The sequence below is a fragment of the Acomys russatus genome, chromosome 32 (assembly GCF_903995435.1).
Source record: "Acomys russatus chromosome 32, mAcoRus1.1, whole genome shotgun sequence".
NCBI classification, from domain to species: Eukaryota; Metazoa; Chordata; class Mammalia; order Rodentia; family Muridae; genus Acomys; species Acomys russatus.
Genome location: NC_067168.1, coordinates 47247736 through 47318087, shown reverse-complemented (window position 1 = coordinate 47318087; position 70352 = coordinate 47247736). Strand labels below are relative to the sequence as shown.

The following is a 70352-nucleotide window of genomic DNA, read 5'->3' as shown; positions in this document are numbered from 1 at the left end:
TTCTTCGCCCTCAGTGAGATGAAGATCTTTTTGCTCCTTATGGTTACGTATTTTGACTTTGAGCTCGTGGACCCTGGCACACCCGTGCCCCCTGTTGACCCAAGGCGCTGGGGCTTCGGCACCTCACAGCCCAGCCACGAGGTGCGCTTCCGTTACCGCCTGAAGCCCATGCACTGCACTCAGGCCTGACCACACCCTGCAGTCCAGAGCAGCACTAAACACCTGTCCTCCCGGCTTTGCGGCACCCCTGCCTCTCACCGGCATCCCCGACCTCTTGCCTTCTAGATATCTCACAGGCTTGTCATGCTCCCTGTAAGACCCCATCGCCAAGCTCCGTTTGCAGCAGGCACTCAGCCAGGCTCCTCACACCCTGGAGGGCAGAACTGACTCCCAAGCTCAAACAGCATCTTGCAAAGACTGCCTCACACCCTCCGCCTGCTTTTGCTCGACGCCCTTACTCCACATCCTGTGGGTTCAGACTCAGGAGATGTTGCTCAGTGCAGTCGCTAACTCACTAGTGCACGCCCGTGCTAAAGGCAAAGGGCTGAAGTTGAGGCTCATTTTTCGGCGTGCTTCCTGTAGCTCAGTTTCCAGACAACTCGCCCTTCATCAATTCTCAAGATTCTCTGCAGGGGCTTTGGGTCACTGTGGTCCTGTCGTCAAATGCCTCACCTCGGTGCTTTTGAAAGTGGCCAAGCCAGTGTACAGGCCGCCGGAGCCACCTCGAAGGCTGCTCCATGCCCCTGCCCCTTTCCTGCATCTTTTCCCTCGTGGCTCCCGAGACTACCGCCGAGCTGGTTCTCTCCACCAGCATGCCTTCCAGCTCCCTGTGGGGTCTCCCACCCAGCCCCTCGGATGTGCTTGGTCCTCGCAAAACTCAGCATCTGCCCCACATTCTGGGGGAGCGCTTTCTCTTCTACTCCCTGCAGAGAATGCCTAGGACCCCTCTTCACTCGTGACCCAGAGCAGACACCAAAAACCTCACCTCCTCCCTCACAGACAATCAGGCCCAGGCTTGTCCACTCAAGCCCTGCAAATGCCTCTGAAAATGTCACTTCCTGCCTTCCTCTGCTGCCATTTCCACACACACACAGGCCTGACACCTTCACCCTTTGTTCACACAATAAGTATCCCAAGGCCCCTTTCAAAAAGTGCCTCTGGGTGCCACTGTTTCCTCTTCCTGGATCATGGTCACCTTCATGCACCTGTCATTTGATGTTTGTTGTTGTTGTTGTTTTGTTTTTCGAGACAGGGTTTCTCTGTGTATCCTTGGCTGTCCTGGACTCACTTTGTAGACCAGGTTGGCCTCGAACTCACAGCGATCCGCCTGCCTTAAAGGCGTGCGCCACCACGCCCGGCGCACTTGTCATTTGAGTTGCTTCATCTCTACGCATTTTCTTCCAGGGAGCTATCTCAAAGGCAGAAGCATAGCTTTTACCACAAGCGCAGGGCCAGGTACTCCTGGAAGCCTTCTTCCGATTTCCATGTTCCCGTCCTAGACACGCCCTTGGGCCCCTGGCTCCCTGAACATTGTTTATGCATCCCAGAGCATTTGGGCTATATCATTGCTGCCACTGTCTCGGTTTCCTCTTCTTGCTCCTGGCCCGGAGCCACGCCCATCAGGGCTCTTTCTTAGGAGGTTCTGAGGGGCAAAGAGGTGAGAGGTGCAGGGATGAAGAAAGAGGGTACAGCACTTGTGGACCAGTGTGACCAGGCACACCCCGACTCTCCTGTGCCAGGACTATGGGGTCCCAGAGTCAGCAGGACCAAGGAGTGAGCCCATCAGAGTGCGCTAACCTGTCCATCTGCTTCTGCCCACCAACTCTTTATGTGTGCATTACATGGTAGAACCCTGATTTCCGGCCTTCGCGGTTGACTTTGTACTCAAATTATTTCTGCCCTTCTATGACCTCAGCATCTTGGTGCATAAAACCCCGGTAGCCTCACGGCTAGATATACTTCCCAGACTGGGAGGACAGGCAACTGCTGCCACAAGCTCTGTGGCTGGCTGGCTGGTGGGAGGGCCTGGCTGGGACTAGGACAGCCTGGGGAGCAAGGGCAGCTGGATAGGGGATCCAGGAGAAGATGTGTTAGGGATAGACACGTGTGCTGTGTGTTCAGATGCTGAGCTCTGTGCCCCAAGATCAGGTTGCAGTCTGGACATAGGACTTGTATTGACTACTATGCTGTAAACAATGCTCCCCAATAATCTCTGATTGCTTAATAAAAGGCTGGAGCCTATGACTGGGCAGGAAGGCGGGACTTGGGATTGAGTGACGGCTCTCAGGAGGGAGTATGGAAGGCAAGGAGGGTGAAGAAGATGGGGGCGGGGACCACAAGCATGTGGCAGAGAGAAGTGCTCCCCGAGGCACACTTGGAACAGAGCGAGCCATGCCAAGTCTAAGGCGGCAAGTAACTGAACATTTATTTATCTGGGTACTAACAGCATAGTTGGGTTAGGGTACCTCAGAACCTGCCCAGCATAGTGCCAAGAGTGTGTTAATAAAATAGAAAGCTTATATACACAAATAAATAAATCTTTTAGGAAATAAAATAAAATATAGTGCCTCTGTGTCATTCACTTGAGAGATAAAAGGGTTAGATTGGGGTAGCAAGCCCCATAGATATTAGGGAGCAAAAGGATGATACAACCCTGGGTCCCTACAGCTGAGCAGTGCTGCGTGTCTGCAGCCAGGGCTCCTCCAGAGCTCTGCTGACTACGAGCCTGTCTTTCCCAGGAGGTGCACACCCACATGTCACAGACACGTGACAACAGCTACAAAGCCAGTGGGCATAGAGCAGATGTTTATCCTTAGCAGATCGGTGCCCACAGCTGTATGTGTTCTCACAGCCCACACAACAGACTGCCAGGGACAGACATGGCCAAGGCTGCTTACAAGGCCCCTGGACTCCCTCACCTGGCACACCATGTCCCATCCCACCTGCGCATCATGGGCACAGAGTGAGGGACTCACTCGGGAGACCCTGGAGCTCATCAGCCTACCTGGTGTTCCAGCGTCCATCCACCATGTGCTTAGGCAAATCACCAGCTGCAGATAAGGAGTTGGTGAGCCCGGGGTCCCTCCCGACACAGAGGACCTGGGGCCCTGGACAGAGACCCAAAGGCAGCAGAGCTGGGAGAGGTGGGGGGTAGGGAACTACTGGGCATGCATGTGCACGTTTGTATGCGTGTGCATGTGTGTGCAGAAGTGCATGTGTGCATGTGGAGGCACATGGCTACTAAACTCAGACAAAAGAACTGGATGGGACATTGTCTTCCTTTTCAAGTCTCTGTTCACTAGTCACTCATTCAAAAAAGAAGTCAGCAAGAAATCAAAAAGGGGAAAGGGAGAAAAAGGGGGAAGGAAGGAGGGGAGGAGGGAAGGGGGAAGGAGGGAGGGAGGAGGGAGGGAGGAAAGGAGGGAGGGGAGAGGGGGAGGGAGGAACAGAAGGAGGGGAGGAGGGAAGGGGGAAGGAGGGAGGGAGGAGGGGCAGAAGGAGGGAGGAGGGAAGGAAGGAACAGAAGGAGGGAGGGGAGGGGAGGGAGGAACAGAAGGAGGGAGGAGGGAGGGAAGAACAGAAGGAGGGAGGGACAGAAGGAGGGAGGGGAGGGAGGAACAGAAGGAGGGAGGAGGGTGAGGAGGGAGGAACAGAAGGAGGGAGGGGAGGGAGGAACAGAAGGAGGGAGGGGGATGAGGAGGTGAAGAGAACAAACAGGAAAGCTTCTGTTCTGGTCACTAGGGTGTGGTGTAGATAGCTTGTAGGCATGTGTGAAGGAGTTTGCAGAGTAGAGTAACCGAGGCAGACAGACCTGCTCTAGCTGCAGGTGTGCTGCGCTATGGACAGGGTACGAATAGATAAAGGAGCAAGCGAGCTGAGCATCAGCCCTCACCTCTCTCTGCTCCCTGACTACAGTTTTGTGCCTGTGTTCCAGCATGTTCCGGATGCCTTTGTTCCACTGACTTCCCGGGTCACATACAAAATGAATCATTGTGGTCATGAAAATATAAAGTTGTACAACAAAGTACCTGAGATCACAAATGATTAAAGAGAAAAGGTTTATTGAGCCTCAGGGTTAGGTAGGCTGCAGCCCAAGACACGCTGCTTTGAGTTGCTGGCGGCTGCACTAGCTGGCAATGGCAGAGAGCGAGCCAGCAACGCTCAACTCATAAGCCACTAAGGAAAAAACGACATGGAAAGAGGCTGAAGCCCCGTCATCCCCGCCAAGGGCACACGCCTAGTGACCTAAGGGCCTGCTCCAAGGCCTCACCTGCCACAGGTGCCACCACCGCTCAGCAGCAGCACCCTGTGTAACTCAGAGGACGCGGTGGACCCAATCATTAAAGCTGACCACTGTGTTCTGCTCGGCCTCCACAGGGCACAGGGCGGGGCGACTTTCCGCAGAGCGAGTGGACTAACTCGTGAGGTGAGTGTGAGGTGAGTGAACTCACTCGAGCAGAATGAAGCCGCATTACAAGAGGGGGAAGCAGAGCAGAGAGCTGGGGTATGCAGAGAGCAGCAGGGAGTGGGGGGCGTTAGTAATGGAGGAGTTGGCAGGTGTCTGGGTGCTGCTTGAGAAAGTGTTGTGGGGTGCGGGGGGGGGGGCAGGATGACTAGCTCAGTCAGTAAAGCACCTGCCATACACAACCGAGGACCTGAGCCCCCCCCCCCCCCGCCAGACTGCAGGGACAACCCAGGCATGGCGTACAGGCAGGTGCAGTCTCAGTGTGGAGGGGGCACAGGATGCTCAGCCTTGTCTGCTTGGTGAATTCAAAGCCAGGGAAAGATCTGTCTCAGAAAACAAAGGTGAGCCAGGCACGGTGATGGGCGCCTGTCATCCCAGCACTCGGGAGGCAGAGGCAGGCGGATCGCTGTGAGTTCAAGGCCAGCTTGGTCTACAAAGCGAGTTCACAGCAGCCAAGGCTACATGAGAAAACTTGTCTTGAAAAACAAAACAAAACAAACAAGCAAAAAAAGCGAATGACACCTGAGAAGAGGCACATGCAGTTGTCCAGTGATTTCCACACATTGGCACATACATACTCATGAACACCTGCATGCACACGCATGCACATGTACATGCGTACGCTCATGCATACACAAAGTCCCAGCCTCATGGCACGCAAAGCTTATTTCTGTTGTGGTTATGAACTCATCCTGTGCAGACTCACAAGGTTCGTGTGACCTTTCCACGCGTGTGCGGCATGCTCTGTCCAGTTCCACCCTTGGGCCTGCCTTTCTCTTCCCTCTCCTGCTTTCAAGTGTCCTCTCTTTTGTCTTAGTTTCCACACACCAGCGAAGTAAGTGATATTCATCTTTCTAGGCCTGGCCTTTGTCACTTCATTCAACCAGAACTCTGTCCGTTTTCCAGATTCTTCTCTTTCCCTTTCTTTCTCTTCCTCCTCTTCCTCAAGGCTGGGTAATACCTCACAACATCTGTGTGGTCACATTTTTAAGGAACAAACAAATCCCTGCCTAGTGTCTGTACCAGTCTACAAAGGTCCACTTTCCTCCGTGTCCCACCAGAGTTGGTTGTTCTGCCGTTCTCGCTGCCGGTCTGACAGGGTGAGGTGGGTTGCGTTTCTGTGACAGACCAGAACGCAGAGAGCCTTTCGTGCACTTTTGAGAAATGTCTGTTCTCATCACTCACCCATTTTTTAAATTGGGTTGTTCGAGCTTACCAACTTTTTGTTCCCTGTACAGTCTAGATATCAGCCCTGTTAGGTGAAAGCTGCCTGGATTGTCGGAAGGCTGTCTCTTTTTCCTGACAACTGCTCCTGTGTGGTGGAGACTGTAATTCCATGCAGTCCGAGTGCTCAATGAGCTGTTGGCGGGCTGCTCAGAAAGTCCCTGCCTCTGACGCTGTCCTCGCTCCCTCGTGGTTTCAAAGCTTTGGCTCATGCACCAGAGTCTTTGATCCATTTTTAGCTCATCTCGGTACCGGAAGAGAAATGTGGATCTAGTTTAACCTCTGCGTGTGGATACACAGTTTTCCCAGCTGGATTGCCGAGGGGCTGCTTTCTCAGCAGCATGTGTTTTGCAAAGTCCAGATAAAGCTTTGAACTTGATGACGGACCCCAGGAAAGTCTGAAGGCCCCGAGATTAGAGTGAGAGCCGGGATGGTCCCCACCTTCTTCCTGCCAAATGTGCCCCTCTGAGTTGCTCTCCAGCTAGAGCACCCCAGTGTCTTCAGACCACACACTCTGGGTTGCTGTCAAGGGCAAGTAGCATCTTCCTACCTGAGCTACAGGAAAAGGGGCTGCGGTGGACGGAAAGCCTGCAGCTTATCCCAAGAACACTGCTAGGGAAGAGCTGCTCGCACACCACAGATGCCTTCGCAGAGCCTCACACACACTAGCTTCTGGGGTGTGGCGGTGAGTGCTGCAGCCAGCCGTGCAATGGGAGCCTTGCTCTGCAGCTCAGCTGCGTGGACTGGCTTAAGGCAGCAGCCAATGAGGACAACAAACCGGAGAACCTTGTGCCCTGAGTGAAGGTGGTGAGTGTGAAAACACAGAAGCACCAGGTGTGTAGACTGGGCAGTATGCAGGGCAGGCCCGGGGCCCTCCCTCATCAACAGGGTGAGACCTCAACCAGGACCCCAGGAAGAGAAGGAATGAGCCAGACTCCTCACAAGGGAGATGACATCGCTGGACTCCTCCTACTGGAATGAGCCTGGCAAGTGGAAGCCAGGGTGTCCTGAACCCAGAGACCAGAAGGGAGTGCACTGGAGATGAGGGCACAGACAGATCACATAGCCGCGAAGGTCTGGAGGCCAAGAGGGGCCCAGGAAGCCACAGAAGCACCGGTGATGGGAGCAGAGATCAGTGGGGACCGTTGCGGTGATCAAGCAGGGGGCATGGGGTACAGGAAGCAGACAGAGGAAGAGAATAGTGAGCGAGGATTGTGGGTAATTGAGAACACTGGAGCTACCAGCATGGTCATGCTGCCCCTCAGAGAGAGCAGTGCAATTCCCAGACTGTGGCACGGTCACGCAGGCCTAATTATTCCCCCACAGCCCCCCTGTTAGGGGAGCCATGCGCTTGCCTTTCCCCAAGATCACTCATGCTGACCATGTCACCTAGGGCACTAACCCTGCTGCTCTCAGAACAGCTAGATGGAGGGGCCTGGGCAGTGCCACATTCCTGGCGCCTTCTCAGCACCACGGCCAGGAAAGCTTTCAGGTACAGGCGGAAGCGGCGACTGGAGAAGGAGTAGAGGACGGGGGTGAAACAGCAATGGAAGAAGGCCAGGCTCTCCGTCACCTGCATTGTGTAGTCCAGACGGTGGCTGACCTCACAGCTCCCAAACACTTGCAGGTCCAGCAGCGAGTGCAGAAACATAGTGAGGTTGTACGGGAACCACAGCAGGAAGAAAGCTATCACCAGGCCCGCGGCCACCCTCAAAGCCCGGCCCTGGCCTGGCGGCCTCAGCCTGACCAGAACACACCCAATGCGGGAGTAAAAGAAGACCATGGCTAAGAATGGAAGGAGAAAGCCCAGAAGGTTCTGCTGGAAGCGCAGGTAGAGCTTCCAAATGGTTGCGTGCCCACCAAAATCTGCATAGCAGTGCAACACATTGTCTAAGGTCTGGTGGACCCGTACGAAGACCATTTCTGGGACAGATATGGCCAAGGCCATGGTCCACACGATGGCAATGAGAAGTAGGTTCCTGAGCCGGGTCTTCTGTCTGTGGAGGGATCGAGCGTGGACAATCTCCAGGTATCTGTCCAGGCTCATGCAAGTGATGAAGAAGATGCCACAGTAAAAGTTAATGCTATAGAGGGTGCTCACCACCTTGCACAAAAAGCTGCCAAAAACCCAGTGCCAGGCCACAGAGATGGCCCAGAAGGGCATCGTCACCACAAACAAGAGGTTGGAGATGGCCAGGTTGAGCAGGTAAAGCTCCGTCATCCGTCTCCGAGGCGCGTAACGGAGCAGTACCACCAGGAGGAGGAGGTTCCCAGCCACGCCCAGCACGAAGACCAGGCTGTAGACGAGAGGCAGGAAAACTCTCCCGAAGGACACGACCTCATCCTTTCTGCAGACCAGGACGGCCACATCATCCAGGTAGTCATAGTCGTAGGCAGAGCTGTTGCTCTCAGAAGCGGTGGTGGCCAGCAGCAGTGGGGAAGCGATGGTGGGCATGGCTGAAGCTCTGCCGGAAACAAAAGCCACAGGGAGGGCCTGAGGAGAGGACAGGGTGGGTAAAGTGCCTGCTCAGGCAAACGTCCCCCAGCACCCCCAGCAGCAGGCACATCTGTAACCGTGGGACTCCTACAGTCAGAGACAGAGGCCAAAACAGCAGCGGCTCATAAGTCAGCCAGCCTGCGCCACCAAAGAAGAGACCGGAACATGGGTTTGGCCTCTGACATCCACATGTATGTTCTCATGCTCACATACATGTACATGTGATCACACGCAAACACAAAGATTAAAGAAAGGAGCCTAAACCATGAGAGGCTGTATCCTCTCAAACAACCCATCCTTCCATAAGCTGAGGCCTTTCTCGATGCTGTGGCTAAACACTGGGACAGCAGCCTGGGAGATGCCCCTCAGCATGCACAGCACAAGCTGAGGGAAAGTGCAGGTAGACTCCATATTCTCCCTGGGCAGATTAAGGGGAGCACTGTCAACTCTTGAAGGATTTTTAATATGTGGACACGGGGCAGCCGGAATATGGCCTCTGTCACCTTGTGGGTTTCAGTGGTGTATGGGGTGGCACAGTTGGCATATACCTGGTCTGGAAGTTTCTAGTACAAGTCTCCAGGAGTGTAGCTAATGGCCAAGCCAAATGTTCCCAGAACGCCTCTGATATGAAAGCAGGGCAGATACCGCATAGAACATGAAATTTAAGGTTGGCAGTTTCCTCTAACCCAGCTATCCCCCAAGCAAATGAGTCTTCAGTTTTATTCAACAAGTTTCTATGCACAATAATGGAGCAATCTTGGTCTCCATTGGTCCTCTGAGCTAACCTAGCTACCTCCCAGCCAAAATCCTCAAGACACGTGAACTTTATGGCTTTCTCTGCTCCAGCTGTTTTTCCATCCTCTCTCCTTGACCTCTCCTCGTGCTGAACACCTCTTTACCCGTCTCCTCGTTAGGAACAGAAGTCCAGCCCTATTCTGTCTTCTGCACAGTAACTGGCTAATTAGTTTTACTGACAAATCAGGAAACAAATTGGGAGCAATGTTTGCACAAACCTGAGACAGGAGATTCTTAGAATAAGCATTACAATGCCATATCTGGGTTGCAACCCCAGTATGAGGACAGAGAAATCAGCATTTGAATAATACAGGATAATATTTACACATAGCAGAGGACGGGGTGAAACAGCAATGGAAGAAGGCCAGGCTCTCTGTCACCTGCAATGTGAGGTCCAGACGGTGGCTGACCTCACAGCTCCCAAACACTTGCAGGTCCAGCACCGAGTGCAGAAATATAGTGGGGTTGCACAGGAACCACAGCAGGAAGACAGCTATCACCAGGCCCGCGGCCACCCTCAAAGCCCGGCCCTGGCCTGGTGGCCTCATCAATTACATTCACAGTGAGACAAGGAGTTCAGACTAGAACAGAATCAGCAACTCAGCCCAGTGCCTTCAAGTTTGGCCCAAGAAACCACCAGTCAGCTCTTGATCAAAGAGACAGAAAGCACAGAGACAGAAGCAGGTAGAAACAGCAGGTTCAAAGCAGTCAGTCCAGGATGCCCAGGGCTACATAGGGTTTGGTTTAAAAACAAAACCAGATTTTTTTTAGAATGTGGGCAGTCTCTGCCAGCTGACTGCTGTGCTCCCTGCATCCCCTTTCCATTGTGACAGGGCAAGACAGTGCAACAGAGTCCTCCATCTTGTTTTCCTGCTGAGGCCATTTTAGGCCTGAGTAGAATCTAATCTCCTTGATGGAGAATCTTGTGGAAAATTACCCAACTCTATTCTAGAAGCCTGAGGTCAAGTTTTCCCAGCTAGAAGCCCCCTCCCTCCAGACAACTGCTTAATCTTAGCTTCTGTTAAACTGCTGGCTTGCATAAAGCTCCTCTCCCCCCCCCTCCTGCCCCCCCACGACTCCTGCAGCTGCCAAGTGAGATGCCAGGGTGTGGGTTTTGCCTTCAGAAACCCCTTGTTCTGAACACTCAGTGCTACACTTAGGTCCCAAAAGCCTGAATGTGGTCGTAGCCAGCTGAAACAGACTCTCAGTCGGCTATAAACTGAGTCTGGGTGGCCTTCTCCAGAGAGTTCCTCTTAACACCATCACAGACCAATCCCCCAGTAACCGCTCAGCAGTTCTGTATATCTGTGTCACTCTTCCCCACACCAAGGTGTCTGATGTACCCTCTCCCAACCAATCAGTGTGGCTGGATGTCCATGGGACCCTCACTTGCAGCTGTCCCAGGGTTATTAATGTCGAGGGTTCTTCAGAGCTGTGGCAGGGATTCCTTCTTTGCCTTGTCATACAGGTGTCACCTTTGATCAAATCTCCTGAACTATATTTAAAGCTTGGAGGTTTGTGAGGTAGCTGTCAGGCGCCGGGCTTCCCTTATGCTCACAGCATCTGCTCTCTGTGCCCAGCTAGAGAGCTGAGGTTTCCCACTCTCTCTGCTCACTTTCCAGTTCTCCTCCTTGTTATACTGAGTCCTCTCCTGTGGGATTGTGGGAAGGGTGCTTCTCCCTGGCTCTGGTGCGAATCTGCCTTCAGGCTTTTAAAAATATACACAGCGTGCGTAATCATCTATGGTCACTGCGCAGAGCAGCAGTTCCCCAGCACCTCCTCTGCTGACAACATCCTCGCCCATCCACCAGCCTCTCCCACGCCTGCTCACCTCTCAGCTTGTGTGAGGAGACCCGCGTGTGCACACGTGCATGCATCTGGTGGTTCTAGTCTCCTGCTACTTTCAGACTCTGTGTGCTGCTGGCCATGGCGGTGGGGCACTCCTCCTGGGCCTTGGCTAAGCTCAGGGCACGTGGTGGCTACCGTTGCTACATCCCTGAGGCACGAGCCTCTCCTTTCTGTGCATCCAGACAACAGGGTTTTTGCTGTTCTTGGTTTGGTTTGGTTCTTAAACCAATCCTCAGCTCTGCAGCCCTGGCTGGCCTGGAGCTAGCTCTGTAGACTAGGCTTGCTTTGAACTGGCTCTCGCTTTTTGTCTTTTTGATATTAGTCCTTCCTGGAGTCATGTGAAGGAGAAACATGTTTTTTGTTTAGATCACAAGTGGCGGATGAGAAAAAGACATGTGAGAGAGCAGGTGATGCTTATCCCCTTAGAAGTCGAACCACCGTGGGGGGAAGATTGGTTATTAACCAGCTGAAAAACATCCTTGAACAAATTCTGAGAGGAGGTATAAAAATGAGCCAAAACCAAGAGGCGGGGCCTTGGGAGACTTGGGATAGTTTTGGCTGTTCATCGCTCCACTTTGAGACGCTCCTAGAGAGAACGGCTCGAGGGAAGGCTTTGGGGCTCCTGGCTCCTGCTGAGGTTCCGGGTTCTGGTTGCTCCAGGTTCCAGCAGAAGAAATCCTGCTGATTACACCAGGAGAATTGTTCCTCGGAACTGATATCCTTATGGTTTCATTATTGTATTCTTTAATCTTCTTTTCCTATTGTTCAGGTTACTCGGGTTATATGTGAGGCACTCACAAGTTAATAAGTTCGTTGTAAAATATATCTGCTAACAAAATTGAGCCTACAGTGGTGTGATTCCACAGTAGCCACCAGTGTGGTGGTTCCTAATGTTAACTCCCGGGGACACAGTTGAGTGCACTACTGTCCACTGGGCCAACGTCTTCGCCCTCTTCTCTTTTGCTTGTTTCGCTCTGTGAGCTTTGATTACTTTTGACTTTGACCTTGTTGTGTAGCAGGGTGTCACCTGATCTGCCTACATCCCCAAGCACGGAGATTGCAGGCATGGAGTGTTAGGCCCAGCTAATCATTTGCTCATTTTATTTTGTTTGTTTGTTTCAAGACAGGGTTTCTCTGTGTGGCCTTGGCTGTCCAAGACTCGCTCTGTAGACCAGGCTGGCCTTGAACTCACAGCGATCCGCCTGCCCCTGCCTCCCGAGTGCTGGGATTAAAGGCGTGCGCCACCGCACTCGGCCCCATTTGCTCATTTTAAAATCAGACAATGCAGTAAGGTAACAGTGTTCGTCCTTATGTGCTCCTGGTATTAATCCCTCGTCGGATGACTAACGTGTGGGATCCCTGCAGGTCCTGATGAGCCTCTCCTTGGCAGCGTCTGCTTGCTCAATCCCACCCCCCAGCTCTGGTTTTGGCCTGTGCTGTTGATGTCGTGTCTAGAAGCCTCCACCCATACCGAGGTACTGAAGCATGGGATGGCATGAACTGTGGATGAAGTGAACTTAACGTTGTGCTCAATGCTGTGCACAGTTACAGAGATAGAAAGGGGTGTGTGAAGGTGACCTGATGACATCTGATGGTCATCCCACTGACCACCAGGGCTGACGTGGCCTATCTGGCTGGCTGAGCGGGTGCACCCTTCCTTATCCCCTGCCCTGTGTTGTCTCTCTCAAAGCTACATGCTTAGCCAAAGAGGGTGACCTCCCTTTATAGAGAAAGATGGCTCCCTGATCAGGGATGCAGGACTAGCTTCTGATCAGGGATGCAGGACTAGCTTCACTCCTCTGATCAGGGATGCAGGACTAGCGTCTGATCAGGGATGCAGGACTAGCTTCACTCCCTGATCAGGGATGTAGGACTAGCTTCACTCCCTGATCAGGGATGCAGGACTAGATTCACTCCTCCTCTGATCAGGGATGCAGGACTAGCTTCACTCCTCCTCTGATCAGGGATGTAGGACTAGCTTCACTCCCTGATCAGGGATGCAGGACTAGATTCACTCCTCTGATCAGGGATGCAGGACTAGATTCACTCCTCTGATCAGGGATGCAGGACTAGATTCACTCCTCCTCTGATCAGGGATGCAGGACTAGCTTCACTCCCTGATCAGGGATGCAGGACTAGCTTCACTCCTCCTCTGATCAGGGATGCAGGACTAGCTTCACTCCTCCTCTGATCAGAGATGTAGGACTAGCTTCACTCCTCCTCTGATCAGGGATGCAGGACTAACTTCACTCCTCCTCTGATCAGGGATGTAGGACTAGCTTCACTCCTCCTCTGATCAGGGATGCAGGACTAGCTTCACTCCTCCTCTGATCAGGGATGCAGGACTAGCTTCACTCCCTCTTCAGGGATGCAGGACTAGCTTCACTCCTCTGATCAGGGATGGAGGACTAGCTTCACTCCTCCTCTGCTAGAACCCGGAGGTAGGAGCCTTTATGCACAACACATTGCATTGCTCACCTGTGAGGAGGGGCTGTGGGGGGGAAGACAGAGGAACAGGGCAAAGATGTGGCCCAGTGGAGTCATGCTGAGCCACTTCAGAGGGGCCGGTGGGCTGGTGGTGCTAATGGACGCAGAACACACAGCAATCCTCCTGAGACTCTGTATTTTGTTTCCTGTTCTCAGATTCAACTGGTCTAGTTTGCATTCATATTTATTTATGTTCTGGTGGGTGGGAATCTCACTTCATAAGAGGTTGGAGTTGCAGTGATCCTCCTGCCTCACCTCTCAAGTGCTGGGATGCCGGCATGTACTGCTGTTACTCAGCTTTATAAGGGGATTACATGGGTGGCTTTACCTCTTCACGGATGTTGCGGTGTTCTCCCTAGTTCTTTCTGGTAGCAGTACTGTTTTTACTTTATAAGAAGAATTTTGAAAGAGTTGTTGGCTCAGGGGGCCCACAATGGGACTCTGAGCATCTATGAGGATGGATAACTAAAGTGGGCTGGGAGCATCGCCCCTGCATGGACCCTGGAGAACGCCCTCTCAGTCAGCCTCTGCCCCATCCTTGGGCTCCTATCTAATAGCATGGGGCCAGATGTTGGTAAGTCTGGGAAGTTTTCTCTAGGACCCAGCCTCTCTCCTGGCCAGCCTCAAAGGTGGCTCTGTGCCTATCTCGGTGAGTTCCTATTCCTCTCCTGTGCATATGGCCTCTCCTGGCCTCGAGTGCCTCCCAATCCTGGGCTGGTGTATGGAGTTGAGCTGAGGAGGGGTGCAGGTGAGGAGAACCCTTCTGAGGCTCAGGACTTGTCAGCCAGGATGCCAGTAACCGCACTCTGGCTGCTCTCTGCACCCCCAGCCCTGGCCTTGATCTTGACCTGATTTCTCAAAGTCCCTGACTTTTGCTTTAGCAAATATGCAACCTAACAGATGCTTAGATCAAAGTCAGGGTCGGCAGCTTTAGTCTGGTCCAAGCCACTTCTGAAGGTCTCCCTCCCCCTACTGCACTCTGGGATGTTCTCCAGGTCCTCTGAAGCAACAAGCCTCTCCCAACACTTGGGTCAACTTGGCAACTGTGTCCCTATGCGCACCACGGGCGGATGGCACATGCCTTCCTGGCCGCTGTGCAGTCCTGTGGCTCATGAGAAGGGCTGTAAGCACTGCTCACTTTTACTTCCCTTGCATGCATTTGGTTTCTCCATCAGAACCTTGAGAAGAATGTGTTGTTCACACCTTAGTGTCAGTTTGCAGGTAGTAGAGTGACTCTGCAGAGAAAACTTGGGGACCCAGAGAGTCACCTATGGGCTTCCAGTCAGGGCGCTGGCAAGGTCAACTTCAGCTAAGCATCCCTCTCAAAAAGCTGGGGGCACAGATGCAAGAGTCTGCAGGGCAGTGACGTTGCTACATGTAGGGGCTGGAAGGGTGCTTGCCTAGCATGCGGGTTTGACCCTCAGCACTGGGTGGGTGTGGCGGTGCACACCTTCAGACGCTGAACTCAGTATGTTTAGGTGGGAGGTTCAGAAGACCAGGACCATCTTCAGCTACACAGGAAGTTCAAGGTGAGACTGGGGTACACTAGACCCTATCTCACATAAAGTAAAATAAGATAAAACCTCCAAAACCAAAATCAAACAAACAAAACACAGTGCTATCCACGTGGTGTGTGGCCTTGTAGGCAGTGCCATGTGAGCTTAATTTCAGGGAAAAGTGACTTTGTGGGCCATGCCACGTGACCTGAGCCCTCTTGGAACTTCCTCACAGGACACTCAGGCAATTACAGTGACTCCTATGTTCCAGAGGGTGGGACAGGCATGCTGAGGTAACACCCGAGGGTGGGACAGGCATGCTGAGGTAACACCCAGTCCTGAAGCCTTGAAGGAGCTGGATGGATTAAAAACTCCAAGGGGAAACACCCTCTCTTAGCCTGAGGTCCCCTTCCAACACACTAAGCTTGAATTTGAAAGACATGGCTCCCACAGCAGGAATTTTATTCCTGTGCAACTCAGGCCAGAGAAAGCTCAGGCGTCTAAGACAGCCCTGCAGGGTGCAGCTGACATACGGATTTGGCAGACAGTCTGTGAGTTCTTGTGCACTGACCAATGCTGCAGTCAGTGACAGGAGACACAAAGTGTGTGGCAAATGTCACGGTGGGGTTTTCCCCATGCTTGGATACCCCCACATTCAACTCAAATTGCCTGTTGAACCTTTATCCGAGTCACAGATTCAAACCCCAGGACGGGAGGCATCCCTCCTCCCACAGTCCCCAGCCCCCAGCCAAGAGCTCTTAAGGACCAGGCCAGGTAGGGAGGTCCGCCAAGCACTGACCTCTATCCATCCCAGCAGAGTGTCCTGTGGATTACATAAGCCATGAATGTGCAAACTGTTCAAACAAACAAGACAAGGCTGACCTCACAGCTTCTGGATTGTAAAAGCCGCTGATCTGGTCAGTGCTAGTGGACAGTGCCTCGGCAGGCTGGCGCGGGACCAGGAACCGAAGCCACGACTTATGCACCCCACAAAGCCACCCTCTCCATGCAGCAGCCCTGCCCAGCCACCAGCACTCACACAAGGTACTCCTAAATGGCCTTCCTTCCTCCTCTGGACACAGAGCTGTTTCCTCCTAAGCCTGGGGGCTCCAAGGATGACAGCTGTGTCTCCACGACTCCTCCGTGCACAACGGCATCAGGGTGACATTACCAGAATGGTGGGAGTCTGGGCGCTGTGGCCACCTCCTCTCCTCCCTCTCTCCACTCATCTTTTCCTTTCTGGGCTTATTATTTCCTCCCAGGCACAGCTGGGGCCAACTCTGCCCCCGCAGCCTCAGGAGCCCGTGACCCGGAGCATGACCAGCACAGAACCACAACCTACCCCTCCCTTCCCTAGGAGGCTCCCTGATGGCTTTTGGGATCCCCAAGCCCAAAAGGGCCACTCTTGCTCGGCCTCAGGTGGCCTCTCTGCCCTCAGCCTGGTGTCGTTGCATTCTTGATCTCACTCCTGGCCCAGCCATAGCTGGAGACACTGGGACAGCCCCAGAGACTAGCTGCAGAGCATCCTTTGATCTCAAAATAGCTACTCACTGGTGCCTGGCACCAGAAGCCCGGATCCAGGGATCTGGGGGGGGGGGGGGGGGCAGATCTGGCTCTCTCCTTCCTCCCTCTATCAAGGGCTTGGGAGAACATCAGTTATGAAGTTCTACCTGCACGTGTGACAACAGCCAGCAGTGACACAGCACTTGCTACCGGCCAGGTCTGCTCTCAGGGCGCCTCAACTTCTCCTTCCTGCCATCTCTGGAGCAGCCCTAGAGCAAGTGCACTTTTCTCTGTGTGAGGGGACCAGACGCAGAGAGGCCAAGAAACTAGCCAGGCACGCAGCTGGCGTCAGCTGAGCTGGACTCACTCCTGGAGGCCAGGCTAGCCCCTGAGCGGACAGAGCTGGGGACGGAGCTGGAGGTAGAGAAGGGATTGGCTGTTACACTGCTCCTCGTTAAGCAGCCTCCCTGGGAGGAGCTTCAGGGCTGGCGGCTCCAGGATGGGAAGACAAGTCCAACACCCACGGGGCACAGGAAAGGCAAGCACCGCCTCTGACATGACAAGTCAGTGAGGGGGCCTGGAGTGACCCCCCCCAGGGGCAGGACCATTGGAGGTCCTTTAGAAAGGTCCAGCCAGCCTGCAGACAAAACCCAGGCTCCATCCAGGCCCCTGACCCACACCAGTCAGTTTCACTGTCCAACCAGTTGGCCATACACAGCTGAGGACTGGTTCCACCTGCCATGTCCCTTGCAGCCACTCCTGAGCCCTACCAGAGAGCGGCCAAGAGAGTCACTGTCACAAACGTGCCTTCTTCATCTTTGCCGAGGTCTGACTTACAGAAGGGTCAACCTCTGACTCGAACCCAAGGCACGAGGATCTGTGGAGGTTACAGAACTGCCCCGAGGGACTGAACTGAGATGGAAAGTGACACTCCCGAGGACACTGTGTAAGAACCCAGCTGCTGCCCAGGCCACAGCCCCCGCTACAGCCCGTCCTCCTACAGAAGACACAGGCTCCTGCCGAGACACTGTCTGTGAGTCCCTAGCCAAAGGACTTCCGGGTGCCAGGACCTCTCACTGGGCAGTGAGTTCACATCAGGGGGTGCTGGTGGCCACTCGCCTGGCCGAGGGTTTGTGCTGTCAAACCTCCCCAGCCTCAGAAAGGTGTAAGAGGGCATCTCACTTCTGCAGCAGGGTCCCGACTTCCTCTCCTCACGGCCATACTGGTCTCTAAGTGTCTGTCTGTCTGTCTGTCCATTGAGTTATAGCTCTTCTAATAACCTCCTAAACCCCTACAATCTGCCTCAATATTCCCTTATGCCCACTTTTAAGACCTTTCACTGGCTTTGCACAGTCTATACATACAGACTCAGACAGAGTCTACCTGGCAACAGTGACCTTTGTGGTGTCTCCACGGGGCTAGGTGCTCCCCAAGGCCCTTCCACCCTGTCCTGGCTGCCCTTCCTAGGTCCCTTCAGTGCAGCAGGTGTTGTTCAGGTTCCACAGGACATGCAGAGCCACGGTGCACGCCACACAGAGCTGCCCGGAGCTCTGGCCTCCATGGCCAGCTCACTACCCTTAAGCTCTGTCCCTGACGGTCTCACCCTGTGAGCTGGCCTCAGACTCGCTACCCTCCTATTTCTGCACCCTGAGCACTGGCATTACAGATATGTGGACGCCACACTCTCCTTTTTTAACATGTTATTTTTTTTTTCTCCCTCTTCCTTTTTAAATTTTATGTTACCTAGGTGGATATTTTGCCTGGATGGATGGGTGTGTGTACCACACGTGTACTGGGTGGCCATGGAGGCCAGAAGAGGGTGTCAGAACCCCTGGAACTGGAGTCACAGGCAGGGGTGAACTACCACTTGGGTTCTAGGAACTGAAGCTAAGGCATCTGGAAATGCCTTTAGCCACTGAGCCATCTCTCCAGCCCCAAAATGTTATCTTTCTTGATGACTAAAACAGCATACGGAGAGGGGGCAATTCAGCCTGTAAAGTGCTTACTTCCCAAGTTTGAGGACCTGAGTTGGGGCTCTAGAACCCACATAAAAGGCTGGGCTCGGTAGCATGCCATCTTAATTCTAGTTCTGGGGAGGCAGAGACAGGACGACCCTGGGGACTCATTGGCCAGCCAGTCTATGCTAATCAGCAGGTTCTAGAGCAGTTTAAGACTCTGTCTCAAAAAAACAGAAACAAAACAGCCAATAAAGCAGGCAGATGGCCACTAAAGAACGACACCAAGGTTGAGCTCTGACCTCCACAGGCACATGCACACACAAACAAGTAAAAGTAGGGTGACTGCTGTAAAATGTACTGTATATATACAAGAGGAAAGTTAGAAATGCTGCCAAATCTCTCCACGCCCCTCCCTGGCAGGTAAGGACAATTCAGCATGCCTGCCTGCCTGCCTGCCTGCCTGTTTCCTGCCACTCTGTCTGCCGCCACAGCTGGTCTAGGAAGAGCTGCTTAACTTGTCCCCAGCACCACAGGGCCTCTCCACTCACCCGAGCCCCGAGGCCCCATCCCATGTTCCCTGAGCCTGCCTTTCTCAGGGTTTCCGGGTTTTATAGAACCGGCTGCAGCGCTGACACCGCCAGGGAGCAGCCGTGCGCGCACAGAGCAGCCCTCAGTTGGGAAAGCAGGCACTTCCAGGCAGCTCTAGCCTCTTCCCTGACTGTTTCTTTTTAACCTGTTTGGTTTGTTGTTTGTTTTTCATCTCCCCCACTGTCATCTTTTTGAGTTTAAAATGAATCACCTCTCCCATCCCGAAGGGCCGAAAAACAGATCAATGCACTTTCCAAAGACTGGGGGATCCCAAGACAGCTATGAGCCACACATAGGTTTCTCATCTGGAAAACACCTTGCCTGGGACTGCTGAGCTGTTTAAACCTAAAGCTTCATGTGGGAACCCCAAAGATGAGCTGAGGGAAGTCACTGGACCCCTTTATTTTCCTTCTCTCAGTGTGGTCACATTGAATGAATCTTTCTCTGCTTTTTACTACTGTCTCTCTAACCAGCTGGGAAGTGGTGGCCGAGCCTGGCTTAGCCAGGGCCCAGGCTCTGATTCTAAGTCCAGCAAGAAGATAGTGGATCTCAGAGGAGTGGGTCCCCGTCCTGGCGGGGGGCGGGGGGGGGAGGCCCCGAGGCCTGGACCCGCAGAATCCACAACAGCAGGGTCCCAAAGAAGAGGGAGAGAGCTCTCTCCCTGGAGGAAGACTGCTCCAAGCCTCCCTCTCTCCCAGCACTGGGGCCGCGGAAGCCACAGAGCTCACCCTCCCCAAGCACTGCCAGACTCACTTGCCTGCGGACATCCACCGGGGACATCCACCGGAGTCTGGAGAGGGCCCAGCGGTTGCTGCCTCTTCCTCAGGGACGTGGGGCGCGAGTGTGACTCTCAGGCCACACATCCTGGTTTCCTGGGGTTGGGGAAACATGCTCTTCTCTGGTAAGTCCTCCCTTCCGCTGCAGCCAGCCAAGCTGTAATGGCTCCCACCTCGGGACGGAGTGCTCCAAGCACAGCCCAACGACTCTGGGTGGCACAGTCCTCCATTTCCCAGTGGCTGAGCTGCGCACACGAACTCAGCCTTGCAGCTCATGTTCAACACCCTGGCCACCTCGCTGGTCTTCCCAGCCCCACCCAGCGTTCAGCTTTGTCCATCGGGGCCTCCTTAGTGGGATTCCCCCACTGTGCTGTGTCTATGCATATGGGTCAGCAAGTGGCAGCCTCATCTCCCAGGCTCCCCACGCCATCTCGCCCGCCTCTCACTTCTCCCACTGCCTCATGGTGGTTTGCTAAGCTGTTCTGTGGTCGGCTCCCTTGGCCGGCTGGGGACTCTCCTGCAATGAAGGAATGCCTGGATGACTGAGTGAATGGGTGTGGGCGTGCAGTGCACTGCTAGCTTACACTCAGCAGTGGGTGGCTGGCTCCTCTCTCCTGTGGTCCAGGACTGAGGTCTCAGCACCTCCTCCAGGCCACCAAGCTCCACGCAGTTGGTGCACTGTTTCGTAAGTGCTTTCCTGCCAAAGGAGCTATACCACACAGCGCCTGTGTGACTGGCCTGCTGCTTACTCAGAGCTGGCCTTGCACCAGGCCCACACTCACCAGCTATCACCTAGTGGTGACGTCTTAGTTGGCTGAATGCTGAGACAGGTCTCACATAGGCAAACCTGGCCTCCTGCTTCCAACTCACTAGCCCTGGGCTTCTGTGTGCACCGGCACAGCACAGCCATGTTGCTCTGGAGAAGGAGTCTCACTTTGTAGTCCAGGTGACCTTGGACTTGCTACGTGGCTCACGCCCCCTTTGAATCTACCATCTGCCTGTCTCTGGGGTTACAGCCTATGTTAGCGCTGGGCTTGGGGTGGGGTTGGTCCTTCAGACAAGACAAGTGAGCATGGCTTTAGGTGCTGCCTTTCTCTGAGTCCACAGGGCACCAGACTGGAGGGCGGCATCTGCTAGGCTTTCCCTCAGACAGAGCACCAAGTCTTCCATGAGGCTAAACAGTCATCAGTGCTCCTGAGAATAAGGCCCAGGAAGTATTCAACAGGAGCCCAGAGCCTGCTTCCCTCCCAGAGAACAGCTGAATTTCTAGGGCCTGGGCTCCTTCACCACTACCACCCTCTCTTTTCTTATCTTAGAACTATTTTTAGGAACAGTGCTCTTGAATAGACGGCAGTCCCCAATGTGAGGGTCAGGTCGTCACAGCACAGAAATCTAATGACTATGAGCCATGAGCCACACTGTCAACTCACAGATGCCACCGTTTGGGTACAGCTTGAACATGTCCCACATGAACATGTTCTGGAAGTTTAGTCTCCAGAGTGGCTGTGCGAAGGAGGAGGTGGGCCTCAAGGGAGGCAGTTGGGTCATAAAGGCAGAGACCTTAGAGGAGGGTGGGGAAGGGTCTCAAGCGTGGGTTGTTACTAATTGTGTTCAGTTGTCTGGGTTGTTGCTCTTGCCTCCTGCCTAGCCAAGTGATGGGCTCCCAGTACTGTAGCGCCATCTTCCTTGACACTTGTCACCAGAGTGGGTCAGACACTGGCCCCCTACACTTGAACCTCCAGAACATAAGCTAAGTCAACTTCTTTAAAAATAATATACATATGCATATATACACACACATATATATATATATTGTATGTGTGTGTATGTACACGTGTGCATGTGTGCATGCCACAGCACACATGTGGAAGTCAGAACACAACTTATGAGACTCAGTTTTCTCTTTCCACCATGTGGGTTCAGAGGTCACTCAGGCCATCAGGCTTGGGGCTTGGTGCAAGCATCTGAGCCATCTCACTGGTCCTGTTAGAGGAGCATGCCGTGGCCGTCTTTCCAACTGTCCTGCTGATGGCTGAGGACCCCACACGGCACTTGCTGAGTTTCCCTAGTCCCTCCACCCTGGAACAGCACCATGGTCTGGCTTTGTCTTGACTAGCCTTGGAGATTCGAAGGAACCGGGTCATCTGTAGAACTTCGTGTTCCCACAGTGACTTTACCTTTCTTCCCCCTTTATAATCAGCAAGCGCCTGTGGACTGCTACTCACAGCTCAGGCAGATGACTTGTTTCTCGTCACAATGGCTTTAGGTCCGCTGTTCATACACATTTCCGATAACCACACTGGCTGTGGTGTTAGCCAAGTAATGACATTCTTTGGCCAGTGGTCTCTCTGGGTGTGTTCCTGGAAGTTTACTGCAGAACCATAGAAACCCTCCTCTTTTTCTGCAGATCATTAGAGACTGGGTCATTTCTTTGCTTCTGTGACTGTCATAATTTAGCTTGTTGGCTCCCCTGCTTAAATCAATACACCTGCATCCTGACTAGCTAAGATGTGGTCAGAGGCTGCCATCTGGCCGGTGTGTCACTTCTCAGCTGGGACACCTCAAATGGAGCGCAGAAAAACAGCTGGGGAAGCTCACAGCCTGCATGGGCAGCCAGGTTCCCAGGGAACCACCAGAGCCCCTTCCCAGCAAGTCTGGCCTTTCCCTGAAACTGTAGGGTGCAGGGGAGTGTCGTGGCCCCAGAGACAGGAAGGAAAGAGCTACCTGGCCCTCAAGTGAAGCAGTGACGAGCTCATAGGAACTAGAGAGTGAACTCTGTAGCCTGGGTGGTACCTAGCAATCCAGCTGGGTGGGGTCGATGGCCTGGCTAGAGGGCTCAGGAAGGACGAGCTACCTCTTGGAGGGCAGATGTACCCTAAGCAGCAGAGACACTAGACCTCGTCTTCCCAGAATCCCCCTCCCTAACACAGTCCCTGCTCGCTGAAGCTCCGTGAGGGTTCATTTGGATCTGTCCACCTTTATGAGGTGCCTATCTCCTGATGTCTTTGTTCCGTCTCCTTTTTTCTGACACCGGCCAGAACCTTTGTAGGCTTTTTGTAGAGGACCAGGGCTTCCGTACTCTCTCTAAAGCTCCCTCCTGGCCACACGTCTGACCCCTATGCGGGCTTGACGCAGATGGGAGACTTAACACAGAAAGTGAGACTCTTTCCCTCTCTCCTTTCAGGCAGCTGCTGACATGTAGGGCTCCCCTGCCCTGGGGAGCTGGAAACTGTCATTGAGCTTCCCTTTGAGCTGCTCTGAGATTCCTTTTATTAATGAACTAAGGAACCTAAGAAAAAGCCCCAGGCTTTCCCACACCAGGCACATGGCCCCGGGCCTTCCTCTGCCCTCTGATCACACATCCACCTTCCATGCCCTGAGACCTTCCGTTTCCATCAGCCTCGTGCCAGCCTCCGAGTGACGACTAAGAAGGCCACATGGACAGCTGCAGTGTTTGCCCCAAATCCTTGCCGCACTGAGAGGAAGGCACTCCACCCCGAAGATGGTCACCAGCTGTTTCGCACCAGCCATAAGGCCAGCCAGTGAGTCCAAACTGGAGCTCAGACCAAAGGGGTGGGGGTGGGGCTGGGGGTGGGGGTGGAGGCAGGGGATTTTCTCTTCTGCAGAGCCTAGCCTGTAAACCCAGGAGCCTCTGTCTGTAGTCAAGCGTCATGTCGCCCAGCACCTAGCTCCAGCTCCCTCTTCTCCCCTCCTAAACTCTGCAGGCCTCCCTGAAGCCCCTGTTCTGATTCCTCTCCAGGTCTGGGACGGATGAGCTATTATTCAGGTGTATGTCTGACTCCCTACAAGGCCACAAGTCACCTACGGTCAGGAGCCTTCTTCCTCTGCACAGCATGCCTGGCACTGTCCCCATGCGGGGCTGTCTGTGATTTGCCACCATTTGCCTGCGCTTGGCCGAGGAGCTGGCGCTGAGCCCTGGTGGGACCTGCCTCACTCTCCTTTTCCCTGTCCTTCTGGGATGAGCTCAGTGCATCCTCACTAGGCACATGAGGGATCATCTGGTCCTCCTCCAGGGTCCTAAATGCCCTGCAGAAAACCCTGAGTGAGGGCCCACCCTTACTCACCGTGATGAGATGCTGTCTGCTGGCTACGGAGTGGCCCTCTCTGGCCTTCTGACTTGAGTGTCTCTTCGGCACATCCGGCCACAGGTGGAGCTCTGGATTGCAGAAAGAAAGGAGTTGCTTCCACTGATGGGATGAAGTGTAACCCTTCTCACAGTCCTTAGTCTCTCGTCTTGGTTCAGTTTTTTTTTTTTTTTCTTTCTTTTTTTTCCTTTGTTCATCAAAACACCTCCCAGAACAAGGGAGATGGTTCAGTGGGGAAAACTCTTGCTGTTGGAAGACCCCGCTGTTTGAGGCTGCAGTCCTCCAAGCCTGGATAGCCACTCTGAGCTCAGGCTAGGTGGAGGACTCCCTCTCCCCAGCAGGACGTCCTGCTCTCTGCCTGACCTCACCTGGAGAGTGTTTTTAGACATAGATGCCCCTAACCATGCCTGATATATGGCCTTTGACACAGTTCCCTGCTAGCTCTCCCTGCACCTATAGGAATATTCGGTACTGTGTTCCCGCTCATATGATAGGAGCGTGCTGCCAAGTGTAAACCAAGCATCCTTGGAATTTCTAGTTCCAACCACTTACGTACACCTATCCTGGGAGTCCCCTCCCACTCCCCAAGGGCTAAATAGTCTTTGTCTTCCCCAAGTAAAGTTGAACTATGTGGTTCCCAGAGGCTCTTCCGTTGTGCCCGAGGCCTTCCGAGTCCTGTGCCTCACCTTCTGTCTTTGTGGGCTGGTGACTAACAGCCCCCCAGGGAAGAGGAGAACCATGCTGGCCTTCTAAGCAGAAGGACCTGAGTTAGATACCTAAAACACAGGTTAAAAAAACAAAAAGGCAAGCAAGGTCCAGCGTGCTTGCAATCCCAACAGTGGGGAGGCAGAGAACAAGTGGCAGCTGCTGACTCGCCGCCCGCCAGCCTAGCCTCTAATGGAGAAGCCCCAGGCCACCGGGAGATCCTGCCTCAAAATTGGGTGGATAATGTTCCTATGTACCCACATGTGCACACACTACAAATGCCACTTAAAGCTCTTAGATGGACATTCTACGCTAGAGATCTCGGGATAGGCCGTGCTTCTCTCAGAATGCATCACCAGGAAGCAGAGAGGGTAAGTCACCCCACTATACCCCTCTTCTCACTATCTCTGTGGCTGTCCTGTTTAATTCTTTGCTCTTCCTCTTCCCAGACCTTCCAGATCAGGTCTCGTTCACTCCTCCAAGACAGAACTTCCCACTTGCTCCCTTGAAGACCACCCCAACACTGCACCAACCAGCTAGAATGCACACCTCTAAACCCAGAAAGGAGGATTAGGGGTTTGGAGTCATCCTCAGCTACATAGCAAGTTTGAGGATAGCCATGGACCCTGTCTCATGGGGACTGGAAAGATGACTCAGCAATTAAGAGTGCTTGTTGCTTGCTGTTCCAGAGGACCTGAGTTCAGTTTCCAGCACCCACATCTGCTGGCTCACAAAGTCAAGCTGCAGAGGATCCAATGCCCCCTTCTGGGACTCATGGGTATGGGCACTCACATATATAGACACACACACACACACACACACACACACACACATTCCAAAGTGTGCTAGGGCAGATTTTTGGATCACATTACCGGCTGCTATCTGGGGCTCCTCTGGACACCTCTTTGTCAGTGCACCAGTGAAACAGAGATGGCCATGGTAGCATCTGTACCTGTCAGCAATCACATCCTAGTTTTGGCTCTGAGAACCTGGCCTTAGGCAGCTGTGTGCTCCCCTGCAGAACAAAACACCTAGGCAGCCTGAAGCAGGGTCGCACCAGTGGCTGCCAGCTCTCAGCTGTCAGCTCCTTTTCTCTGACTTGTTTTTAATGCTCTCAAGGCCTCTGGGAAATGAAGACACTTGTAATGAGAATTGTGTCATTTTGGTTTCTTTTTAAAAGTACAGAAATATTATAAAAATATGTTTTCATTCTAATCTCAAATGTGGGGCTATGAGGCTGCTTCACAGCAGCTGCCTAAATTTGCCTCGTGCTCTAACAGAGGAATGGTTTTGCCAGCTGCAGATAGTTTCTGTGATTGTGTGACGTTTTGGATTCTGGGCGATTTTCAGGCAGTATATAAATGCTAGAGGCTTGACGGGTGCGTGGCTGGCTGGTGGCTGGATGCTGTTGTTGGCCTTGGTTGTTGTTGGTAGTAGTTGGATGCCACTGAATGATGTTGGGGATGCTGTTGGGGATGCCATTGGATGCTGTTGCTTAGTGTTGGGGATGCTGTTGGTTACTGTTAGGTACTGTTAATGCTATTGGTTGCTGTTGGATGATGTTGGATGCTGTTGGGTGATGTTGGTTGCCGTTGGTTGCCATTGGGTGTCGCTGGGTGCTGTTGGTGGCAGTTTGTCAAGTAGTCATGTACAAAGAAATGAGAAAAGGAAATTTGATATCCTGACAGTGAAGAGCAAACTTGCCCAGGGTTTCAGCACCCCTGATTGACAGGAAGTAGTCTAGTGACAGTGTTGCCCTCTCTCCCCTCTCTCCATTTTTCTATCCTATCTAGTACTAGGGGATTAGAAGGGGGAAGAAAAGGGAGCCCATAAAGTAGCCAATGCTGGCTGCGGACACTGTGGCTACTGAACTGTGAAGAACAGGAAAAGGACTTCACCATCTCACCACCTGACCACACAAAACACAGCTCCCTCCTCACGGAATCAAGTAAGAGCAACTGTGGCCCAGGAACATGGATTCAGGATGTCACAAATACAGTTTAATGAACTGTTACAAACAGTTACAGAACAAAGAAAGTCATAAACAAGGGACTTTTCAAACAACTGGGTATTGCATAGCAGAGAAATCTCTACTGTGGGTCTCAGACACTAGCCGGTAACATTCTTTGTTCTTAGCTATTGTGCTAGTTAAAGCCAGAGGGCATGTTCAGTTAATACATTTCAAAAGGATTAATCTGACGGTCACACAGATGTTAGTTCGAATGCAGAGGTGGATGGTGAAGGGCTCTTGCAAGAGCTAAGAATAGTCTAAGATAATTTAGCTCTGGATCTGCAACATTCCAACTCTCCATTAAGTTTTTATCCTCGAGAGCCTGTCCTGAGCAAGAGCCCAGATGAAAAGATAGAACAGTAGGCTTTACATTTGCTCAGTATGTGGGCTGGAGGCATGCTGCTTTAAGGATGCAGGCATACGCCTTGTCTACTGCCTCAGCTCTGTTTTAGGAGGAGGACTACACCCAGAGAAATGAGATCATTCAATGACAGGTCTTGGGTCAGGACTTGACTGCTCCCAGCCACCCCCTCAGCTTCCCTCCAGCTGGCTGTCTGCACCCCGTGTCCTAAATCCTGTGCCTCTGCATGCTGCGAGTGCATGTTTGCACATTTTGTTCATGCATGGAAGCTCCAGGCCTATTCTCATCACTCTCACCCCTATTGACCGAGGCAGGCCTCCCACTTGAACCCAAGCCCACCAACGCAGGAAGTTCCAACTTGCTCCTGGGAGCTTGGCTCTACTTTCTGAGTGGTGACACTTCCTCCTGTGACCAAATACATGTGAAGAAGCAACTTAAAGGAGTCTGGGCTCAGGGTTTACGAAGGGATGCAGTTTATCATGGTGTTAGGGTGGCTGGAGCCGGAGGACACAGTGTGGCAGACAGTGGACAAGAAGTAGGGCTTAGCTATCAAATCTCAAGCCCTGGCCCCAGTGAGATTCCACCTCCATATCCAAAACGAGGCCTCCAGCACCCCTACATGACTCAGTTGAGAAAACATCCCTTTCTGTCCCCTTCCACACCATGTTGGGGCCACTCTAGCTGCTCTACCCAGATCACAGTGCACAGGAGATGGAGAGCAGAGAGACTGACAGGGCATGATGTGCCTGGGGCAATCAACTGGCTGCTGGGAGCAGGGGTCTGGCAAAGGGACATGACAAGACAGCTGTAGACCACTCAGGCAGTGTGTCCTGACTCATTTCCCTAGAAAATACGCATGAGGGAGTTGAAGGGCTCTTGACATATCAAAGGGCTCTGGAACACTTGTTCAGCCAGCTCTTCCAGCACAAACCTTACTGAACCACCCAGCTGACTTCATCTGCTTCAGAGGTCAGAGGTCCTGGCAGGAAGGCTGCAGGCAGCATCGTAGTACAGGCACAGGACAGGAGAAGCAGAATAAGCGAGGGGAGCTGGCCTGCTGCACACACAGCGGGAAGGGTTTTCGATGCCGCCCCCCCCCCCCATTTGTGGCGCACCTGGAAGAACAAATGTTTCCCAAAGCATAGTCCCCTGAGCTCCAGAGCACATGCCGCTGTTTTCTTGCCTCATGTTTATAGAGTTGGCTGTGACTCTTCCCCTACTTTCATAAGCCTCTGCTGGGTGGTGGCCTAGGTTTTGCAATGCTGCCAGGAGCGTATCCAGAATGAGGGTTGAGGTGATATCTGGCCCTTTTCAGGATTCTACGCGCCTGCTGTCAGCCTCTGTGTCCCGTAAGGCTTACAGAAAATGCTGAGAACTCCCTAAGGTAAAGGTGGCTCACCACTCCTAACACAGTCATGGTACCAGCCACCCCACCATGGGCATGCTGTTTGACACGTTGTTGTGCCGCCCGTGGTACGTGACACGGTGTGAACTTTCAATTCTAGCCAATGTGTTCCATCTTGAAACCTAAACACTCAGCCTTACTAACCCCAGCTTATGGAAGAATCGTGGAAAACCACAGCTTTGATGTTATCCCCCAATGAGATATGAAAATAAAAACATGCTTGTCCATGCCTCACCTTAAGTCGCCGAGTCATCAGCCAATTCCCTTCACAAAAAGGGGCTCAGCCAGGGCCCAGTCTTGCTATCCGTGGAGCAGTGGCGATGCCTCAGACAGTGAAGTACTTGCCACACAAACGTGGACACCTGAGTTAGGGTTCCCAGCACTCAGGTAAAAAGCCAAGTGTGGTGATGCATGCTTGTAATCTTAGCTTTTGGAGCAGGCTCCCCCTGTGCAGCCCAGGCTGCCTGGGAAGGGAGGGTGGTATCACCCTCTTCATGACTATACGCTGGGGACATGTCAGTCGTGCCTCCTTAAGAATGAAGAACTGGGGCACAGAGACAAAGGAGATTTGCATTAGGGTATGATGGTACCAAGTTTTCAACAACAACAACAACAAAAAGCGTGACCAAGCTTGTGTGCCTAACTAGTAAGTAGGCTTTACTGTGCCCCTGAAGCTGAGATTTCTGGTGCATGAGTTATGGGAACTTCTTGGTCTCTTCAAAGGAAAGAACTCAATAGAATGACATGTAGTTTTGAGCAAAATTTTACTTAGCAAAGCAAACACTGCAAAGAGAGATTGGAGTGATCTTCTCCAAGGCATGGAGCTACCCAGTGGGTTCTGTACTATGAATTTTAAAGTCTTTTTTTTTTTTTTTTTTTTTTTTTTTGTGGGGCAGGTAGCATACTCAAGGAAACTAGCCTGAGCACTTGTTCTGCCTTCACCTCACAAGTGCCAGGGTACAGGCCTGCAGCAGCACCACTCTCAATACTCCCCTGACTTCTAACATCAAAGGTCAGCCCCTCAAATGTATCCATAGATGGTCCTGGTGGGGTATTTCTTCCCATAATCCTCTGGAGAAGCCTCCAAGAGGATGTCAAAACCACAACATAAACAACACAATGAAGTTGAACTCTTGTGAGGACACAGGCCCTTTGCTAGTGCACACGGGTGGGAGGAGCCTGAGTTCCAGCAGCAGCCGGAGCACCCTGACTGCAGCCTCTGGGTGTCTACGCACAGGGGCGAAGGCAACATCAGGAGACCCAGCCCCCACGGCAGAGCTGTGGCCCCTTGCTTCCTCACAGCTAACTGCTTTGAGCCTGCTCGGGGCCTGTGGGTTAGGACCGTGAGGCTGTGCCATGAAGGCTGGGGTCAGAGTTTACAATAGACTGACAGGCTGCACAAACAGGAAATGGGACTTGGGCTGTCAGGAGGACTTCCTTTTCCCATTTCCACCCTCATGCCTTCTACCTAACACAAGGGCTCACGTGTCTGTCGGTCTTGCTTTATAGGTCATTAAGACTTTTATCATAGCCAAGAGACACTGCCCTTCCCAGACTGGGGCTTCTGTAAGGGAGCTGTGTCTTGCTTCCCTGCGTTACTCTGGGTCCAATAGCTCAGTGGATATACTGAGGCCTCAGGAAGGGTCTGGCATCTTGTTGATTAACAAGCACCCAGCACTCAACATTAGCGGACCGGCAGGTTTCCAGTGACTCGGCAAGGGAGTAGCTAAAGGCAAGGGAGAAACATTGGAAGTGACTCAGGAAACCTGAACCGAGGGCTCACAGACCCTCCAGAGGACCCACCCCGGCATGCAGGAGGTCTGGAGACTTGGTGGAAGGAAGCAGAACTATCCCTCCTCATCACCGCGTCAGTGGGAACACGACCCTGACTTCACTAACACTAAAGCTGCATTTCACACCCCGTGGTAACAGGCATCACTCATGACTTCCTGGAAAATGTTTGCTTCCCAGAACTACTGATAAAACGTGAATTTAAAATACTAATCCACATATACAGGAGCTGGGAACAGCTGGGTGGTGGGGGGTGGGCAAAGTGCATTCCGAGAAAGCATGAGGACCTGTGCTCCTACTGCCAACGCCCACATAAAAAGCTGGGTGTAGGGGGCTGAGAGATGACTCGGCAGTTATGAGCACTGGCTGACCTTCCAGAGGACCAAGATTTGAGATGCCCAGCATGCACATCGTGGCTCACAACTGTCTGTAACTGTAGTTCCAGGGGATACAGTGCAGATACACATGCAAGCAAGACATTCAAACACATAAAAATTTAAAATTGAAAAAGAAAAAAAGCTAGGTGGAGTGGCACACATCTGTAATGCTGCTGCTGGAGAGACAGGCAGATCCCTGGAGCTTGCTGCCACCCAGCGGCCGGTGACCACCGTGTTCACTGTGGTCACGCAGACACAACACACAGTGCACCAGCTTTTGTTTTTAAGTTGTAGCAGTGGAGCCAGGTGTTGTGAAGCTCACCTATAATTTCAGCATTCGGGATGTTGAGGCAGGAGAATTGAGAGTTCAAGGCCAACCTAGGCTGTACAGTGAGCACCTGCCTCAAAGAGCTGACAAATGTATATGTCAATATGACCGGCACTCCTGGCTGTTTTAATAGACTCGGTGACCACATGTATTTTATTCCATGCGTTTTAAAACCCAATTATGAGAGAGCCTTATAAACATCACAGCTTTCCAGAGGAGCCATGCATCAGTCTGTGGGGAACATTAGTCTAGAGCTGGTTTTCAGAGTCAGAAAGACCTGATTTCAAACCTTAGCTCTGTCATTTACCTACTAAATGATATGAGCCTGGCAGCCCCTGAGTAAAGATTTTCAAACACAGGCTGGGCTGCCTGTGAGGGTTCAGGGCCTGGGGACAGTAGCGGGGTAGCACACCCGCTCCTAACCATTCGCTGCCTTCCCCTTCAGAGATGCCATGTGGCATCCTTGGTATGACCGAGCCCAGCTCTGCTTACTGAGGCAGAGAATCTGGTGACCTAGACCTTCTAGGAGGTGTCTGACAAGATCTGTCACTCAGCCTTCCCTTCCTGGGAAGAAAAGGTCCACACTCAAACTGAGTGTCTGGTATAAGCCTACAAGGAGGCAAAGTGGCTCTGACTGAGAGAGAGGGTGTGCGGTTGAGGGCTCCCCTACCACAGGCTGCTCCACAGAAGTGAGTCCCTGGAAATCTATGAGCTTGTGCACCTGCAGGGCATGAGAGAACCAGGGGAAATGCTTGAAAGCTGTTGGGGAAAAACCCCAAACAGGCCCATCCTGCACTGTTCTTACACAGGCCTGCTGACTGGGCGCATCCCTGGGCTGCAATGACTCAACCAAAATACTGTATACCCTGAGTTGTCTGTGAAGTCTTCATGTGCAGGGCTCTGGCTTCCAGGCTCTGTGTGTGAGCAGGGCAGCTGAGAGTGCTGACATGCAAAGCCTTGCACCCTGTCAGCTTCCTGTGCTTGGATAAATACCCAGAAAGTGAACGCGCCCATTGTGCCCTGAGTTGTTTTGATCACGTTCACGTCCACTCCTACCCCCCAATCTCTCCCAGGTGCACCCCTACTTTCCATCCACTCCCAAAACACCCACCAACTTGTTTGTGCTGCCCATAGACTCATAAACATGGGGCTATCCACAGGGGCTCCAACCTACAAGGGCCACGCCCTTGAAGAAAACTGCCTCCGCCTCTACCAGAAGCAGCCAGCTGTCCACAGCAACGCAGTTATGGGGTGCGTACTACACAGCGCCTCCAACTCCAAGACAGAATGCTGACTGGCTTAATCTTTCATGGGTTTTGGGCGGGCAACAACAGCACGGTGAGCTCATGACTGTGGTCCCAGCATGTGTACAAGACACTGTTTCAAGCCAGTCTTTCCCGACCTTTGCTCCCAACCTTCCTCCTCAAGGATCCTTGAGCTCTGGAGACAGAGTGTGCTATAGATAGCCCACGTGTGTCTAAGCATCCCACAGACACTGGCTTTCCACACTTTGGTCAGCGTCCACTGCGGGAAGAAGCTTCTGTGCTGGGGAGTGGGCTTTCGCGTCTAACCCTGATGTTCACAAATCCATAATGGTGAACTTCAGAGGCCGTTTGAAAGGCAATGCTGCTCACATGACTGTGGAAGAGATTGCTAAGGGCGGTCGCGGTTCCTGCACACACTCATTGTTGAAACTTTCTGTTAATGCAGAGTAACTTTAAGGGGAAAGACTCGCGGTTCTGTTCTGTGCGGGAAGGCGGGAGCTTTCCCTTTGGCATCCTTCTCCTTACAGTCGAACCATCCACTGTACAGTCAGTAGATGACTGTGAACACACGTGATGCAAACAGTCCTCTGTTTCCCTGGCCCTCAGAAGCTCTCGTTGTTGCTGCTGCATGTCTGTGTGTGTGTGGTGTATGTCCACATGCGTGTGTGGACGTTTGGAGGCCTGAGGTTGCTATCAAGTGTCTTCTTAGATAATTCTCCACCTTGCTCCCTGAGAGACAGTTTCTCACTTAAACTCAGTTCTTGCTAGCTCTCAGGTGACAGGAAGCCGCCACACACACCCTCCCAGCATTTTCTTGGAGGCTAGGTGAAAGGTCTTTGATGGGGGCTCAGGGAGCCACAGAATTGATTTCTGGAGAGAAAAAGTCACCAGTGCCATAAACAAAAAGGCAGACAACAGTGCAGTGTGCTCTGAGGACAGTTCAGGCCCCAGTACCGGACACACATCATGGCAGTGGCTCTGAGGAGAGGAACTAGGACCCCGTGACAGGAGTGAGGTTCTCTCTTCCCTTCTGAGGATGGAGGAGGTTTGACAGCACAAGCCTGCTGCCAGGCTCTCGGATTTCCAGGCAGAAGGCAGGGAAGGGGTTGGAGGCAGGATGCGCGGCCACCTTGTGTAAACTCGGCTCAAACTCGGTTCTCCTGTTGACTAGAGTATGTGGAGCCTGTGTTGTCTGTGAAAGCAGGGGCCGCTGCAGGCCTGTGGCCCGGGAAGCAGCTAGGTTCTGACATGATGTTTTTAAACTCAGGACCTCTGACCTCTGACCTCCAACTCCTGCTCTGCAGCAGGTGCTTTGCCCACTGAGCTACCTCCTAGCCTTCAGAGGCTGATTCTGGCATGAGTGGGGCAAGAGGTCAGTGAACACCCACTCTGATTTCCAAGTTCTTACATTCTAGAAATGGAACTGAGCAGCACATGGATTATAGAAGCAGAAACAGTGTGTAAAAGAAAAAAAAAAAAAGAAGAAAAAAAGAACCACTTCCAAGGGAGGCACTGGGACCTGGGTACAGTAAGAGGCTCACTGGCAAGACTGTACAAAGGATGGGGCAAGGCTAGGGAGACACTCAGCAGCTAAGGACACTTGTTCTTGCCAAGGATCCGGGTTTGGATCCATCACTGGATGCTTGCAACTATCCATAACACCACTGTAGAGAATCTGACCTCCACACATGCATGGTGTACACACAGTACACACACATATGTAGGCAGAATACCTATATACATAAAAATAAATGCTTCTGAGCTGGGTGGTGGTGGTGCCTGCCTTTTATCCCAGCACTCCCAGCAGAGGTAGGCTAATCTCTGTGAGTTCGAGGCCAGCCTGGTCTACAAGGGGTGTCCAGGACAGTCAAGGCTACATGGAGAAACCTAGTCTTGAAAAACAAAAAACAAAACAAAACAAAACAAAACAAAAAATAAATGCTTCTAATTTTTTAATTTAAAAAAGGATGGGGGCCTGTTTCCATGCCTCTCTGGCAACTGGTCACATGGTGAGGGTGGGGTGAGAGGGCCTCTCTAGCTTAAGGCCTGTGTCTATGGTCTGGTCCATAGAGTTCTGCTGCCCAGCCGATCCCCGGTATATGGCTCCCAGGCCCAGAGAAAGGGCCACTCCCATAGCTCTTGGCTGGGCATAAGGAAATCCCCTACTCTGAGAATGGCTACCTCTCTGTATGAACCAGTGGCTGAAATTGGTGTTGGTGCCTGAGATCCCCATAGTGGCCTCTTTGTGGTCCTCAGAGTGTGAGAGTCCCTAATGGAAGAAGAGCTGGAGGGGGCCTTCCGGTCAGCACAGTTCATGAGGTGACCTTACTGAGGAGACTGGAAGCCCTTGAGCACCCCAATGTTGTACAGCTGAGGGATGTCAACTGATCTTGACGTCAAGGTCACCCTAGTGTTTGAGCATATAGGTCAGGACCTAAGGAAATACCTGGAAAAAGTGCCCCCACCGGGCTTGCCCGCCGAGACCATTGAGGATCTGATGCATCAGTCTCTAAGCCGCCTAGATTTTCTTCATGCAAATTGCATTGTTCACCAGGACCTGAAGCCAGAGAACATTCTGGTGATACGTAACGGGACAACCAAGCTAGCTGACTTTAGTCTTACCTGGGCCACCTACACTGACTGCCAGGAGCATCCTGGTCTTACCTGGGCCACCTACACTCAGTGCCAGGAGCATCTTGCTCTTTAGGCCACCTACACTGGCTTCCAGGAACATCCTGGTCTTACCTGGGCCACCTACACTCAGTGCCAGGAGCATCCTGGTCTTACCTGGGCCACCTACACTGACTGCCAGGAACATCCTGGTCTTACCTGGGCCACCTACACTCAGTGCCAGGAACATCCTGGTCTTACCTGGGCCACCTACACTGACTGCCAGGAGCATCCTGGTCTTACCTGGGCCACCTACACTGACTGCCAGGAGCATCTTGCTCTTACCTAGGCCACCTACACTGACTGCCAGGAGCATCCTGGTCTTACCTGGGCCACCTACACTGACTGCCAGGAGCATTCTGGTCTTACCTGGACCACCTACACTGACTGCCAGGAGCATTCTGGTCTTACCTGGGCCACCTACACTGACTGCCAGGAACATCCTGCTCTTACCTGGGCCACCTACACTCAGTGCCAGGAGCATCTTGCTCTTACCTGGGCCACCTACACTGACTGCCAGGAGCATCCTGGTCTTACCTGGGCCACCTACACTGACTGCCAGGAACATCCTGCTCTTACCTGGGCCACCTACACTCAGTGCCAGGAGCATCCTGGTCTTACCTGGGCCACCTACACTGACTGCCAGGAGCATCCTGGTCTTACCTGGGCCACCTACACTCAGTGCCAGGAGCATCCTGGTCTTACCTGGGCCACCTACACTGACTGCCAGGAGGATCCTGGTCCTACCTGGGTCACCCCAGCTGCTTCACAGTGCCTTGCCTCTGTCCAGGCTGCAGTTGCTCCAGGGCTTTCTGGTCTCTGAAGTGCATACAGGCTTTGTCCTAACATTCTGAGGTATTTGCATTTTGTTGTTTTTCTATCCTCAGAATTCCTCTAGAGCCTTGTGAGTAATCCAGATGTTCCCAGAATTTCAGGATCAAAGTCTGGGCTCTGGCAGTCTCAGTAAGGTAGGCTCAGCCACCCATCACCAATATGCCGATTGAAGAGTCACATAATAGTGAAAAGCAGAGGAAGGAGATTGATTCAGTGTGCGGCTGCATGGGAAGAGGAACAAATAGAGACCCGCAGTGGCCCTGTGTCTGTACCCAGGGTGCTGACAGGAGGCTGAGAATGTGTGCCTGTGTGCACACGTGGACGGCAGAGGCAGGTATCAGCTGTGTGCCTGTGTGCACACGTGGACAGCAGAGGCAGGCATCAGCTGTGTGCCTGTGTGCACACGTGGACAGCAGAGGTAGGTATCAGCTGTGTGCCTGTGTGCACACGTGGACAGCAGAGGTAGGTATCAGCTGTGTGCCTGTGTGCACACGTAGACACCAGAGGCAGGCATCAGCTGTGTGCCTGTGTGCACACGTGGACAGCAGAAGTAGGCATCAGCTATGTGCCTGTGTGCACACGTGGACGGCAGAGGTAGGTATCAGCTGTGTGCCTGTGTGCACACGTGGACAGCAGAGGTAGGTATCAGCTGTGTGCCTGTGTGCACACGTGGACAGCAGAGGTAGGTATCAGCTGTGTGCCTGTGTGCACACGTGGACAGCAGAGGTAGGTATCAGCTGTGTGCCTGTGTGTACACGTGGACAGCAGAGGTAGGTATCAGCTGTGTGCCTGTGTGCACACGTGGACAGCAGAGGTAGGTATCAGCTGTGTGCCTGTGTGCACATGTGGACGGCAGAGGCAGGCATCAGCTGTCTTTCTCAGTTGCTCTTTCTCTACCTTATTTTCTCTCACTGACCCTGGAATCGACCCAGCGTGGCTGGCTGGCCAGCAAGCCCCAGGGCTCCTCCTGTCTCCACTTGCCAGCGCCAGCATTCTGCCACCACAGAGCCTCCGTATCAATTATGTCTACTGCAGTCAGAGTGTTCTTGTGATCTCAGGGCCATGTTAAGTCTAGCAGACAGAAGGAGCTCCCTGTGGAGTTAGGGCAAATGACACAGAAGCTGGTGTCTTGCCCTCCTGTGTCCTAGTCCCAGGTGTCTGGTACCCTGAGACCTCTAAGACCGTGATTAGGGCACTTGCCTCCAGGCTCAGCTTTGTACATCACGCTGGGGACCCAGACTCAGCTTCTTTCTCCCAGAGGCTCAGGTTTAGACAGAAGGCAAGCGCGGTCCTGGCTGGTAAAGCCTGTCACGCCTGGGCTTGCTTCTTCTGTGGGGTGAGCTGACTAGTTGTCAGAGGCATTGTGAAATCTCTGTGGAGACATGTGCGCACACAAGCTCCTCCTCGAGCTAGCACCAGCACTTGAAGCACTCCCTGCCCCAGCATAGGATTTCTAGGGGAATTTTCATTCTTCTGGTCATTGTTCACAATCTCACAGCCAAAGGAAAAGACAAGATGAACCTGTGCCCCTGCCAGGGTAGTTACAGGGAGGGCTGTGGTCAAGGGAAGGACAGAAACACTTTGCACTGGCTCTTTCTTGGACTTCATTGTCACAGAGCCTGTATCTGCTAGAGCTACCTAGGAACTCCGAATTTAAGTGACTAATTGATAATAAGAAATCAGGTCACTAAGGAACATCATGGGAGCTGCAGAGTGGCTCAGCAGTAAAGAGAGCTCACTGCTCCTGCAAAGGACATGGGTCCGACTCCCGGCAGCTACATAGTGGAGCTCACAGCCCACTGTAACCCCAGCCCCATGGGTGGCCTCTTCTGGTTTCCTTGGGTACCTGCATGCATGCAGTGCACAAACAGATAAGCAGGCATGTGCACACACACAGAGCGCGCGCGTGCGCGCGCGCGCACACACACACACACAGAGCACACACACACAGAGAACACAAACAGCTCCTCAGGTAGGATGAAGCTGCTGCAATGAGGGTTGGCAGCTGCTGCGGCCTGAGCCCCAGGCTGCTCCTGTGCTCCCACGGCTCTGCCAAGCTGCTGCGGCCTGAGCCCCAGGCTGCTCCTGTGCTCCCACGCCTCTGCCAAGCTGCTGCAGCCTGAGCCCCAGGCTGCTCCTGTGCTCCCACGGCTCTGCCAAGCTGCTGCGGCCTGAGCCCCAGGCTGCTCCTGTGCTCCCACGGCTCTGCCAAGCTGCTGCGGCCTGAGCCCCAGGCTGCTCCTGTGCTCCCACAGCTCTAGAGATGATCTCAGATCCTGGAAAGGCTTCAGGCCTCTTACGCTGGTTACAATATTTTACTTAGCTGTACTGAGTGCTACAGAGTCGATGTGTCTCGTGGGAACTTTGGCGCTAGTAAGTGGTGTGTAGTTTGTGATTTATACACAAGTTGGGAAAATGGTCCCATAAAAGAGTTTTTTCCAGAGAGAAAGACCCCTGGGCATTCTCCTAACTATATGGCTGTCTTGGGCTCCCCGAAGGTAAGCAAGCCAAGTTTGCAGAGGACCTCCACCTCCTAACAAGCCAACCATCCCTTGGAGGATGTGCCCCCTGCTTTTCCAACACCGGAGAAGAGGTGAATTGCAAAGCCATATGCACAGCAAGAATTGGTTTTCTCACATCCCTTCACCCAGTCCTCCTTAAGGGAACGCTGGGCTTGGATGGGCAGGAGAGGAAGAGAAGACCTGGAGGACCAGGGCCCTTTCATAGAGGCAGCCAGTGCAGAGAAGGAAGGTGTGGTGTCCAGGCAGCCCCCTCACACCAAGGCCTCCTTAGCTGTCCTCAGGTCACGGTGCTGCTGGGTGCGTTACAGGGCGGCTGCTTTTGGTCAAGCAGTTCTCTTCATCTCCTTTAATGCTTTCACTGAAAAGGCAAGCTTCTTTCACAAATCCTGTAGGCTGAACTGCATAACCAAGTCTCCAGAAGCTTCTGTGCTAGGAATCATTGTCTAGGTCTCAGCCACCAACACCTGAGGCCCTCTCTCCTTGGACACCTGCTGACCACACTGGCCAGGGAGTCAGGCAGGTAGTCTTCACTCTCCAACTGACAAGCCCTGGAGAGCCTGGGATGAGAGGGGCATGCCTCAATGTAATAGAGGTGATAGGTAGCAAGGCCACAGCCAGCATCCACCTACATGGAGAGAAGCTCAAAGCATTCCCACTAAAACAGGAACAAAACAAGCCTGTCCGCTCTCTCCATACCTATCAACATGGTTCTTGACGTCTCCGCTAGAGCAATAAGGCAACTGAAGGAGGTACAAATTAGAAAGGAAGAAGTCAAAATATATATATATTTAAAGACGACTGTCTACATAGTGACCCTAAAATTTCCACCAGGAAATTCCTACAGCTGATAAAATCTTTTTTCAAAGTAGAAAGACTCAAAATTAATACACAAAAATCAGTAGACTCTGCTAGGCAGTAGTGGTGCATGCCTTTAGTTATAGCACCTAGAAGACAGAGGCAGGTTGATCTCTGTGAGTTCGAGGCCAGCCTGGCCTACAGAGGAAGTTCTAGGACAGTCAGGACTACACAGAGAAGCCCTGTCTCAAAAAACTAAAGAGGGAAAAAAATCAGTAGACTTCTATATACAAATAACAAATGGGCTGAGAAAGAAATCAAAGAAATAATACTTTTCACAATAGCCACAAGAAAGAAAAAATACCTTGGGGCTAACACCAATCAAGCAAATGAAAGATTTGTATGATTAAAAACTTCAAGAAACTGAGGAAAGAAATTGAAGAAGGTATCACAAGATGGGAAGATGCCCCATGCTCATTGGATCGATAGGTTTAATAAAGTAAAAGCATCCATTCTACCAAAACCAACATATAGACTCAATACAATCCCCATCAAAATTCTAACACTTCCTCATGGAACTTGAAAGGACAAATTTCAGACTCATATGAAAACACGAAAGAAGCAAGTAGCTGAAACAATCCTGAATAATGAAAAGAACTGCTGGAGACATTACTGTCCCCAATCTCAAACTGTACTCCAGGGCTATAGTGATAAAATCAGCACTGCACTGGCATAAAAACAAATGTTGGTGGACAAAATTGAATTAAAGACCCAGACATAGGTTTACATACCTATGGACATCTAATTTTGTTTATAAAGAAGCCAGACACACATACTGGAAAAAAGACAGCATCTTCTCAACAAACGTTGCCAGTCAAACTGGATGGCTGTTTATAGAATTGAAATAGACCCACACTTACCACCTGCACAAAACACACTCCAAATGGGTAAAACAGCTCAATGTGGGCTGGAGAGACGGCTCAGCGGTTAAGAGCACTGGCTGCTCTTTCAGAAGTCCTGAGTTCAATTCCCAGCACCCACATGGCAGCTCACAACTGTCTGTAACTCCAGTTCCACAGGACCAGACACCCTCTCACAGACATGCATGCAGGCAGAACACCAATGTAAATAAGACACATAAATTATTTTTTTTTAATCTCAATGTAAGTCCAGATGCCCTGAACCTGATCAAATAGGCTTGAGCTCAGAAAAAATTCTCTGAACGGAACACTGACAGCACAGGCACTAAGAACAACAGTGAATTAGTTAATGGGGCCACATGAAATGGAAAGGCTTCTGTACAGGGAAGGATGCCATCGTTCCGGCAAAGTGACAGGCGACAGGATGGGGAGAGTTACCAACCATGCATCCTCAGGGAGCTGACAGCTAAGACACATGGAGAACTATGGGGGAACTAGACAGCAAGAAAACACGTAAATCCATTAAAAGTCAGGGTCCATGTCCCAAAAGAAGAAACACAAATGACTGAGAAACACTTAAAGAAATGTTCAACATCCGCAGTCATCAGGAAATGCAAATCAAAACTACTTTGAGATTTCATCTTACACCAGTCAGAATAGTCGAGATCAATAAAACAAGCGACAGCTCATTCTGTTGAGAACATGAAGGAAGGGGAACACTCATGTGTTCCTGCTGGGAGTGCAAACTTGTACAGCCACTTTGGAAACAAGTATGGCAGTTCCTAAGAAAGGGGGAAGTAGCTCTGCCTCAAAACCAGTTTCACCACTCTAGGGCGCATACCCAGGACCTTACATCACATGGAGAGACTTAAACACAGGACCTTACGTCACATGGAGAGACTTATACACAGAACCTTACGTCACATGGAGAGACTTATACACAGGACCTTACATCACATGGAGAGACTTAAACACAGGACCTTACATCACATGTAGAGACTTATACACAGGACCTTACATCACATGTAGAGACTTAAACACAGGACCTTACGTCACATGGAGAGACTTGCTCAACTGTGCTCATTGCTGCTCTAGTCATAGTGGCCAAAAACTGAAAACAGACTACATGTCTGTCAGTGGATTAAAAACAAGGCACATTTATTCAATGGAGTAGTGTTCAGATGTTTAAGACATGAAATCATGAAATTTTCAGGTAAATGGGTAGAACTAGAAAAAAATCATCTTGAGTGAAGCAATCCAGACTCAAAACCACAAATATGGTGTGTATTCATCGCTTTTGTGTGACTGTCAGCTGTTCAGGCTTTCGATAAGCATGCTACACTCCATATAACTGAAGTTATGTATGAAGTTAGAGGTGGCAGTGAGGGCTCAGTCTTCAGCGGATGAACAGAGTCTGGGGCATTGGCATGGGAGGCTCACACAGGGAGGGGCAGCTACAACTAAGGGCCTCTTGAAGATCACGTGGAAACTGGATACAGTAGAAGCTCCCTAACTCTGAGCACACATGAAGGTGACACAAACAGGATCATCAGGTAACAGGGGAGACAAAGCCTCACAGGACAGTGCTCACCCAGACAACGCTTCCAGTTCTGAGAATGGGTTACAGCTAACTGAGTTGTTGGCCAAAGGGCCCCATGAGAAGGCCCAAGGAACCCAGGGTTTGCCAAGGCTTGTCATAGCTCTCCACGAGCCGAGGCAGGGCCCTATTGCTGAAGACACCTAAACAACTCACTGAACATGGAGAAATCAAGATGGTATCTACACAGGGTTTTCACTCCTGCTCATGTGTTCATGATTCTAGAAGGTTCTCTGTAGGCTACCAAAGGAGAACAGTAAACACCAACCCAGCAATAAACCTTTTGATCTACAATGGTGACCTGCCTGAAAGGTACACTAATGCAACAGTGACACAAGGCTTGTGGGGGTAACCAGCCAATACCTGATTGAATGAAGGCCCACTCCATGGAAAAGAGGCCATCCCTGAGACTGCTTAGGTGGCCAAGAACCTGAGACTAGTAGGCAGTGATGCAGCAGAAAACCAAATACTATTGTTCTGCTAAAGGAACATAACATTAAAATGATATTCTGCTGTACTCGTGGATCAGTGACTTGCTCAGCCATCATCAGAGACTTCCTCCTGCCACAGATGGGGGCAATACAGAGAACCAGGGCCTGACAACATGCAGAGTGAGAGTGGGATGCCTATCAAACCCCTGAGGGCTCGGGGCACCAATGGATAACCATTCACAAATGGAAAATCAGTTTTTTCCACAGACCCAAAGAAGCAAAGTAACAAGCAGGGAGAAGGGTCAGTGCTTGACTCCCACTCAGAAGAGGAAACAGAAAACACAGCACAAGTGGATGAAGAGAGTGAAGAGAGGGCACTGGGTAGAAGACGGTGTGCGGAGGGAAATGAGGGTGGGATCAGATGTGGGGAGAGTGGGGGGGGTGTGGAGAGGGCTGGAGAGAGAAGGGAAATCAAGGGAGGGGCCATCTCTGAAACAATGGAGACCTTCGACAGGGTAGGCTCCTGGGGGATATGGGGATAGCTCTAGCTGAGCCTCAGAGTAGTGGAGTTTGGGGGAGGGCGGCCACCTTCCACAGGCAGAACTAGTGGAGGGAGGGGAAAACCAACACAAAATTTACCCTACCTACAAAAAGTGCAGGGATTAAGAGAGAGCAGAGATTGAGGACTGTCCAAGCAATGACTGGCCCATCCAATGGTAGAGAGCCAACCCCTGGCACTATAAACAACACTCTGCTATGTCCTGCAGACAAGAGCCTAGCATAACTGTCCTCTGAGAGGCTCCACCCAGCAGGAATCAAAACAGATGCTGAGACTCACAGTCAAACATGGTGGAGCTTGGGAAGTCTTATGGAAGAGTGGGGTGGGAAGACAGACAAACCCTGAGGGGACAAGGGCCTCACAAGAAGACCAGCAGAGTCAACTAACCTAGGCCCACGGGGCCTACAGAGACCAAAGCGCCAACCACAGAGCATGCGTGGTCTGGACGTCGGCCCCCCCCTACACGCATGTGTGGTCTGGACGTCGGCCCCCTACACGCATGTGTGGTCTGGACGTCGGCCCCCTACACGCATGTGTGGTCTGGACGTCGGCCCCCTTCACATTGGTAACAGATAGGCAGACTGGTCTTCATGTGGTCCCCTAGAAAGTTGAGTGGGCCAGGGTGGGTGTTTCTGACATAGGCTTGTTGCCAGCTTTTGTGGGGGCTGTCTCTGACAGAGACTCGTTGCCAGCTTTTTGGGGGCTGTCTCTGACAGAGACTTGTTGCCGACTTTTGGATTATTTCCCCCTAGCAGAGCTGTCTTGCCTGGCCTCAGGGGAACAGGATGTGCTCAGTCTTGATGTGACTTCATGTGCTGGAGTGGGTTGATATGGGGGGGGGGGTCCCCTCCTTCTGAGAAAGGGAAGGGGAGAGGGTTGAGGGGTGGGGCCAGGAGGAGAGGAGTTAGAGGCCTGCATTCAGGGTGTAAAGTGAATAAATAAATAAACTTTTAAAAAGTAAAAAGAAAAATCTATTTTCAGTTTTAAAAATGTAAGTCTAAAATGCTTAGACATTCCAAACTACAGTTAAAACTGTCATTCTATTGGACCAAATATGTCCCCCATGACAAATACATGAGAACACCAAATATGCAAAGTCCCTTCTCTATGCATACAAAAATGCAACGCTATGGGATTTCTTTTCTTAGGCATTAAATGATGAATCTCTTTTTTGTGGCTAAAACATTTCAAAAATTATAGTCTGTAGTCTCGGATCATTTCAGAAAATCACAGGTTTTAAGACACTTTGGTACATTAACCCCAAGTTAAGCAGAATAAGAAACAAAACACTGAGAACTGACTTTGGAGAGGTTGGAGCTCCTTTCTTCACAGAGTACACTGGTTTTTGAAGTCTGCAAAGGGGAGTCACGTGTAAGAAAGTGAAGACAGCCCAGGCAACCAGGAGGGTCCATTTCGGACACTCTCCTGAAGCAGCAAAGCCTTCCTGGAAGAACGCTGACCCTGAACGCAGGCGCAGCATCACTAACAGCCAAGAGAGGACACAAAAGCCAGACATTGCAGCCAGCCACCAGATGGGCAGTGGTCGGCCTGCGTTACAGCTCTGCTCCTCTAGGGGGTGCTGCTGCTCCACACCTTGTATACTAAATGTGAGAGGAATGCAGACAGAACTTTCGGCTTGGTTCCTTTTTGAGACAGGATTTATTTCTTTGTGTAGTCTTGGCTGTCCTGGAACTAGATCGGTATACCATGCTGTCCTAGAATTCAGAGACCTGCCTGCCTCTGCCTCCTGAATGCTGGGGTTAAAGGTGTGTGCCACCACAGCCCACTCAGAGGAAATATTAAATGAGATTTGCCACTTTTAAGGGCTGCACTGCAGAAGGCAGGCGGGTATTGCTCATTAGTCATGGGATAGCGATCTGCACCCTTGGCTCTATACTAAAGGGTCACGTGTCCTTTGATATAGACAGGTACCAGGAGCCCTCTTCTGTAACTGTCACACAGTCAGACATTAAAGCTCTTGAGACATTTAGCAGAAAACATATGTGTTGGCTATTAGACTCCCTTTGTTAACTTTGCAGACTTTGTTAGTTGCAGACTAAGTTTATATACTTTGTGGGTGGGGGATGGGGATGAAAGGGGGGAGGTGTGGGAGGAGGGCTGCCCTGAGGAGCTCCGGCAGCCAGGCTGGGCAGCTTCAAGTTTTGCCTCTGGCCTCCCCCTCCATCCTTCCCTGGGTGCCCCATCTTCAGCGCCCCTGAGTGCCACTCCCTGTGGTCCCTGAAAGGGCTGCTGGGATCTTTGGACGGTGCTGCTGGCCTCTCTACCCCTCCGGACAGCAGCACCTCAGGACTCCAGAGCTGCTGAGGCTAAATCTCCACAGCCAGGGACCAAGATCAGACACTTGGAGAAACTGAGATGCTGAAGCCACGGAGAGAGCAACAGCGCCTGAGGCCTCAGTTATGGCTGCTGCTGATAGGGAACTCAGGAGGGGAGGCGTGTCCAACTGCAACTAGTCTGTGGGCTCCAGCGCCACCTCTGTGGCAACAATGTATAAACTAGCCATTCTTCTGAGGCAGGGAGCTTTACATGGTCTGGCACTGTCAGCCGGGAACCAGGACCAGGAATCTGACCCCTTAGTGTAAATTCATAGTTTAGTTAAGGAAAGTTGTTTTCCTCAGCTTATAGTTGAAGTCTGAGTAAACCCCCTGACCCATGAGGTAATAGGCCTGTACCCCACACCCCTCTGTCATCATAATGGTATTTCCAGTATCTGCCACCATGGCCATCTCCAGCCCCTTGGTGGGACCCTTCCCAGACCTATGCTAATTTTAGGTGAAAAAAAAAAAAATCTAAACAAAAACTCACCAGTCCCTAAGCTCCCCCAAGGTCAGGACTTGAAATCCCACCAATCCTCACTCTGGAAATTTCTGCCCTAGAAAGCTCCACCCCCTAAAAAAAACCCTATATAAAGGCCGTGTCTGCCTAGTTCTCTGCTGTCTTCTCCTGGGAGCAGAGGCAGCCACTCCTGCATTCATCCCTCCAATAAATCTCTTTTAAGAGATTTGCTGCCTGGTGTGATTCTCTCATTGGAAGAAACCAAGAAGCCCAGAAGAGAAGGAAAGAAGCCAGGCTTAGGCTTCTGAGCTCCTCAGCTCAGCTGGGGTTGGGGAAACCCTCCCTGGGAGCTTCAGTGCCTCTGCTGAGGAGGCCTCCCCTCAGAGCTGTGTGGTCCCTGGGCTCCCGGGTCTCGGGGTACCCTTCTGTTGGGACACTGTTCCACCTCAGAGCTGTGTGGTCCCTGGGCTCCCGGGTCTCGGGGTACCCTTCTGTTGGGACACTGTCCCACCTCAGAGCTGTGGGTCTCCTGGACACCTTCCCATCTGAGCCAACAATAAGACTTCACTATATTCACAGGGGAGAGAAACATGGATCCTGAAGTGAATTCGTGTTACAAAAGGTATCTGAAAGCAGATGATGAAAACCCAAATTTAAATGCACCTCCTGGCATTTGTTTAGTAGAACGTCAGCGTCCTTAGACGTCCTAGTCTGTGAGTTCAGAGCACCATTCTTGTTTTGCTTTTTACCTCTTAGACGCTGGGGAGTGAATGCCAGGCCTGTGTGCGCTAAGCGAGCGCTCTGCCACTGAACTACAACCCTGGCCCAGAACTGAGCCCTGAGACAGGAGTGTGGAGGCTGGCTCCCCCCTCCCCACCCCCACAGAACACAGCCATTGAGGACAAACCCTATGCTAAACTTCTCCTGCCTCTCCTGGGAGCCCCCGGGGCACTCTGTCATGGAGAGAAACATTCTCAGTTTCTGTTCTGTGTCCTTTCTGCCTCTTCATTGGCAAGACGAGGAAATAAAAAGAATAAAGCTGTGGGGCACATGCAGGAGGCTGGTGGTCAGAGGCCTCTCCCTAGCCACAGCTCTCAGATCCTCATGCTGAGGCAAAGCCACTGCCCTCCCGGTTTCATGGTCTTCCTCATGTAAAACTGATGTCACTCCAACCCTCGAGTTCTGTGACAGGCCAGTACTTACTAACAACCTGACAGGCTCTAGAATCATCTGCTTCCTGACTGCAGATGCAGCGTGATGCACTGCCTCGCTGTCCTGCTGCCATGCCTTCCCTGCCATGGGGACTCTCCAATGCGCTGACTCCAAACTGTGAGTTCAAACAAGCCCTTCCTCCCTTGAACTGCTTCCTGTCATAGCGACAGGAAAAGATTAAATAAACGGGAGAGAGCTGGCTAGTGCAGTGAGGACTGAGGAGGGGACAGGAAAGAGAGAAAGTCACAGAAGCACAAGCTCTCACTTGGCCTCCAAGTTGGGCATAGGTGAGCATGGCTCACACTGGCCCACCCCATAATACCCACAATAATGGCCAGCCTCCTCCCCTGACTTCCTTGAGGAGAGAATCTCTAAGAACATACAGGTAATTACTTTAGACCTGAGCTTACCAGGGGGTATTGCCTTGAGTACAGAAAGTTACATGGATAACGCATTTGCACCCAGTGAGCTAATCTGTTTGTAGAGCTAACACACCCACATGTGTCAATTTTCCTGGGCTTTGACTCTTCCAAAGTCCAGCTGTGCCACAGCCTGGCTACCACCCTACGCTCCCTCTGTGGCACTGCCCCTCCTCCGGTCTCCCCTTCTCTCCACCCAAAGCTCACCCACTCTCCTAACCCACTCAAGCCCCCCTATCCCTGGAGATCTACTCGGAGCCATCTCTAGTGCTCTGACTCCTGATGTCAGGTGGCCACACTGTCCTCTCCCAGAGCCTTCTGTCCTCAGCTAGCTGCCAATAAATGCGACCATGATGGTCATCCTGAAGGCCACTCACGCTGGCCACACTCACAGACGGCATGCGCCATCAATCATGCCCTCCTCGTTACTGCGTGCGTGCGTGTGTGCCACTAAGCATGCAGGAGCTGTGCTTCGTAATAAATTCACCCCCAGTGTTACAAACAATAGCTGACATCTCAACACCCTGCACACTGGTAAGAAGCCTCCGGGAATCCCCCAGGGAGCCCAGCCATAATCAGTCTTTGTCCTGAATTAGAGAGCAAGTGTCAAGTTGGCATGTGGGACGCCTGTGTCTCCTGCCTCCAACACTTCAAGCATCTGCATAGGCAGCTTACTAGACCTATGAGAACAAAACATCTAGGAAATTATTCTTTCTCCAGGAGTGATGGCAAACACCTAATAACCCCAGGATTCGGGAGGCTGAGGCAGGAGAATCTTAAGTTTGAGGCCAAGCCAGGCTACAGAGTAATACTGTGCCTCAAAAAGGAAAGGGGAGCAAGAAGGGGACCAGGAGGAGGCGGCAGTTCCACTTGCTTCCTCCAGAAAAGGTCCTGAGGGCCCCACGGCCTGACACTCCTTACCTGACAGCCAAGGGCAGTGTCGGTGCCCTCTGACCTACCTCTCTGGGGTTAGGGTTTATGGCTGCTGTGCTTTCCTGTCCCTACTGACTCGCTATAGATTCCTGCCAGCAAACATCTTTTATGGAGAAGATATGGGTGTATGGTGGCTGATGGGCAATTCACCTTTCCCCCATTGCCCACTGGCTGGCACACAGCTAATCGCCCACCTCCACCAGGCCCTGATAGAGAGCTCTGGGGCCTCTCTTTGTGGAGGAGAGTGCTCAAGCACAGGCCAGTGACCAGCAGGCCCTGAGCTGCTTCCAACCTCACAATTGTGGGTTCCCTTCCCAGGCCTAGGGAGGAGGGACAAAGGAGACAAGCTCCACTCCCATTGGTCAGATCCTGCCTTGAGAGTCTCCAGGACAGATATCTTGTCTTAACTAAATGGTAGGTTCCATAGCACCTACACGTACCTGGCCTCTGTTCCTGTCTCCATGGTGTTTAGACCACAATTCAATAGTCTCTTGCATCGGTCAGCTGGGACTCTCTGACTCCTCCCCTCTACTGGTGGGGCCCTGGGAAACTGAGGTCACACGGGATGTAAGCAGAAGGGTTGAAGTGGCCTGAGACAACACAGAATGCTAGGGAAAGGCCTCTACACAGAAGAGCTCAGCTGGGACAGCATGTGGATCCTAAGGAATCCAGACAATGCTGTCCGGAAATGGTGGTAGAAACCTTAGCACTGGTGGGCTGTGTCTCTAAGCAACAGCCCCACCTCCTGGAGGAAACACAAACTGCAGAGCACACCAGCGCAGCCTCCCTGCCATGGGACCTGGCAAGGCAGCAGGCAAAAATTACTAGTGCATCTTCGTTTGCTGCTGTTTTGACACCTGAAACCCCTAAAGCTCTCTCCTGACGGGCATTAAGCACAGTGGAAGGACCCAGAGAGCATTCCGCTCTGGTCAGGCAGCAAGCCTCGCCTCTCTAGTCTACCCTGGCAGCAGAGGCATCAGCACAGGAGAACCACTCAGGGTTAGGGAGCCACCAATTTGGGTGAAGTATCTGTTTGCATAATCCACTTTTCTCCTAGAGCTGTAAAAGTAATTGCTCATTCATCTCTGGGAAAGGGGACCATTACTGCAATTTGGATCCAATTTAAATGTCAGCTCCGTTTATGAGGCCTCACTTCATTACGCTGTCAAGGCAAACAGATGGTGCCTCTAACCGGAGTGAGGGCAGAGTGGTGTGGACGGCGCGGAGATCAGTCAATAGAGAGCTATTTGCACAGCCATTGAGTGAGGTGCTCCCGGCTAGAAGACGCGCCTCATCCAGAGAGTGAGCAGAGTATAAACAAACCTGAATCCCTGCTGAGGGAGAGTTGGCATTGTAGGCAGAGGAGGCGATGGTGATCAGGAGGGCTCAAGCCCACTGCAGGCTGGGAGTAGGGCACACACCCATAATCCCAGCACGTCAGAGCCTGAGGCAGGTTAGTTCAAGGTCAGTCTGGCCTTGAGTGAGATTCTGTCTCAAAAGAGAAAAAGGGAAAGTCCAACTGTAGCTGCAGTAGCTGACAGGGCAGCCAGTGTCAGCACGCAGCTGCTCAGACAGTCTGGAGTACTCGGCCAGGGTTCAGGATTCCGCGGGAGCATCTGTGTGCAGGACACGGCAGGGCCTGTGTGTAGGACACGGCAGGGCTTGCGTGCAGGACACGGCACGGCAGGGTCTGTGTGCAGGACACGGCAGGGCCTGCGGGGCCAGGATCGTGGCCACAGCAGCAGTTTTAATCCTGGGCATGTGTAAAGGAGAAGCCACTCATAACCACGGTCCTCACGGCGTGTCCATCCTGGTGCAAGCAGGGAACAAAGCTGTTTACGGGAAGTGCCGTCTCCCTGAAGACTTCCCTGAGATGGAGGCTTTTCTTGCAGCATAGTCTCCCACCTGTGCAAGTGCAGATTATAAAAAGAAGTCATTCTTTTCAGTTATGGTTATTAAATTACAAGCCTTATCATCTAAAATGTCAATATATAGCCCATCTTCACCTGAATATTTAAAAAGGAAACTCTGCCGACATGCTGTCTACTGGGAAAACGGTGACAAGATATGGATTAAGTGTGTGGTATAAAATTATACCCATTTTTACAGTACTGAGTGTTGAATGTGGAGCTTTGAGAATCACTGGCCAAGTGCTCTGCAGCTGAGCTACAGCCGCATCCCACCCAGCTGTATTTCAGTTTTAAAAGACTTTGATATTCATGTGTGCATATTTGTGCATATGTGATATGAGTGGGTACACATGCCAAGGCACACATGTTGACATCAGGGGACAAGTCTGTGAGGTTATTTCTCTTCTCCCATCTTTACAGTTGCCAGGTTTTTGTGGTTCACCAGTGCACTCTTTAATTTTTGTCTCAGTCTGGTCTCAGTGCTCAGAAAGGACTTGAACTTGCCATCTCCCAAGAAGAAGCCAGTACCATAGACTGCACACCAAACCCAAAGAAATATTACATGAAGTGCGTGATGTGTATGTACTGTAACCCAAACATAAACATCTGCAAATCCAGTAAAAAAGCAAGAGACATGCTTAAAACATGCACTGTACCTGTCCACCCTGCCACCATTAACTCCAAAGAAGCAGGGTGCAATCTGTGGTGAAGTCAGGAGGCTGAGGCAGGAGGATCACAAATGACAGCAATTCAGAAAAAAGGCCAGATCAGAAGGAGTTGAGGAAGAGATGCCAGGGACTGTTTCTTGTGCCCATGAGCGGGGAGCACAGGCTACACCCGAGACTGAAGGAGACCCACTGAACGGCGGCGTTCACAAGTATAGGTCCCGAGTGTGATGGGCACAGGGAGCAGGCTGGGTGAGGAGGACAGGGATGCCTTTCTCCCCAGCCACGGTTTGTGAGAAAAAGAAGAATCAGACAGGTGTGGTGTGGTTATCCCAGCATGTGAGAGGCTGAGACAGAAAGATGGCGGCCTGCAGTACAAGAGACAGCATCTCAAACTAATAACAACAATAATCGTAGTAATAATAATAGTAATAATGATAATAACACTAGAGGCTGGAGAGTGGCCTAGTTAGGAGGCTTAGTTAGGAGCACTTGCTGCTTTTCCGGAAGACTGGAGCTTGGTTCCCAGCACCCACCCCACGTGGCTCACAACTGACGACAACTCCAGCTCGAGGGATCTGGTATCTCTGGTCTCCTTCGTCTCCTACACTCATGTGCACATACACACAGAGAGACATGCACATAATAAAAGATAAATCATCCTTAAAGACTATAATGTCCTGTCCTCTTATGCTAATCTTCCTTGTCAACTTGACTGGCTTTAGAACCACCTCAGAACCCGGTGAGGCCGCTCCAGGTGTGTCTGTGAGGGTGTGTCCAGGGGGGATTAACCAGAAGCTGGCCTCCCGCCCAGGAAGAATAAAAGCAGAGGGAGAAAACCAGCAGAGTGCGGGCATTCACCTTCCCTGGTTTCTGTGGTGCAGAGAGTGCACTGCTTGTGAGCGCCCCTGTTGCCATGAACTCCAATAGATAAACCCTAAAGCTGTGAACCAAAACCAATCCTTCCTCCTTCGGCACGGTTATGCCAGCGACACCAAAGTATCCTTACACATCCCAGCTCTGCTCTTGCTGCTTTTTTGTTGTTGTTGGGTTTTTGTTTGTTTGTTTTGTTTTGTTTTTTGAGACAAGGTCTCTCTGTGTAGCCTTGGCTGTCCTGGACTCACTTTGTAGACCAGGCTGGCCTCGAACTCACATCAATCCTCCTACCTCTGCCTACCAAGTACTGGGATTAAAGGTGTGCGCCACCACCACCCGGCTGCTCTTGCTGTCTTATATTAAGGTCACTTAGGACATTTAATTCAATTTTATGAGGTGTTCATTTAAAAACAAATAGTGTGTGTGTGTGTGTATGTGTGTGTGCACTGACCCATGCAAGCAAGTGTGAAGGCCAGAACTTAATGTCTTCCTCAGTTGGGCCCCACCTTATTACCTAGACTGGGGCTCTCACTAAAGCTGGAAGTCAAAGTCTCAGCTGGACTGGTGCATCTGCCGGTGCCCATCGTCTCCAGCATAGCGTTGGGCTGCTCATGTGTGCCTCTGCACATGTGGGCCTCCACACATGTGTGTCTCTGCACATGTGGGCCTCTGCTCCAGCCTTTTCACTTGGGGCTGGGGTCTGAGCCCAGGCACTCCTGCAGGCACAGGAAGCACTCTGCCCACTGAGCTGTCTCTCCAGCCACTGACGGGCCATTATGTTAAGGAAAAGGTTCAAGTTCTAAGAAGGTAAGACCGCCTTCAAGATCAGGCTTCTAACAGAAATTCTAGTGATCTCCAAACACGTATGTTTTGATGCCATAAACGGTAGCAATCCTGGGCCAAGTGAGCCCCAAGCTCCACACTTTTTCTCACTGGCATTCATTGGATATTCTACTGCCCTGGATAATAGCAAACTGTGCCAATGCATCAGTGAGTAAGGAGATTCAAGACTAAAATACCTAAAGTGTAATGTTTGTGCTCAGGGTTACATAAACACATAAATCCTGCTGCCCTTTTGGCTACGAATGGAAACATTTTCTACACAGCTGACTGAAAGCAGAATATAAAAATAAGAGATTATATAAACTAGAGATAAAGTCTGCCTTTTCTGCACTTCTCCGCCAGTATACCAAACTACTTAAAAGCACCCTGCATTTACAGTTTTTACGCACATCTTCAATAATCAAAAGAAAAATTAAAATACAAATCTTACAGACAAATGAAACTGTCTATTGTGTTTATAGGTTAGATAGGTAGAACCTAAAGGAATACAGATGCGCGTGCACACACACACACACACACACACACACACACACACACGCACACACATGCGTGTGCGCACACGCACACACAGGAAGAAAGAAGGGGGCAGGCAGAAATGTCATAACAATGATTGTATGTACAGCACTTATAACATGCCAGGACTCATTACGGCTTTGCGTGTCATTTAACACTTAGCTGCCAGCAGCACCCTGTCGCAGATGAGGAAGCAGCAATGTGGAGGCAGTCTGTGAACCTTGTATTGCTGGACAGTGTCCACACAAGACTGGACAACCCAGGCTCTTTTCCAGTCCATTTTACTCCTTTGCCAAGAACCACAAATGCTCTCTGTTCCTGTCAACATCCTGCCTGGACACCCAGAGAAAATCCTATCCATTTTAGGAGGCAGGCCAGGGTCTCACGTAGTCCAGGCTGGCCCTCCTTAAACTCGCTGTGTAGTCAGGATGACTTTGAACTTCACTCTGCTGCCTCTGCCTCTTGAGTGCTGGGAACCAGCACACCCAGCCTATGCCGTGCTGGAGACTGGATCCAGGACTTTGGATGTGTTAGCCAAGCAGTCCACCAACTGAACTGCCTTCCCAGCCCCTCCTCCGTGGATATTTATCAGAAGAGTCTCATGTAGCCCACAGTGGCCTTAGGGTGCCCTAAAGTCCAAGCCCACAGGGTTGCAGGCGTGGAACCACCTCACCAACCCTGTCCAACTTCTTCAACAGATCTAAAGCAAAGTCCTCCCAGCTGTGGGCTTTCCTGAAGCTGCTCCCCATTCCTCCGACTCCGCTTTTTTTTTGTTTTTTGTTTTTCGAGACAGGGTTTCTCTGTGTAGCCTTGGCTGTCCTGGACTCACTTTGTAGACCAGGCTGGCCTTGAACTCACAGCGATCCGCCTGCCTCTGCCTCCCAAGTGCTGGGATTAAAGGCGTGTGCCACCACGCCCGGCTCCCGACTCCGCTTTTCTCACAGTGTTTTTCTTCCCACTCACAGGCTCCCACACACAGCTACAATCCCACGGTTCCCTCCGCTCTCTGCCAGTTTGCTCTGTAAGAAGTACCTTCTGGGTCTCTGCATCCCACTTATCCAGGCCCCTCCTCAGATCTGGTCTTATAGAGTCTTTGCTAAAACTTGGCACACTCAGGATGGTGTGACCTTTGACCCTCTTCCCTGTACTGTGACAGCTACTTAAAATCCCACCCAAAGCACGCACAGCCTTTCTTTGCTGCCATCTACAGACCCATTTCTTCAACCTACTCTGATGAACTTAGTTCCAGGAGGAACTGAGTCCTTAAGTTTAGAGTCTAGTACGGTTCCCCTGAACCGTCGCACGTCTGTACTCCCCATCAGTGGTCAGGTGCAGTGATTTCAGAAGGTCTGACACACACTTAACACAAACAACCTAATATCTTAAAAGCCTAAAGGGACAACTGAACTCAGAAGCTTCTCTCCCTAGGACTGTGTACAAGCAGCTGCTTGGAGCATGAGCAATGGGAGGCTCTCTGAAGAGGGGACGAGAGCAAGGCTAGAAGGTCCCCCTGTGACAGCTTTCCTTCTACAAACAGGTAGATGAGCTGAAGTGATTTACGGGAACCTGTGAGGTAGGTTGAGGTAAGGTGTTTGTAGCTATGCCCAGTGACCCAAGTTCCAGTCCCAGAATCCATATAGTAGAAGATACAGGTTGTCATCCGACTTACACACACACACACACACACACACACACACACACACACACACACACACACACACACACATGAATATACATTTCTAGTGAGGAGAGCGTGATGATGTACCTTCTATACTTCTTATCCATTCACCTGAATTGTGATAGGTATCTGTCACTGTTGTGTCATGGCGTGAAGTCACATACAGTACAACAACCCTACTGAGTCTCCTGGGTGCTCAGGGGCAGTGAACTTGCTTGGCCCCAGGTCCCATCTCTAACACTGCAGGGGAAACCCAAAATCTCCTAAATCACAACATTGCATTTCACTGCCTAGCAGAAAGGTCATTTATCACAGCAGTGTGTAACGGGGCCTCATGTAGTCTGGCACAAACAGAAGCTGTCCCTGGTCATCACAGCAGGCTTAGGTGCAGCGGGCACTTGTCCCAATACTGGGGAGAACTGAGGGGCAAGCATCACTACCTCACTGCAGTGACTCCTCCTGCTGCTCCAGGCAGCCTAAAACAGCAGTGGTGGAATGGTGGAGAGGAGAGTAAAGGCATGTGGGACCAGAGGGACAAGTCCCTGCGTCTGTCTCTAGAGTGGGTGACATGGAAGACCAGCCGTCCTTTAACACTGCCCCTCAGCAGCCCTATTTAAGCAGACCAAAGCTGGGCTTGGTGCTGCATGTCTGCAACCTCAGAATTGGGCAAGTCCAAAAATCAAGGACATCTTGGACTACATGAAAGTCCCAGCCTAGCTTATTTTGACTAACTCTAACGTTTACAGCCCTGTTCACATGATGTAAGTGTTTATTTAACAACTACCTTATTACAACCAACCAAAGTTTGAACCAAAGAAAATCGGAAGCTGCCAGTCCTTTCTACCAAAGTTTTGTGCTGCACAGGTCTGAGCACATGACCTTGAACGGGTTCCCAGAGGCCTCAATTAATTATTTAGTCTGCCTGTGTGTCATCTAAACCAGACATTTAAATTCTCAAAACTGGTGCTGCCATAAAAAGAAAAGAAATGGACTGGACAATTTTAAAGAATTTAAAAATAACTAACATAATCTAAATCTTTACAAAAATACAGAATGTGTTCTTTGAAACATTTCTTAATGTCTATATTTGTCTCTCTGACAGTATAATCCTTATAAAGTATATCTAGTTCATGATTTTTTAAGGTGACTGCCATACCAAAATGTGCAGTCTTTATGTGTATGGGCGCTTTGTCTGCGCAACTCCTGTGTGCCTAGTGCCCATGGAGGCAGGAGGAGAGCTTCGGATCCCCCGGAGAGTGTGAGCCACCGCATGGGTGCTAGAACTGGCACACAGGGAACCCAGGTCCTTTGGAGGAGTAGCTCTCAGCCACTGAGGCATCTCTCTAGCCCCACAAAGTGCAGCCTTATGACAGTGCTCCAACCGGGCCTCGGCTGTTGCTCACTTGTGTACAACCCTCAGGGAGAGGACAGGCCAGTGACATATCAGGGCCTTCTTTCAAAACAGAGAGAGTATGAAGTTGGTTTACAACTAGGTCGCTTTAATAGCAGCAAGTTGGTCTCAAAGTGATTTTCTATTTCCTACCTTCCTTCCTCCCTTCTTTCTTCCTCCCTTCTTTTTTCTTTCCTTTTCTTTGTGTGTGTGTGTGTGTGTGTGTGTGTGTGTGTGTGTGTGTGTGTGTATGGGGGTGTTACACAGGCCTTAGTACAAGTGTGGAGTTCAGAAGAGAACTTCTGAGAGCCCTGGGGACTGAACTCAGGTCACCAACTTGGTGGCAAGTACTTTCATGCTCGGAGCCACTTCACCATCCCTCAGTTTGATTTGTTTTCTCCCGAGACAGGGTTTCTCTGTGTAGCCTCTTGGTTGTCCTGGAACTCACTTTGTAGACCAGTGTGGCCTCGAACTCACAGAGATCTGCCTGTTTCTGCCTCTCAACATGTTGGGATTACAGGTGTGTACCACTGCTCCCAGCCTCAGTTTGATTCTTAATTCAGGATTGTAATCAAGTACCAATAAGCTCATTTAAAAGCTGCATCTATTCTGCAATTAAAAAAATTAAGATTTTGTTTGTGCATGTCTGCATGTGCACTTGTGGGGGGGCATTAGATCCACTCGAGATAGAGTTATAGGCGTTTGTGAGCCACCTGGTGTAGGTGCTGGGATTCAAAGTCCACTCCTATAATAAAGCAGTATGTGGTCTGTCTTGGTCAGAGTTCCATTGCTGTGAAGAGACACCATGAGCACAGCAGTTCTTATAACGCAGAACATTTAACTGGGGCTGCCTTACAGTTTCAGAAGTTTTGTCCTTTGTCATCATGGTGGGAAGCGTAGCAGCATGCAGGCAGACAATGGTGCTGGAGGAGCTGAGAGCTCTACATCTGGATCCTTGGCAGGCAGCAGGAAGAGACACTGGACCGGCCTTGGCATTTGAAACCTCAAAGCCCACCCCTCATGACACACTTCCTCTTCCAAAAAGGCCACACTTCCCAATAGTGCCACTCCCTGTGAGCCTGGGGGATGGGGGTGGGAGGGCAGGGGGTGGGAGGGGAGAGATACTATATTCATTCAAACTACCACATGCTTTTAAGCACAAGCCATCTTCCTATTCCCCACAAATGGTTTTAAAGCATGCTCAGAATGGAGGAAATATCTATGCTAATTTTCTGTCACTTTTTTTTTTTGGCGGGAGTGGGGGTCAATACTGGAGATTGAATCCAGGACCCTACACAACACAAACTAAGAAATTGCTTTGCCACTGAGCCAAATCCCTATTGCTTGTGTTTCAGACAGTCTCACTCTGTAGGCCAGACTGGCCTCCACGTCATGATTCTGCCTCAGCTTCGTGAGTGCTGAGAGGACAGGTTTGAGCTACGGCACTAGCTAGTATAACATATTTGCCTGCTTCTTTCCATGCTTTGTCCTGCCAGCCAAACTGACAAAGCTGCTACACGTCAGCTGAGAGCAGAGGCATGACGTACCTGTAATCCCAGCCATTGGGTGGTCGACGTAGAACTGTGAGTTCAAGGTCAACCTGGGCTAGTCAGCAAAGGCCATCTTGGACTATACTGTGAAATCTTGTCCCAAAAGACCACCAGTGGCCAGATCTGGTACAAAAGACTGTAATCCACGCTCTTCAGAAGGTCTACAATTCCACAGCTAAAATGTGAGCCTTCTTCTGCCTTCAAAATTCAAATCACTTCCGAGTGGGTCTGAACAAAGAAAGCCTTCCAAGCAGAATTTAATAGTAGCCCAAAGAGAAAAGGTTTGAGGGTTAAATGTGCATGCTCCATGCAGCTATGCTTGCAGGGCCCCTACACGCTAGTCTTCCTTAAATCACCTGTGTGATCTACTGCTCCCCACCCCTGCAAACAAACTCTTCCCAAATACTTAAGAGAGTGAGTTTGATATATACAGAAATGCAACTCTTCTAAAACTCTGAAAACTCACCTGCTGTGGGGCCGGAAAGATAGCTCAGCAGTAAGAGCACTGGCTGCTCTTCCAAGGGACCTGGGTTCAAATCCCAGCACCTACATGGCAGTACCCAACTGTCTGTAATTCCAGTTCCATGGGATCTGACACCCTCACACAGACATACATGGAGGCAGAACGTAACATCAATGTAAATAAAATTTAAAACTACAAATAAAAAATATACTCTAGCCCCCTTAAAAAAAAAAACTCACCTGCTGTTTCAACAGGTTTCCTAGTTACAGAAGAAATGTCTATTTATAATCTTGATCTCTGCTATTTCCCAGATTGTAAAAGTTGTTTATTTATTAATTTGTATATTATCTGTGTTTTGCCCACATGAATGTCTATATGCCATGTATGTAGTGCCCAGAGCGGGTGTGGGAGCCCGCTGCAGACACAGGTTGTTATGGACCACGTGTGTACTGGGAACTGATGCCAGATCCTCGTCAAAAGCCACAAGAATTCTTAAACTGCTGAGCCATCTCTCCAGTCTCCTAGGTTTGTTTGTTTGTTTAACATTTATTTATTTTTTGTGTGTAAAAGTCAGAGAACAACTTCCAGGAGGTGGCCCGCCATGTGGGTCCTTGGAACCCAACTGAGGTCACTCAGCTGTGTCAGCAGGCCGACCCCCTCACTGGTCTCACTTCCTAGGTTACAGCCTTTATGCCGCCATCATTTCTATTAGTAACTGGTTTAATAGACACATACACTTAACCACAGAAGCTCCAAGGAGGACAAGGTCTGCCTTGTCACACACAAAAAAGCTAAACTTCTCACGCCAGGCACAAGGCCAATGCCAAACAAGTCCTTTCCTCATTCACCACTACAATTGGTACTCATGTTTTATAAGTGAAAAACAAAAAAACCAAAAACAAGTGACATGCCCAGGCATGATCGCACCCACCTGAACCCCAACAGCAATGAGGCTGAGACAGGAACATTCCAGTGTGGGGCCAGCCTGCGTTACACACTGAGATCCCACTTAACAACAACAACAAAAAGTGACCTCTTTGAGAGCGTAAAGCCAGGGTCGTTGCTAGGATGTTGTTAACTTGAGATTTCTACTATGGTCTAAATGAGCCTGTATTTCATTTTCTAGAAACTAACAAGTTTCTAGAAATTATTCTGAAGTGTGCAAGTCCTTGTCAAAAAGGAACATGCTTTGGTCATTGCTTGTGTTAGCCTCCATAGTTACAGGATCACAGGACTTAGTGACTTTAGGTTTATCTTCATTATTGGTCAGTGAGGTTAATTTTAATATTGTAAGCAAGCTATATGATGAATAAATCATGTTTCTGTCTTTCGACAAGGCAGGGGTTTATGGAGTAACTACAAATCCACAAGCTATGCCCACTTCGTCAGCTTCGAGGCACCAAGGAGCTTTCATTTGCAACATCAGTTATTTTATCCCATTCCAGTCTTTTTAAAATTTCTACTTAGTTTTATTTCATATGCATTGGTTTTGCCTGCAAGTATGTCTGTGTGAGGGTGCCGGATCCTCTGGAATTGGAGACACAGACAGTTATGAGCTGCCATGTGGGTGCTGGGTTTTGAACCCTGGTCCTCTGCAAGAACAGCCAGTGCTCTTAACCACTAAGCCATCTCTCCAGCCCTCCATTCCAATCTTAGTTGCTAATGTTACTAACTCTCAGACTATACATTTCATGCCACACAAGATTATATAGATCCAAGAACTACTAAGAAAAGGCTATGACCATCGCAGGTTTCAAAGAGGCCCCGTTACAGGGGGGGACAGAGAGCTGACATCTAGTGTCACTACAGATGGTGCCAAGGAATCATCAGAGAGTATTCAGGGCACGAGGCTGCCTAGGTGCAGAGCTGGCTAGAGGTACAGTGGCTCTAGAGAACTATATAGTTCTAGTGGGCAAGTCAGGCAGGGTGATGTGCTGAGCTGCGGCCTCAGGAACAGCATCAGAGTCCACCCAGTGACAGCCATGCTGTGACCCAGTGACAGGACCACGGGGCCAGGTCCTCCTGCTCCTGAGGCAGGGATTACCATGTAGCCTGGCTGGCTTCAACCTGGCAACTCTCCTTCACCCTCCTAAGTGCTGGGCTTAGGAGTCACCATGCCCAGCACTGGCTCCTCTCATGACTCAGATGAGGAACCTGTGCCGTTCTTTGGTCTAGTGTGTTTGCTCCACTGGGTCTGGTTTCTCTGATATGGTTTTGATATGCCCATGTGCTCTGATTTGATGGGTTCACAGATGGCGCTTTTTATTTGTGTAAGTCCGTGCCTTGTGGTCTGTGTTGCACAGATGGGGGTGCTCTTTGTGATAGGCTCTAAAGTCAACATCTCGTGGCTACCTGCCCACCCAGGTAGGTGACCCTGCCTTAGCAAGTGCTCTGAAAAATGGAGCAAAGTGTTAACATATACAATAGTCTCTCCAGGCAAGGCTCAGCCTCAAGGCTACTTTTCCATACCAAAGTGCAGTGACTCTGAGCAGGGCACCACTACTCTCCTACGGAGCACACTTTCTCCACAGTCAGGTCTTTCCTCACTCACCACTGTTGATTCCTCCTCAGCAAAACTGTGTTCAGGACACTCATACCAAAAAACAGGCCTTCAACGACAGAATCACGGTATGGAGGGTTTATTTTGTTTTTGTTTTTTGAGTCAGGGTCTCTCTGTAGCCCAGGCTAGCCTGAAATGCAGAGATCCACCTGCCTCTGCTTCCCGGAGCGCTGGAATGAAAGGCCTGTGCGACCACGGCCCAGCGGAGGGTTTTATTTTAAGGATTTATCTTATGTGTGCCTTGCCTGCATGTTACTTGTGTATGATGTGCACCATATATACATTGCCTAGTGCCTGAAGGGGTCAAAAGAAGGTGCTAGGTCCGTGGAACTGGAGTTGTGGGTGCTTGTGAGGCACCAGGTGGGGGTCAGGAACTGAACCTAGATCCTCGGCCAGAGTAGCAAGTGCGCTTGGCCGCTGGGCCAACTCTTCAGCCCCAAGTTATTAAGCTTTATCATGCACAGCATGACGTGTTTCCTACCTATGACTAAACTCAAATAACCTTTAACCTGAGCTAGATTCTTGGAAGCCATGGTCAAAGGAGAGAACAGGCTCCTTCAAGCTGTCCTCTGACCTCCACACATTTGCCATAGCACGGTGCCCCTCCCCGCAATAAAAAAGGTAATAAAAATGTTTGACATTCAGTCATCACATGTGTTGTATTGTTATTGGAGGGTGGCTCATACGACTAAGGAAGCCATGGGAAAAGTCAACCCTCAGGAAATTCAAGAAACTTACTGAGGGCCCAACAGGACGGCTCGCTGGGTAAGGGTCAGCAAATCCAACAGAGTTCTATGCCCGGGATTCATAAGGAAGGAGACAGGGTTGTCCTCTGACGTCAGCAAACGCGCACACAAATGAATACGTGTAATGAAATCAGTTTAAGAAGAAAAGCATTGAGGTATGGGGAACTTAGAAAGTTCCAAGGTTCACCAGGTTCGTCCCGCCAGTTCATATACCTAGTAAGCGAATGGGAGAGGAGCCTCTCCAGGAGAGCTGCCTCAAGCGCGGGACGGGTGGTCTGTGGTCCGTGCCCTGTCGGGGACGGTGTGTGCCTACCCGCAGCCCACGCCTCTCAGCAGGCCGCCACGTTCCGCTATGCTGAGCCTCAACTGGGACACACAGGGTCCCACGGTCAGGCCGTCAGTGTTTGCCATCGCTGCGGAGCCCCTGCCCCGTTAGCTGGCTGCCCAGAGATTGCCCCCATCACCCGCCTTCCTCAGGCCTGGGGGAGGTCACAGCACCCCACCACCTCCTGGGGACAGCGCATGCTCCCTCTCCGGGGGGCGGGCCGCTCGGCTCACCTCGGCCGGGCGGGCCTGCGCGTGCGCGGCGCCCGCGGAGCTCGGCGAACAGGTCGTGAGACACAGGAGGCGGCAGGGCACCGGATCCAGCGGCGGCCCCGCGCCAACACCGCCGCCCAGGCCTCACGTCCGACACGGACTGCGCGCGCCGCCGCCGGCCGAGGGAGGTCCCCGGCGCCCCAGCCAATCAGCGCCTCGCTCCGGGAGGCCACGCCCACCGCGCCCCGGCACGTCAAGTCCAGTGGGCGGGACGGGGCGCGCCGGCTGCTGGCTTCTGATTGGCTGGGGCGGGCGGAGGCGGAGGAAGCCGGGTGCTCGCTCTCGGGGGCGACCTGCGGCCAGAAGCCGGCAGGACGGGAAGGGGCGACGGGTCTCCGTGAGTGATGCGCGGGGCGAGCGCCGCGGGAGGGGCGGAGGCCGGGGGCTGCACGCGATGGGACGCGGGGCCCGGCGCGCAGGAGCGGGGCCGGAGCTCCATCTCGGCGGAGGGAACGAACGGCGCCGAGAAGGACGAGGGACGCGGGCCCGGGCGGGTGTCCACGTCGGGGATCCCGGGAACAGCGGGCGTGGAGGGAGGGGGGGAGCGATCGGACGGGTCGCGCACTCGGGGTCAAGGTCACGAGAAGGGTGGGAGGGGAGGGGAGGGCGCAGTGCTCGGGCACCTCGGCCTGGCCGGCCCCGTGCGCCACCCCGGGTTTGCGCCGCGGACCTTAGGTGACCCGGTGTCGCTGGATGGAGGGAGGAAGGCTGTGGCGGAATGCGAACGCCCCTGACGAGGGAACGTGGCTTGGAGATCGCGACAGCACAGCTCGAGTTCAGACTTGCCAGCAGCCCGGGTGATTGTGCCTCGGGTGGAAAGCAGCCCCCTTGTCTTAGAGGGTGTGTGGTCCCCACCCAGGAAATTTGCTTCCGGAAGTACCGAGGCGCGGCATTCTGGCTGCAAAGGCGGACAGGCTCAAGTGTGCACCGGTATTACTGGAAAGGGCTTCTTAAAATACAAACCCTTCTGTCCTGCTCCTGCCCGTTTGAGTACGAATCTCCAGGCTGGCGCCTTAGCAGCCGTTTTTTCCACAAGCTGACTGGTAACTGATGCCAGAAATCAGAAATTGAGACCATTGTTTTAGATAGTAGTTCTTGGGACCAAAGGGACATATGAGAAGGGTCTTCGGCTTGGCCGTTATTTTACCTCTTCTAGCTTTTGGAAAAGGCTGTCAGTGGGTCATACCTGACCATACAGAATAATGTGTGCTCAGCAAGCTAAGTTTAAGTATCTGGCTGCTGATGACTTTAAAAAAATATATGTTCTACTTTCTGACAGATATAGGTCAGTCGTTGGGTGAGTGAGATGATAAAAGAAAGTCTGGTGGGGATAATTTAAATAACCGAAGAAAGCGGAGCCCATTTAACTTTAGGCGTGACTTGTACACAGTTTTCACAGTTCAAGGACAGTATTCGTTCTGTTAGGAATGAATTTTTATATTTTCAGCACAGATTTGCACCTGTGACATAAGCGTGTTCATTTAATAGTAAATATCATCAACCAAGAAAACCCGGATTGTATATAAGGAAAGCCAGATTCTAGTCCTAGCCTTCCATAGGTATAGTCCTCGTGTGGAAGGATTCATATGGCCCTTCAAACCCGTTTTTCCACCTGTAAAATAAGGGTATTGGCCAAGTGGTGGTGGCTCACTTCTTTAATCCCAGCACTCAGGAGGTAGAGGCAGGTGGTTCTGAGTTGGAAGGCAGCCTGGTCTACAGAGTGAGTTCCAGGACAGCCATGGCTATCTGGACACATGCTGTCTCAAAGTGTTCCTCAAAATTTTTCTGCCCCTGCTTCCCCCTTCTCTCCTCCTCCTCCCCCTCCTCCTCCTCCTCTTCTTCCTCTTCTTCTTCCTCTTCTTCTTCTCCTTCTTCTTCTCTCTCTTCTTTCTCTCTCTCTCTCTCTCTCTCTCTCTCTCTCTCTCTCTCTCTCTCTTCCTCTCTCCCCTCCGCCCTGCTCTCTCTGTCTTGCTGTGTGTACTAATGCATTGTAGCAAATGCCTCTGTTGGCTGGGTCATGTAATTATAGTTCCATCAGCGAGGCTTTCTTTGAGCCTCAGACTCATCCCCAGCTTCCTGCCAGACATCTGCTGGGTCATGCCTAGTGGACGGCTTTTGTAGGTTTGGTTTCATTATTTCTGTTGTCTTGAGACAGCGTGTTGCTGTGTAGCCTGGGCTAGCCTTAAACACACGATCCACCTCCCTCTGAGTGCTGAGATTACAGGCATGCATCACCACTCTGGCTGTCATTAGTCCCCCAAACAAAAATGACCACATGGTGTGCCAGGCCCGTTCTTAACTGCAGGGCAACATGCTGAAAGTGAGGTCAAGTGCCCTGCCCACACTAGCTTGTGAGGGTGTCACAGGTGATGAGAGGGTGTGCAGCGTCTGTTCTTCTACGTACAGTAAAGAGGCCGTTGTCTCTCCCTCGTGAAAGGAGAAGAAAGAGCATTTTGCTCCATGAACCCACAGGACAATAGAAGCCAACTGTGATTTGTTTCTCTATTTATCTATCGTTTACTTGTTTGTGGACAGTGTTAGGGATCTAACTCACGCCTCGTGGGTGCTGGGCCAAGTAGCTCTGACTGTCCTGGAACTCACAGAGATCCACCTGCCTCTGCCTCTTGAGCGCTGGGACTAAAGGGGTGCGCCACCCCACCCAGCCACAAAGGGATGTTTTAAAAGTAGATTGTAGTCTGATAACTTTGTCACTTGTAGCTTCTAGGAATCAAGAACTACTCAGGATATATACTCTTTCTCATAGCTGCAGTAGAAGAATAATAAGAGGAAATTGACACTTAGGTGTATACAGCTTAATGTTTTCATACTGCCTGACTAAACTCTTCCTATGCACAGGGCCTGGGGAAATTGCAAACAGGATAGGTATAGCACCTTGCCTTCAAGGAATCAAACAGGTGTTTGTGTTATCACAAAGTGCCGGGTTCTGTAGGAATGTGTAGCCAAAGTTCTTACCAACAACCAAAGACAACTCTTCAGAGGAGGCAGTTCACGCTCAAACCTGCAAAACCAAGAGTTAGCTGGGAAGAACTGGGGGGGAGACTAAGGGGACGCTGTCATGGCAGAGCGCTGCGCTCTGCGAATGCTTGGAAGAACACAGAACAGAAAAGCCAGGTGCTGGCGAGAGTTCAAGGGAGCTGGAAGGAGGCTCTGTGATAAACAGCCCTATGACTGAGACCCTTACAGGCAGGTCTGACAGGAGGCGGGAAGTGCCTGAGCGCACGGAGCTCTCTCTCCCTCTGTAGAGCCCACTATGCCGCGCTCAGAGCTTAGGAAACCTCTAACCTCTTGTAGCTAATTTGTTTTCCTGTGGCTCAGTATGGATTATGTAATGGCCAATTAAGTACATTCTGATCATTCCTTTTTAAAAAAATATCTGGTTTTTGAGCCATCAGTTATTTCAGTGTTTGTCTTTAGATTTCTGTGCATTTGGTTTTTTCTTGCAGTCAGATACCCTCTGTAGCCTATTTAGAGATTTTTGTTTCTTTATTTGAGCTGGGGTCTCTTTGTAGTCCAGGCTTGCCCTGAACTCCCGTCGGATTCTGAGGGCTGGTGTTATAGCTGTGTGCCACCACGCCCAGTCAGTGCTTGTTTTATTTTTGCAAATGTAGCCAGCACCCTGAGCCTCAAGCTTACTGAGCCTTGTATATACAAAAGCTTAGTGCTGTTTACTGTGCTAGGAAATAACGGAGTGCAAAAAAGAAAAGACTTGGTTCTAACCTGAATGTTCTAGCCAGCTAGTTTTCTTCCGTGTTGGATGACGGCGTTGACCGTAGGGCTTGGAGAGATGAACTCACTTCTCAAGCTGAATACCCCCTTTAGCGTTGCGTCTTCCCTGAGGGCTGCCACTCAACCCCTTTGATAGCAATCTGTTGCCTCAGACTTTTTCCACTGAGGATATGTGCTGCACAGGAGGAGTCCAGGGCTGCATGTGGTGATGAGTGCACAGCAGCCACTGCCAAAAGCTGCAGTTGAACATGGACACTTATCTATAAGGAACTATTGCTAGCAGCATTAGTTAAAATTATTTTTTGTCTCCAAAGGAAGTAAATAATAAACTAGGTAGAACTTTGGGTATAACTACTATCTTTTCCCAAGGGGCAATAACCACAAGTTAATGTAACAGACTGGAAACTATTCAAAGATTAAAAACTAAAGCCAGGTAGCATGTTGAAGCTAGCAAGTCAGCAGTTAGGAGCATTAAAGAACATTCCTGAAAGCACTTATGGGGTATTGTGGCTCAGTGGTTTTAATATTTGTGTGTGTGTGTGGGGGGGTTGTTTTGTTTTGTTTCGTTTTTCCAGACAGGGTTTCTCTGTGTAACATCCCTGGATGTCCTGGGATCGCTCTGTAGACCAGGCTGGTGTAGAACTCACAGCGATCCGCCTGCCTCTGCCTCCCGAGTGCTGGGATTAAAGATGTGCGCCACCATGCCCGGCTGTCAGTGGCTCAGTGGTAAAGAGCATCTGTTGCCCTTGCAGAGGGTCTGAGTTCAGTTCCCAGCTCCCATGTTGAGTGGCTCACGTCCAGCCACAGGGATCCAGTGCCTCTGGCCTCCTTGGGCCCCAGCAAACAGGACACAGACACATACCTACACATTCTTTTAGAAGAATATTGCTGTTTTTTACAATATGTTAAAGAAAAAAATTGTTATTTTGGGGAAAAGGCAAAATGATAGAAGAATAACTGTATACAATTCTGCTTAATTGTGAAAAATTAATTCTAAAATTGTTTTTCCAAGTTCACAGACACCATGCATGGACAGTGGCACACTGGGTCATTTCAGTGCTGAATAATAGTCTAGGTGCTGTTGATTCCAAATCCTCAGAAAAATCTCTTCTCTTTCAGGAAGACTCTTCAAGAAATCACAATGTCAACCAATACAGACCTTTCTCTTTCTTCATATGATGAGGGTCAGGGGTCTAAGTTTGTTCGGAAAGCTAAAGAGACACCATTTGTCCCCATTGGTAAGTTGGCTGACGCTCTGATAATCTGCACTGCGTGCTCGAGGCAGTGGCAGCATGGTAAATTTGTATACTGCGTAGATCCTAAAATAATAACCAACACCATATAAATCTCATCACAAAAGTCCTGCGTGTGTTCAGATTCTTGGCTATTACTTCAGTGACTCTTGGTGTGTGTCAATTCCGAGGGCCACGGTCTGACCCAGAGATTTTCCAAGGCTCAAGACAAAAACCACTATATTCATGTTAAGGTTTTAGCACTGAAAGGCTAGAGGTACAAGTCAGCAAAGACCTCTGAGGGGAAGTCGGGAGACACCCCACATAAGCTTACAAGCATCTCCTACAGAACACTGCGCTCTCCCAGCAGTGATGTGTGGCAGCATGGGCAGGGGAGGGCTGCCACACTCTGCCATGTAGGTTGCGTTGAGGTCAGGCACAGAGCCCCACAGTGTCCATGGAGGCCTTAGCACTCAGGAAGCAGCAATGTGATTGCCAAGGGAAATTCCAGAATCAGTAAATTGGAATAATTTATTCATTTAAAGGAGATACAAATTATATTTAGTATTAAAACACTAGAAACATTCCCTTTAAAGTTGGGAGTGGCCCGGGGCTCCGTGCTGGGCTCCGTGCGCACCTGCCATTCTTACCTGGGGATCCTGACCCTTTGCCGCGGGCGGTAAAGGAGCTACACACACACTTCAGGGGAAACCGTGCTGGTCTGTGGGTGATGTGACTATCTGCACAAGGAAGACAGGAAAATCAAATGAGAGACAGCTTAGACCAGTGAGAGAAAAGATCATTGTCCATGTTACGTGGCTGCTGCTATAATAAAATCCATCGCCAAGAGCGTCAAAAGGAAGAAGGGAGAGGTCATTTGCTGTACACTTCAGGTGGCCGTCCATCACTGAGGGAGTCGGGCCAGGAACCTGAAGCGGAGCCTGCAGAGGCACACTGCTTGCCGGGTCACTCCGCGCCTCACGTGCAGCCGGCCTCTTACCCGCCCACCATGCACTGGGCCTTCCCACTGTCAGTCTAGACCATGTCCCACTGGTGCGTGCGTGCGTGTGTGTGTGTGTGTGTGTGTGTGTGTGTGTGTGTGTGTAGGGTCCCACACCTCAAGCCAGCCTGACCTGGGAAGTGCCTCGGTTCAGACTCTTTCACTTGACTCTAGAGCTGTGGTTCTCAGCCTGTGGGTCCCGACCCTTTCACAGGGTCACTGAAGACCATGGGGAAACACAGATATTACATAATGATTTGTAACAGTAGCAAAATTACAGTTATGAAGTAGCAATTAAAAATTATTTTATGGTTGGGGCCCACCAGAACACGAGGGATGTGTTAGAGGGTTGCAGCGTTAGGAAGGCTGGGAACCACTGATTGGAGTGTCAGTCACTGAAGCCAAGGAGGACAGTTACTCCTTCGCCTAGCTAGATTCCATTCTCTCAGCCCTCCTATAATTATCTGGTTTGGGTCTGACAAATTTTATTATTGTAGGGAGGAGTACTTTGTCTTTTGTCCTTCTCAGTGCTAACATAGTTATTTTCTGATTCATTTATTTCTGTTTTAACATCAAAGCCCAATTACAAATTTAGCCTCTTTAATGTATAATATATTGCCCATTTTATATGGATTGCTAAATTTCAGTTTTAGGTCATATAGTCTAGGTGTTAGCCTTTTTGAAATTCAGTTTTTTTTGTGTGTGTGTGGCCTAGTGCATGATTATATTTTGTCAAAAATTCCTAGATACTTGAGAAAATGTATGGTCTGTTTTAAAGTAAAAATATCATTTCTTTATTACAGTATATGCATGCATGCGTGCGTGTGCGTGCCTGTGCTGCAGTGCTCATGTCACGGTCAGAAGACAGCTTTCAGGAATTGGCTCTGTCCTTCTACCCTCTTGGGGCAGCTGTCTTGATTTTTCTGCATTGCATACTCTAGGCTAGGTGGCCTATGACTTCCTGTCTCTACCTCCCATCTGTTCATGGGAATTTGAGATACTCACCACATTTGGCTTTAGGAAAAAAAGAAAAAAGCAAAAAAAACTTGGGTTCCAGGGATTGACTTTGTCATCAGAGCAAGTGCCTTTACCTTCTGAGACATCTCACTGACCCCTGGCATCCTTAAAATCGGTCTTACTCCACAAGCCCACATTTTTCCAGAAGTAATCATTAGCTGTGCGTTGTAGCACCTGCTTATAGCCCAGCACTTGAAGGTAGGGGCAGGAGGATCAGGGTTTCAAGGTCATCACTGATCATACCAAATTTGAAGCCAGTGTGGGGTACGTGGGACCCTGCACACTCACGCACACGCATGTGCGCGCACACACACACACACACACACACACACACACACACACGGCATACGTGCACACAGTGCTTGGGAGGCAGAGGCAGGTACCGTTCAGCCAGAGCTACACGGTGGGATTGTGTATTTTTTTTTAAAAAAAGATCGTGGGTTAACTAATTAATGATCTGATAAAGTGTCCTTACAGAAATAGCAGAAGGTCCACCGGTCAGTGGTGAGACTGCCCTGGCCCTGTCCGTGCGTCTGACGCACTGTGGCTGTCTGTTCTGTAGGAATGGCAGGGTTCGCTGCGATCGTCGCGTATGGCTTGTACAAACTGAAGAGCAGGGGCAACACGAAGATGTCCATTCACCTGATCCACATGCGTGTGGCGGCCCAGGGCTTTGTGGTGGGAGCCATGACTCTTGGTAGGTTCCAACAGATGTGTTTCTCATTGGTTTGCTTTCTCTACAAAGCAAAGCAAGTCCTTTTTGCTGACCTTGAAGCAGTTTGAAAATGCCTTTTACTCATTTTTGTTTGTTTTTTGAGACAGGGTCTCTCTGTGTAGCCTTGGCTGTCCTGGACTCACTTTGTAGAACAGGCTAGCCTCGAACTCTCAGAGATCCCACTGCCTCTGCCTCCCAGAGTGCTGGGATTACAGGTGTGCGCCACCACCATGCCTGGCCGGTAACTCTTAAATTTCATTGCTCAAATTCTGAACATAGGTTGATAGTAGCAGTTTCCTGGGAAAGGTGGTTGTTGTGTTGAGTTGGGGAGGTAGACAGGGGTCTAAAATGTGCTGCTTTTACTGGCCTCGTGATTTATTGACCTTATCTGGTATTGTGTGGTGGGTGCTTTTAGAATTGCCAGTAAATACTGAGTGTTCACTGAAACAGTGTGGCAGTGTGAGCTGCACCCCCCACACACCCAGCCCTACCAAGCTTGGTGGCTGCAGATGTGACTGTCCTGTGGAGCGAGGTGTGCTTGCTGAGAGCTCAGGATGTTCTGTCCTGTGGAGTGTGGTGCGCATGTTCTAATGTTTCTCTTCTCTCCCTCAGGTATGGGCTATTCCATGTATAAAGAGTTCTGGGCCAAGCCTAAGCCTTAGAAGAAGCGCTGCTGCCGAGCCTGGGAAGTGCTGGTGTAGTTAGGCATCTCACATTGAGGTTCCATGTTTGTGTCTGTAATAAATAACGCGGGTTTAGACAACAACACAGTATTGGATATCGGCTTACTTTCTTGTCAGCCTGATTTGCCTGGTGACCAAATTGTTAGTGACTGCTTCACTAACTAGTTCACTCAGGGGAGTCAGGTTAACACAAAAGAAACCCTCTGTCTGAATGTAGTTGGTAACTGTTTTCCTAACACCCTTACAAAGAAAGTCACTGTAAGGAGGACAGCTACGGCACTGAGAGCGGCCGTGCTTTGGAAGTGTGGCAGAAGCGATCCTGTTGGCCTAGCATGTTATCTTGTCTGCCTGGGGTCTGGCTTCAGAACGTCAGGTTTTAAGGTTTCTCAGCTTCTGTAAATACTTCCTAAAGGATGCATGAAATACAAGTAACTTATAACGCCCCTGTAACTGAGTGGGAAGGTGGGAGAGTGCGTGCGTGCATGTGTGGGTG

General features: G+C 51.0%; 3 protein-coding genes and 1 long non-coding RNA gene across 4 annotated transcripts in view; 2 read left to right on the top strand and 2 right to left on the bottom strand.

The window, feature by feature from the left end:
• Positions 1-522, top strand: part of LOC127184213 (7-alpha-hydroxycholest-4-en-3-one 12-alpha-hydroxylase) — a 4388-nt gene extending 3866 nt beyond the window's left edge. The window contains exon 2 of the mRNA XM_051140487.1: positions 1-522. This exon is cut by the window's left edge and continues 1451 nt beyond it. Coding sequence (XP_050996444.1) covers positions 1-189 — 189 coding nt within the window. The 3' untranslated portion in view covers positions 190-522.
• A 5939-nt stretch (positions 523-6461) lies between these two features.
• On the bottom strand, positions 6462-8144 carry Ackr2 (atypical chemokine receptor 2). Its single transcript, XM_051140596.1, has one exon. The coding sequence runs from the start codon at positions 8142-8144 to the stop codon at positions 7002-7004; it is 1143 nt and encodes a 380-aa protein (XP_050996553.1). The 3' UTR covers positions 6462-7001.
• A 26721-nt stretch (positions 8145-34865) lies between these two features.
• On the bottom strand, positions 34866-35338 carry LOC127184357 (uncharacterized). Its single transcript, XR_007830108.1, has 3 exons — positions 35287-35338; positions 34951-34992; positions 34866-34908 (listed from the first exon to the last, which is right to left on the bottom strand). It is a non-coding gene; the product is annotated as an uncharacterized LOC127184357 (long non-coding RNA).
• Positions 35339-61716: 26378 nt separating this feature from the next.
• Positions 61717-70132, top strand: Higd1a (HIG1 hypoxia inducible domain family member 1A). The gene is made up of 4 exons (XM_051140529.1): positions 61717-61802; positions 66332-66450; positions 69024-69158; positions 69789-70132. Exons 2-4 carry the CDS (start codon positions 66354-66356, stop codon positions 69836-69838), a joined length of 282 nt encoding a protein of 93 aa, XP_050996486.1. The 5' UTR covers positions 61717-61802; positions 66332-66353; the 3' UTR covers positions 69839-70132.
• Positions 70133-70352: the final 220 nt, after the last annotated feature.

Excerpts from the sequence above, each read along its gene's own strand:
- Higd1a (XM_051140529.1), top strand. The coding sequence starts at position 66,354 with ATGTCAACCAATACAGACCTTTCTCTTTCTTCATATGATGAGGGTCAG. Across the intron at positions 66,451-69,023 it reads GACACCATTTGTCCCCATTG|GAATGGCAGGGTTCGCTGCG; the intron begins GTAAGTTGGCTG and ends TCTGTTCTGTAG. Across the intron at positions 69,159-69,788 it reads GGTGGGAGCCATGACTCTTG|GTATGGGCTATTCCATGTAT; the intron begins GTAGGTTCCAAC and ends TCTCTCCCTCAG.
- Ackr2 (XM_051140596.1), bottom strand. The coding sequence starts at position 8,144 with ATGCCCACCATCGCTTCCCCACTGCTGCTGGCCACCACCGCTTCTGAG.